The sequence below is a fragment of the Thermobia domestica genome, chromosome 8, assembly GCF_964235325.1.
Source record: "Thermobia domestica chromosome 8, izTheDome1.hap1.1, whole genome shotgun sequence".
Lineage (NCBI taxonomy): Eukaryota > Metazoa > Arthropoda > Insecta > Zygentoma > Lepismatidae > Thermobia > Thermobia domestica.
The window spans coordinates 210073438-210145526 of NC_137461.1; the positions used below are offsets into that span (position 1 = coordinate 210073438).

The following is a 72089-nucleotide window of genomic DNA, read 5'->3' on the forward strand; positions in this document are numbered from 1 at the left end:
TATAGAAAGCAACACTTTTCCTGAGTTCCTTGGTGAATATACTATGCGACCTGGCAGATCAGTATCCAATTAGTTTACCATTAACCACAGTTTGATGTTGAAGTTGAGCGTCCCGTTTCAGCACGAAGCTTTATATGAGACACTGACCTGTAGAATCCGCAGTAATGCGTTCAGTGTTTATAAGGTCTTCTACTGAGAATCAACCACGACCCTAGGCACAGCATAGACGTACACCACTAGACAAACGTCAAGGGCTAAGCAAACTTTTAAATTATCAGATTTCAGGAAAGAAATATAAATTAAATCCTAGAACCACTGCTACACAGGGTGCGAAATACTGAGGATGGCCATTCCCACACTTCAAAATTTTGGAAGAAAATTCATCCTCAATAATTTACTGGCGAGATATGGTGACACTGACACTGTCAGAAGTATACAAATTATTTACAGTAAATCTTAGCACATGCCAGTAAATCTGTGCAGTTAGTGGACAACCTAGTGGTTAAGCATTATCCCTAACCTTACATAGTTCAATAATTTTGGATGTACAATATATGAAATCTTCATTTCAAAACTTTCCAGTGCATTTTTTTTACTTATTTATCTACTCCTCTGTCTCCCCGATCATAACTGTTATTATTTCGCATCCTGCTGCTACATAATTGAAATAAATTATCCCTACATTCTAAGCAATAACTGATATAAGGTTTCATGAAAACAATCAGCTTGTATTGCAATGTTATTTATTGAACTTATTTACATTTTTTGTATTATTTCTAACTTATTTCCTTAATTGGGTTCCTCAACTTCAACGGTGTCACCTTCCACTACAGGTTTTGAATTTCTTCGTTCTCTGCAAAATAACGATCATAAATACGTACTGAAAAACATGTAATTGATTGCACAGTTAAAAGAAAACATTCATATTGTTTACCTTATAAATACGCTTTCATTAAAATACATTATTATTCTTTGAAGTAAGTGCCACACAAGGCAACAGAGTCTGGCACTCGTTTCTCAGATCTGGTGATCCATGGCTTGGAAGCACTCCAAATATGATCTCTATAGCATTACGGTAGAATTTTTATAGTGAATTAATATTCCCTAATCGAGCTCACCTATTCAAATGTTAGATTTGCAGTGTGACACTTCTTATTCAAAGTGTCTTGACTGTCAAATACAATATAATTCATCTCCCCATACTGAAAATTAATAAAGTAATTTTAAACACTACTATACACAAACATTACGCAAACACTATTTCGGTTCAGCGGAATCCCTTATATTCTACATTTTACGTTTTACAGCCTTATTCGATTAAATTTTGACGATCACTCATAAGAAACACTTGAAAGGAAAGAATCGCGTTTGTTACAATTACAACATACTCTCCCATAGTCTGATATTTAGTCGTCTCGGGATCGCACGGATATGTCTGAGTCATACAGGGTCAGGGATCTGACTACTTCGTGATCACGAGTCACGAAGTATGTGACCCGTTTCATCACTGGTACCACTGCATGGTATTTATTCACTTTACCTATTTCAATGTTCTAGTGCCAGTAAATTTTCAGTAGAAGTTTTTTCCTAGCTGAAAACGTGCATTGTTCTATGAGAGCATCAATTGAGATAAATCCAGAAATTTTCATATTGACTCACTCGGTACTGTTGTATAAGTACGGCGTTACGAAAAACAAACGAAGTGATCACTGATATAAGAAATCACTGAGGGATGGAAGAACAAATATTTACTTATTTCTTTAATTTTCTCTCCATGCCTTGTATGAAATGCAATCTGATTTCACGATTCACAGGAAAGATAGGCCATAAGTGTGTGAACCTATATACCTTGTATTCTTCACGGAGCAACACAAATGATAGATGATGACCTACCGTTATCGTGGGTAATGTACAACAGAACGCATGGGAAAATGTAGTTCGCAATTTACAGGAAAAGCGTAAGAATTTACTAAAATAGGTACCGTGTACACGGACAACTTCGTACCATTTTGCAACGAGTTTGGAACATACCTTAGAGGTTCAATGAAATATTTATCTTTAAATATATATATATATATATATATATATATATATATATATATATATATATATATATATATATATATATATAAAGTTACTGGTGACTAATACGTAGGGAGGTGTTGAGCAACAATTTTCTGGATTTATTTGTGACAGTAAAACAAACGGATTTCAATCCTGAGCCTTACAGCGGAGGAATACATCTTTGCAACGTTTCATTCTTTCAAAACACAAGAATCACTGCAAGGAAGACATGCATATTGCCTTCATCATACATATCAAATGAAGAAGGGATGACTCATTACCGTAACTGTAACACTAAGTTTATTTGACCCATATTCATGGAACGTCGTGTCGGAATCATTAGCGTCGTTTCACAATTCATTATAGAGAAGTAATAAATACTCCTGCCACCTATCGACCTAGTTCTTTATATCCCATCCTTAAAAGCAGAAACATTTCTCAGTGTACATGGCACAAAGCAGGCAAATCACTTTATTTTCTTCAATCCAGTCAAATTCTGAATGCATTTAAGACCTATGTCTCCCTATTTATTTTCCTGGTAATTTGTTGTTGAGTGTTTACGCATACGCATACTTTGGCGTGCTCCATCCTATTGAAATCTTTTTGTCTTTGGGGAAAAAACTACACTTACTTTTTTTTAAATTTATTTTTATTACTGCCACTGCTGAATGAAGTCTTTATCTTGTGGATAAAACATTAACCTTTGTTTCTTGTTCAATTTTGCTGTTGATTACTTCTTTTTCATACTGAATGAAGTCTTGTCTTCCGGGAAACTCGGGAATGTCTTTGTAAGAGAGAAATGTGCATTTACTATTATTTTGTCTTTTAACGAAATTTTCTAACTGCTGAAGTCTTTATCTTCTAGGAAAAAAAAACTGTTTCTTGATTAGTTTTAATGTTATTTTACTTCTTTTCTATCTCCTGAATGAAACCTTATCTTTTGAGAAGGAAAAAAAAACTACAATACCATTCTGTATCTTAATTAATTATAGTGCTTTATTGCTTGTTTCTATACTAAACGAAATAATCTTATCGTCTGAAAGATTCTGCAATTGCATATTTCTCTATTACAATGGCATTGCAGAGTTTTCCAGAATGTAAGATGTTTTCATTTAGTATAGAAAAGAAGTAATTAACACCAAAATTAATTTAAACGTTAGTCTTAAAAAAAAATTCATCAGCAGATAGGAGTAATCAAAAAATAAAATTAAACTAACAGAGGTACTTTCTTCCAGAAGACAAGAAAATAAAAATGTAAACAGTAATGAATCTCGATTTTAGTTAAAATTTCCACCCTCCGAGGAAAGTAACAGGCAAGTTGCTAAATTATAAGGGATAATAAAATAAGTACATACAAGGTAAACATTTTATCTCATTTCACTAAGTTGCAGATCCTTAGCTTATTTAGTGACGGTAAGAACTTTCCGATCTCTCTCGTGATTGTAAGGAAAATAGGTAAAACTATACTTACCTACGCAGTAGTCTAGGCTTCGCCTGCTGCAGCCAAAGACCCAATACTTCCTTCACCGTTTCTTCTGTTGCGTCGGTGTACATCTTACGAACAGCAGCTGAAAAGAAAGATAGAATTTCAAGCAAATACTAGCGATTTTTATTCTTTTATTTTTTAAAAAAAAGTCATTTTGAAATAAATTTCCCTCTTAAATAGGTTTACGGAATTATGGTATGGTTTGTAAACGTGGATACCTAGAGCTGAAACTAATTCCTATATTATTTTTCAAGTCATCTAAGCTAGGCCCCTATTTTGTGATTTTTATGTAAGGGTACTATAGAAAGTTATCTTTCACCACACTTTTGGTATATTATATAATGGAAAAGTTACATTTTTCTATACAAGTGTAACAAGACTTTCTTCCGGTGCCCTTAGTGGTGATATGGTTTTGAGTCAACGTTTCAAATCACCTTAAATAACACTACAAAAAAAAAAAATAGGTTTTGGCTAACTTCGTTGTCACGAAAAATTGAAAGACGAAGACGACAGAAAGACGAAAGTTTGACTATTCGCCGTCTTGAAAGCCTGCAACTTTTCTCTTTTTATACTGGAATTATGGTAACTTCGAAAGCTATATTCTTCTAGTGTTTTATCTGCGTTCTAGTGTTAGACAAAGAGCTCTGAAATTTTGCACCTTTAAAATATCGACAGGGGACACAGTTTGGCATACTGTGTAATACTACCAGACTAACAGTGTTGCCAACCCAACAAAGTTATATTCTTTCAAAGTTACATTCATGTGGTAGACAGTATCAAATTTACAGGTATACACGAAAAGTCTGGTGCAAAATTATACTTCACAGAGTGATTCCTACACTGTACTTCAATTTAAATTCGTTGACACTATGGACTTTATTTAGCCCTGGAATCATTCCTACCTTGGAATTTTATTTGGTTTTAGGTTTTCCGTACACCTTACAAATTGTTTTTGAATGCTTTTTCAAGCAAAGATTTGTTTAAATGTGTACTTTGCCAGTAAAGCTTTGTTTACAACATAGAGTGTTGGATTAGTTATTGAATTTCCTATATATTCTACACAGATTTTATATTCACCCAGTAAGGGTGAACACATTTACATATACTACTTGGCAGTAAAAGCATCCTAAAATACTCAAAGCATACTTTATTCATGAAGAATTACTTCTGATTGCTTGGGACATACTAATATGAGAACACACGTCCAGTACGAGAGAAGTAAGACTTAGTAATTAGCAAACTGGAATTTTGTATGGTTACTGGCATAAATAAATAAATGAAGATAAATATTTCAGTACAACTTTTCAAATCAACTTACTGTGGATCTTTTTGCACATTTGGGTGAACCCAAAGGTGTGCTTTTTTGCTTCATGATCCTTGGTTTCCTGCCAGAGTAGGAGAATTCCATTGCGAGCTTGTCGCACAAAGTTCTTCTTATTGCATTGTGAGCGAAACCTTTTAAATCCTTACCACCAATTGACAGTAATACTTTTACCTGAAAAAAGGAAATTATTTAGATCTAATGCATGCTGAAATCGAAAAGAAAAACAATATATATAAGGGTCCGTATTGTTATGTTTTTCTACCAGTGGAAAAAAAATAACGAAGCCTGAATGAAACTAGATTAATTTTTAAATCCCGTAATGTGAAGTGTGAAAAAAAGGGCGTGGAGTTCTGAGTTTCATGGAAGGCCGTATCAAATGGGCTACGTGACTAACCAAAACTGTTTGCCTGGGATGTATTTGGTAACTTTCAGCTTTATATCGGAATTGCGGTTATTTAAAAGGATCATTGTCCGTTTGAATTAGAAAAAATACTATATATATATATATATATATATATATATATATATATATATATATATATATATATATATATATGTGTGTGTGTGTGTGTGTGTGTGTGTATGTATGTATGTATATGAAAGTTACATACACTTTCAAAAGTAACAAGAAACAGTGGGTTAATCAGTGCTGCCAACAAGTAGTGTCAGAAAATAGCTAAATGACGCACAGAAACTAGCTAAAAATGGTTCAACTTACCTTAAATTATAGGTAACAGAATTTAGGACTAGAAGTAATAAAATCTCTTTAATTATTTTCAACTTCAAATGCTGGGTATGTCTTGATAACACTATTAATCTATCACAAAAATATATACATACACATGCACGCATCTTAACAAGAAAAACCCAATCCAAACTAAAAATACACTAGAAACTAATCAAACAACTGACTATGGAGAAACCAGATTCAGGAATCCCATCTTACCGTGACGGATAGGTGAGACTGATAAAAGATATCTAATCTACTGTGACAATGTAAGTGCTGTTGTAAACAGAAGAATTAGAAAAATACCAAGATAAACTACTTTTTTTTTTAGGTTTTCCATATATTCTAAAAAAAAATTGACTGCAAAAGATTTAATTGCCGCCTAAATGACTATATTAGCAAGTATGAATGGCAAGTTGACCAAAACTAAGCGGCGGCTGGTACTATATGTTGCATGGTTGTGCAACCGGATATTTTTTTAATACTAAAACTATTTTTAAGTATTAATGTAGTGTATCAGTAAAAAGTAAACCTCTGCTCTTGAGCGCAAAAACAGTATTGATGCATTTCTGAAAAAAGTAACTTAAAAAAACGTAAAGAAAGAGAGATATTTACATTTCCGGTGGCAGCGAAAGTTGCCACTGGAAGCAGTTATATCGAGCATATGGCAGCAAGCTCCTATCTGTTAACATGGGGAAGTGGATTTATTCTTGCATCGCTCCTATCTTCCCGTATAGCTTTCTTGTGGTTGCCTTTCTTCCGCAACTGGTCAGCTTCTGTAAGTCACAAATTCCTCCGCTTAGCAGCGCTTGACTCAATTCATAGGGTGAGGGAGATACAGACGCTTGGAAAAAAGAAGTTAGTCACAAAACAAAGTCGCAAAGAACAAATATAAGTCTGGTGGTAGCAGGGACGAATCCAAGCTGAAAGTTTGGGGGGCGGTCGTTCGAAGTCAATAGATTTTATTTAACATTTATGATACAAAGTGAAAATTCTTGGGATAAGATTTAATTTAAAAAAAAAAAAACTATTCTGGCGGGGGGGGGGCGGATCGATCGAGTCTCGAAGAAGAAAATGTCTTACTACTGGTCTAATTCCTAGCTCTGTGTCTTTCGTACATATGATTCTGTGTTCGATTTCCGGCGGAGAGCATAAATTAATATCAAATCATTCACTTCCAATACTCATCTGTCTTCTTTAGCCTAATTTGTTGGAATGTTAAACTATTTTTTTTTTCATTTTCGAAGGGAAACATCTTAGATTTAATGCAAGGGTGGATAACTTAACGAAATGTTCAATATCTACAATTTGTTATCTGTTACGGTTACTATTTTGTAACCCATTTCTGCACCTAGTTAATAACGTTATTGGTCAGTGTAACTTTTAAAATGGTACGCTCTGAATTATGTTACGCTGAGTAACGTTACTCAATGGAACATTCTGCATTTTGGTATTGTAGTTACGGTCACCAAGGGATTAGCGTTACTCGAAATACCCACGTATGTCGTACCTGCTTGAGATTGTTAAGATAAAACTGGTTCCACTGAATACCAGTTCTCTCTCGAACCCAAAGGGTTTTGTTCCTTGATTTTAGCGATATGAAACGTATTGAAATTCTGCAGAACATTTTTGTGTAAGTAGACATATTTTTGTTATGATGAGTACCATTTCTATGTTTCTCTTTTCTTTATCGGTTACCTTTTGTACCTGTATTTCATCTTCTTCAATTCTGATGGTCTTGGAGTTACGCTTGAGTAACGTTTAAACATCCTTGGCGACAGGGAGTCTAAGGTTGGCTTTAAAAGAATCTCCATTATACTAGTAAATAAATTCCGCGTTTTTCAGTCTGTTTTCTTTTTCCTCATACTTAAGATTCAGTAAACACCTTAGGCCCTCAGGCACATGTCCTTTGAGAATAGCATTACTTTGATAGCTCTGTATTTAAAAAGAGGAAAAAGAGAAATGATCAAAGAGTGAAGTTTTTAATGTAAGCTTATTGATAAGAGTTTTACTTCTTGTGATGACACTGCCGATAGTTGAGTTGATTTGGAGTTTAACGTCCTTTTCGGCAGCGAGGCTTTATGAGACGGGACCTACTGATTAACATGGAATCGAAACCACATGTGCTCACGCCGGGAATCGAACCCGTACGCTAAGCGCTTAGGCATGAAGGAGCTCACTGCCGGTAGTCACCATATATGTTTATTTTACAACAGTCTTGCACTGACCAATGTGGTTGAAGCTCGAGCTCACTTCCCAACAAGGATCGAACCCGGAGCTACATTCACCAAAGTTACACATATACTGGCCCCCAGGGAAGCAGGAAGGACATTTCATTTGCTTGCAAGCAATTTAGTTTATAAATCAAATACATATCAGACATCAGTGGCGTAGCGAGAAACTCATCAAGGGGGACCAACACACAAGATTTGGTAGAAAGGATCTTCTGAGGGGTGCACCAATAACTACCAGTAGGCCTACATTTGAATTGAATTGGATTTTTTTTAAATGCCTTTAGGCACCTGTGGTGTGAATGAGGAAATGCCCTGGATATCCTAAGTATCTGTTCTCGGTGAATCCTTTTGTTGAACTTTTAGAAAATTGACTTAAACTATCGATTTTGCAAAACTTCCCTTTGATTTAAGCCCAAATCGAAACATGACAGAGGAAAATTTCGGAAAGTGTTGCTATTTTCACTCCTAGCTTCTCACTTTAGGTAGTGTATATTTACAAGGAAGGGGGTGCACGTGCACCTTTGCACCTTTAAACATATTTCTATTTTATCTTATTTTTGTAAAAAAAAAAAAAAAAAAATCTGCCAGAAAGAAAATTGTCAAAAAGTGCTACCCATTCAGAAGACTATTTTCTTCTCATGTGAATGTTTTTTGACTTCTCGTGGCAATATGGTAATCTACAGTTTAGTTTGTCTCTTTTTCTCCCTTTGATTTTTAATGTTCATTGTATTGTTTAAATGCTTATAAGTTAACTTGCGAGAAAGTGTCATAGTCGAAGGTTGTACTACTTGTAGAACTGATATTAAAAAGTAAATAAAAGAATTATCATGGAAACAATTTTTTCATGTTGTATTCAGGAAACAAACATAGGGTTCTTGCGGTTCTAAATTGCGGTTCTGAAATTAGCAGGCATTCGTTGATATAGTAGCCTACATGTTGGTTTTCACCAGGTACATTCGTGAAGTGTCCCCTCGAGATTCGTGTAAAATTGATTTAAATACAAAGTTCTCTGCTGTCTAATGTGTATTGTACTAAATTTAGCTGCCCATGCCGGTAATTGGCATATTTATGGGCCTTCATATATCCGGAATTCTATCATACACTACCATAACGCTCGGACACAAAATTCATTTTAGTTTCTTTAGATGTTACTCACTGGACATGAATATGGGCATATGAAAAGCAAATTGGATCAAGTACTGCTTCTGACACATGTTACCCATCCCGGCCGCCATCTTAGATCTGCCATATTAGATTTTACTTTTGGTTTTTCAAATGGAAATAGGTGCAAGTGTTACATCGGACATTTACGTTTACATTCACTAGTGTAATGTATTTTACCGTAGCTTGTACCATTTGGAAGGTATTACATGTTCATTCCCTCCAGCCACTTTGCGAATAGACATTGCAGGTTAATATCAGTTACGCTTACGTTTTTGGTGTTGACAAATGAAAACAATTTCTAACTGGTAAACTCCTTACAACATAGGTGTCATAATCTTATTACATTTCCATGAGTAATTGTTATTACTTCCATGTTATACTATAATAAGGAAGTATTGTATTACTGTCAAAATGCCTAATGTAGATCCAGATACGGCCAGATTTGGGTGAAGACCTACCATTTCCGTATTGACATCTGTGTGTCTGCATGTATATAAGTTCAGAGAATATTTCATCAACGATAACACATAAAAGATTGCATATACACACGGGGCTTTGCACAACTTTCTATTTGGTTCAAAATGAAGTGCTTGACATTTAATGGTATATACAAGCTACGATAAAACTCAGTACACCAATGAAATTCCGAGAAAAGTTTACATTAATTTGATGTATCATTTGAACCTATTGCCATTTGAAAAACCGAAAGTTAAATCCAAGATGACGGCCAAGGTGGGTAACATATGTCAGAGAAGGAGTACTTGATTCAATTTGTTCTGCATATGCCAATATTCATGTCCAGTGAAATCTAAAGAAACTAAAAGCAACTTTGTGTCCGAGTGTTATAGTAGTGATGATTGAATTCCGGATATATGAAGGCCCATAAATATGGAAATTACCGGTATGGGCCGCTTAAATTAGTACAATACACATTGGGCCACGGAGAACTTTGCATTTGAATCAATGTTACACGAATTCCGAGGGGACACTTCGCGAATGTACCTTGTCAGTCTCCGTACAACTTGGAATCGCTTAACATTAGTTTTACGGGAAGAAAAAAACGACATCATTTGGAACAACTTTCCAGTTTCGATCATCTGTATTTCCTCCTTATTTATTCGGTGTAAGGACCTCAAACTTATTTTGTTGGATCTTGCTTATCGAAAGGTTTTTAAAACTGCCTTACTGCCCCCAAAGTCTGAAATTCAGGGTGGGGTGGGGGCGGATGCCCTCCTGCCCCATTAACGCCCCTATCTAGCGGCTGTCATATGAAACTATCCCACGGCCTTTAACGTGGTTTTAGTTATACTTATTGCGGACTCTTGACTGCGAAAATATTACGTTTGGAAATAGAATTCATTTGCTGAGCAAACCTGAACCTTATTGAAAATGGACTTGGATCCATAGTGCTCTGAACGCCTCATATATTACTTTTCTTCAATGAATTATTGACTTAAAAAACAACCAATTACATAGGCTTGCAGAAAATATTCTAAAGTTAGCACAACATGAAGTGTGCTTCAAACTATCATTACTTTTCGAAAATTTATTATTTTAAGATAATTTCATTAGTATGAGTGTTCTGAAATAGTAATCAAATTTTTGCAATTAAAAATCACACCCGCCTCCATGAAACGCGATCTTAGCCCCTAAGAGAATAATTAGGAAATTTTCAGAAGCAGTAACTCCGAAATGACTTGTTTTAAGGCTAAAGTAACCGCACAAGCGTATTTCTGGTAAAGTTCTAGCCTTAAAACACGTAACATGACTCCATTTGTATTTGAAATTTTGAATTCCAATCAAAAATGGCAGCCATGATGCTTGATAGCACTATCTGATGTGTCAGACCACTTAAAAGTTTCATCATTCTCCCTCAACCCGTTCTTAACGCACAAGGGTGGTGAGGACTTTTGTTTCACCATGCATATTGATGGATTGTGTGAAATCTCCACAGTAGGTAGATTTTAAAATCTACCTAAAAAGCTAATTACAACCAAGAAAGTACTTATGAGAATCACTGGCAAGAGGGTGTAATAAAAAGGGGTTGGAATATGAAATAAGTTGAGAATTACTAATCTATACTGAAATATTCTGTACCCAGCACAGTGTTATTAATCAGGATAAAATAAATGAAAAGGTCGGTTGCTAGTAAAGAGCAAAAAGTCCTAAGAAATAAGTTATTACATGATTTTGAAACATGTTAAAAATCATGTTTTAAACTGTTCAAAATGTTTGACATGTTTTTTTTCGTCTGTGTTTTAAAACGTTTAAAACGTTTTGAACATTTTTTTTTTATGTTTTAAACACATGTTTTGTTCTTTAAAAAAAAATAAAACTATTTTTTCCAACCCTTGTCTGGTGCCTAAGAAATATAAAACAAAACCATGTACCAAACTGGTCGCCAGGTTGGAATTTTCGATCGCCAGATCGCCAATGATGACTGAATATTTCAGTTTGGCGATAGACATTTGCATAAATTATATCTTGCAAAAAAAAAAAGAAAAGAAAAGAAAAAGAAAAAAAGAAAAAGAAAAAAGAAAAAAACTATATGATCTTGATGCTGGATTCAGACTTGAGGTTTCGTGGCGTGCCTGTAATATATAACAAATCAATATATAGAAGTCATTACATATGCCGGCATGAAAAGGTAAGAAATATGGCGTTTGAAGCGAATAACTGACAATGTACAGGGCCAAATGAACACATTCTCACACCCAAGATTATACTTCAGCCCCTTCACCTTCCATCAAACAAAATATATTCGTAGTTCTTTTGTTGTTGTAAAGGCGAACCTGTCCTTTGCCCTGTCGCTTTGTAAAGTGTAGCGATCTTTATTCTTTGGACAATGGGCTATCTGCGCACCATATTTCGATTATATTCAGCCAGTAGTTACGGAGAAATAAAACAGAACATACAAGACAAGCCGAGCCGAGCTCGGCCATCACATGTAGTGATCTTTATTCCTTAGATGATTGGGTATTTTCGCATCAAGTTTGGTTTAAATTTAGCTGATAGTTACCGAGGAATAAAGTACTACATATGCACACACATAATTACAGTACATCTGGAGTAAAAGTACAACATCCGGTCAGCTTACGCCGGGAACTAAAAAGAAAAGTCCTAACATCAGGATCACAAATAGAACATACTATATGTAAGCGGAATCCACTTTCAACATCGCAATATTAATGGGGGGGGGGGCTTGAGCCGGGTGTTCCTCCCTGACTACGCCACTGTCAGACATGACCTACAGCTTAAGGGGATGTCTTCCCATCATCAGAGGCTTCAGAATCTTCATAAGATAACATGTAAAATTTAATTCATAAATATCTTAGAAAATACTGCATTTAGGAACTGGTAATTTTGTTGCCAAAGAGTAATACAATTCAGATGACTGTCACAATTTTGCACCTAATTACTTGGATTAATTGTAATGCATTCTTCCGTATTGAGTTACTGCAGGTAAACAGTCAAAAGACCACATGCAAATCTCATGAATTACTATGGATGACATTCTTTGAAGAACAAATGCTGAGGAGGGATGTATTATGACAATTTGAAAAGTGAAACCCGTGTCTACCCCTCCAGTTTCATAATCATTTATGCCTTGAGCAGTCTCCCTTTCCACTCCCACCTCCCACTTCCCACTGATTTCCCACAACTTTACGACACAACTATCTGAATGTGCTTTTTCGGCGTAAGTTGGTATGATTCACGTGTCAACTAAATACTTCGTAGAACAAAGATAATGATCTTTGAAACCTCAGTATGGAATGTCTTTCCAATTGCTTTTCTACATCTTTTGTTGGTTGAAACGGATGGATTCTCCTTCGAAGCAGTAGCTTTAATCTCTTCCACTCACAAATGTAAACCAAAAAAAGTCTAAATGTTTCTTATATATTTGCCTATTTCTTTTGTTTTCTGGAAGGATAGATTTCTTTTCATTTTATAATATTTATCACAAAAACGCACACAGTGCGTTGTTTCTGTGGTTAGAACGGATTAATTGTGTGCAGGGATGACAAAAATCAAGTTTTCGTTGTAAGTTTTTTTTTTTTTTTTTTGAATAACTAGAGTTTGGTTTATCAAAACTCCATTATATATTTACCTTATTCGCGTGTGTTAGTGTGTGACAAAAATAAATAAATAAATAAATAAAGTATTTCATGGATCATCACCAAATTTGGTAAAAATACAAAGAGTCAAGAATTAGGAAGTGAGTTTGTTATTAAAATAGTCTTCTCAAACCGAAAGTGGTTTAAAGAAACCATTTCCGGCTTGATCATTGATCATCATAGATCGAAAAACGTAATACGTATTAAGATCCGGGTTTCAGTTTCGTAAGAACATATTTAATCTTTATTATTAACTCTCTAATAAAACCGGAAGTGGTTCATTCAACTATAATTTCTCGTTTCAATAAATATTGGTCTACATAGAGCAAAAGCGGTAGATGAAAGCAGTTTTCTCCATTCGGATAGCTCTCAAGTGTCTCAAAAGTGCAGTGGCGTAGTCAGGGGGGCTCACCCGCCTCAAGCTCTCCCCATTAGTATTGTAATGTTGAAAGTGGATTCTGCTTACATGAAGTATGTTCCATTTGTAATGTTAGAACTTTTCTTTTTAGTTTCCTTAGTAAGCATAAGGGAGCTTGTAGTTGTACTCCAGATGTAATTAAGTATGTGTGTATGTTGTACTTTATTCCTCGGTAACTACCAGCTAAATTTAAACCAAATTAGATGTACAAGTACCCAATCATCTAAGGAATAAAGACCACTACATGTGATGGCCGAGCTTGGTCGGCGATAGGCTCGGCTCGGCTTGCCTTGTATGTTCTATTTTATTTTTCCGTAACTACTGGCCAAATATCATCGAAATTTGGTGTGCAGATAGCCCATTATCCAAAGAATAACCATCTCTATACTTGGTGGCCGACTCGGCAAAGGACAGGCTCGGTTCGGCTCTGTTTGTATGTTGTACTTTATTTCTCGGTAACTATTGGTTAGATTTAAATCAAATTTGGTTTCCAAGTATCGCTTAAGGAATAAAGATCATTATATATTATGTCTGGGCTCGGTCGCCGACAGTCTCGACTCGACTTGTCTTGTACGTTGTATCTTCTTTTTCAGTAACTACTGGCCGAAATATTTTAAACAGGGACGCAAGTGGAATGCAGGACAAAAATGTCCTTCTCTCCTCTTGCCTTATGTTTTCTTACTTGCTTGACAAAAGTTATATTATTTTGCTTGGTGAATTCTTTTCCTTCAACCTTCAGAAAATCATGCTTTTGCAAAGCTCTGCTTTCTTTTAAACCCCAAACAGATACATGATGGCAAAAAGTTTCGGAATGTGTTGCTATTTTCACTGCTCGCTTCTCATTTTAGATAGTGTATATTTACAACAAAGGGGGGAAGTGCACCTTTGCAGTCCCTAAATCCGGCCCTGTATATATATATATATATATATATATATATATATATATATATATATATATATATATATATATATATATATATATATATATAGATAGATAGATAGATAGATAGATACAGTGGCGGTTCCAGGATATGAACAAGGGAGGGGCTAAACCATAGCTTGCAGCTTTAGCCAGTGTAAAGCAGAATTGAAGCCCATTTTAACCAGTGTATACCTGATCGTTAAGGGGGGACTATAGCTCCTATAGCCTTCCCTCGGATCCGCGCCTGTATACAAGGGCGCCGATTTCTCTGTAAAATGGGGGCCTCATTTAGATGGAGAAGGCATATATGAGGATTTTAAAACAAATTGCATTCAAATTATTCCAAATATTATATATTCTTAAATACAATAAGGGGGCCCACATGTGCTTTGGGGGGGGGTCCCGGGTCCCCTTGGTCCCCCAGGATCGGCGCCCATGCCTTGAAACGGATGGATTCTTCTTCCAAGCAGTAGCTTTCACCTCTCTGCCACTCAAAATTATACAACGAAGAAAAGTCTAAATGTTTCTTATTTACCTATCTTTTGTTTTCTGGAAGGATAGGTTTCATTTCATTTTATATTATTTATCATAGAAAACAGACAGTGCAACGTTTCTGTGGTTAGAATGGATTAATTGTATGCAGGGGTGGCAAAAACCAAGTTTTCCTTGTTTGGTTTTTGAATAACTAGAATTTGGTTTACCTACTCCTTTATATATTTACCATACCTGTGTGTGCACGTGTGTGAAAAAAAATAAAGAAAAAGTAAAAGAAAAAACTAAAGAACTGCTTGATGGATCATCACCAAATTTGCTCAAAATATAGTCAAGAGTAAGGAATTTTATTTGTCATTAAAACCACCTACCCAAACCGGAAGTGATTTAAATAAACCATTTCTGGTTTGATCTTTGATCACCATAGATCGAAAACGGCAATATGTAGTGAGATCCGGTTTTCTGCTTCGTAAGAATATATTATTAACTCTATTATTAACTCTACTACAACCTACAATGGTTCAAATCAACTATAATTTCTGCTTTCAATAAATATTGATCTATATATAGCAAAAACGGTAAAAAAAATAGATGAAAACGGTTTCTTCCAATCGAGCAGCTCTCAAGCGTCTCAGGTGTACCTTTCATCTCTTCTCGTGATCTTCAATTGAAAGCTCGGTTTCAATAGTCATCTCCATAGAACAGGAATGAAGCGGGTTTTTGCTTTCTATTCAGCCTTCTAAAAATAACTACTATATTCTGTCTTCCAAAAGATGTGGAAATCAACTACTACCGATTTTAACTTTGATGGCTATAGAATAAAAACTGTAATAGATAAGAAGCGGTTTTCTACAATTTATTAGGCGTTCCAAGAATATATTTCGTCTCTAGTCTAATCTCTCTACTAAAACCGGAAGTGGTAGAAATATACTACAATTTACAGTTTCAATATTAATTGTGAAAATATCGTACCACAGACACCAAACTCTTCTGCGTGATGTACACGTGGCACTGCTACTTGTTTTTGAACCATTTTCTTTATCTTGTGGATAATCGTGGCCTCTATTTTTTAAATAATAAAATAAGTCAAACTCGAGGTCATATGTAAACTAGTTTTACAAATGATTTACCAGTAGAGCACAAATTATTTACTAGTCTGCCCATTCATTACTGTTCAAGATTGAATAAGCCAAACCGAGTAGCGTGTCTGAACAAAGGAGTAAGTTAGGGAAGCTAATACATAAGATTATTTGCATGAATAAAACCTACTTTAGATTTGTAATAAGGGATAAAAAATCTTAAACATCTGAGAGGTTATTTGGTTCACACAGTTACAGTTAAGAAATTGATAAGAGAATAAGATAGATTGGGCTAGAGCCTAAGTTGGGATAAAGCGGGAAGTATAAAACACATTTTTGTAATGAAAGTCTTGATTCTGAGCGAAAACAGCTAGTTGACCTTTGACCTCGAGTTGGACCGGTTTGCGGTCACTTCTTAAGATTGAGACCGAAATCAGTCGAATTAGCACCCTCAAGTTGCAGTTATTCATTTTTTTTAAAGAATGCTACAAAACTTTTAATTTGTATGGCTACAAAACTTTTAATTTATTTAGATTACATATGGATAGAAATAAGTATTTTCTAGCCCGTTCTTATGTAACAGGAGGGGTTATGAAGGACGGGACCTACAGTTTAAAGTGGGTTACAAACCATTACTCGGTTTGAATCGGAGAGAAATTGTCCTCTAGCTGGGCTCAAGCCTGGGACCCCTGCCTGATTACAAAAGTGACAATTCTACAGACTCATCCACGGAGAACACCTGATAAAGATATATTGTACTGATATTGCATGTACTGTACTTGTGAATATTTTAAGAATCGCTTTACAAGAAGAGAAAAAAAAAACTGCACAAGTTAAATCAGTACAAAGTACAGAAGATATACTTTATTCCTCCAAGTTAGTTCACAGAGTCAAAAATTTAGCGACCTAATTTAATTTGCATATAAATATAAGAAGTGAATAAAGATATGAATCAATTGAGTTCACTCTGGTTCTGAACCATTTATATTATTTTATTGGTTTAAATCAATTGTTTGTTTAACATACACATACAAATTCTATGAACTTCAATAGGAAAATAATTTTGGATCTTTGGATAATTTTAGCACCAGTCGAGCTAACACTCCGTTGAAACGAGTTCATCGCCTCGGTTCGACTCGGCTCAACTGAGCCGATTGCTCGAGTTGGCTCGGTTGGGTGAGCTGTTGGCTTGGCTCACTTCTCGGTTCGGCTCGATAGTGAATGAGCTATGAACCAAGCCGCTCGAGCCACTGACAACCCTAGACCCGAGTCGAGCAGTTTTTAACATGTTTGACCGGCGCCCTATAACTTTTAACAATTTTTGGCTCGAGCCTGAATACTTTCTTCTCCGGAACTCAAACCCAGATCCTCGTGAACAATGTCCTTGCCTCCTGAAGACTTCTCGGTGACCGAGATCGGAAGTCAACTAGTTTTTAGTATACAGGTACACCCCGCCTACTTTCTTGGTTATACATGATGTTATAATAATAATAATAATAATAATAATAATAATAATAATATAAGTAGTAGTAGTATCATTGACCTATTACCTATGTTGGATACTTAAAAATAGTAATTGAAAGTACACACGACTCGACTCGAGTCGAAACTCGACCTGAATTCGAGTCGAGTTGGAGGAAATTTTTCGAGCCGAGCTCAAAAATGTCTGCTTCGAGTCGAGTCGAGTTTCAAAGAAAACTCACTCGTATCCATCCCTACAGTGGAATAGATATAAAGTTCGTGACCCGAGGTCTCGCTATGTATGTTCACAGGGTGTTCGAAAACGACATCAAATTACTTAAGGAATTTAATCCTTACACGAGAACATAAAGTGAAAGTTACGGGTCACCGTACTAAAAACATTCTCGCTTAAATTTCTTAGGTTAAATCATATTATGTTGCTGTCAAATACAACAAAACTTTAAGGTGTTTTCGGAAAACTCCAAAATATTGCTCGAGTTGTTGCTTTCTTGTACCGTTACGACCAATTTTCTGTGGACAATATATCTGAAATAACGCAACTGTGCACCAAGGTTGGTCTATAGGCTTTTTCATGTTTTCGTCCGAGGATTCACATCCCGAAGTTATTTCCTGACACCATGTGTATATATTATATTTGCTTATTTTCGAGTAACAAGATCTAGAAATGTTCGAGGCCCTAGTTCCACTTATATTTATTACCATAATGAAAACTTTAAAAAATCGTTCACGTAGTCTAAATTATAGTGACATTACTATGTCCGTTCTTCATTAGCTTGGTTGGTTTGGTGGGTTTAGAGTTTATTGTCCCTTTCTGTACCGATGTTATAAGAGACGTGAGCCTTCAGTGGAATCCGAGTCCTTAGTGATCTGTTGATATTTCAAGGCTCTTCCGCCGGGTATCGAACCCGAGATCTGTGACCCAAAGTTGCGCGAGCTAGCCATTAGACATACGAACGGGAAGGGTTATTGTATTTTTTTAGAATGTTACCTATGTATGTTTATTCACGGGAAAGTTGGTTCATCGGGTTCAATCCATCGTTTCAATCTGTTGAATTTAGCTTGAAGTAAAGTTGATTTTTTTTATTACATCCAGAAAAATATGTGTTGAATAGCTAATGTTGCCAGAAAGTAAAAGTAACTACCTGTCACGAATTTCAAATCCCAGTTACTAGAGGGAATTCTGTAGTTTGTGTCCATGCAAACGTCTCATACAAACTTAGTGCTGCAAAGGAAAGCTAAATTTCAACCATGATCTGTATCAAATTGTTGATCCTCCTCTTCAAAGTATATACTCTCCCCTATTTTCTACTGTTGAGGCAGTGTTATTACAAAGAGTTGGAACGTACTAATATGAAATTAGTGGTTAGCAATAATTATCTAACTAGAGTTACTAGTAATGAAGAAATTGGCGTTCTCTACCTGATCTTTGCTTTCGCAGTATACATCATACAGCATGAAATCGCAAGAAGCAAATATTTCAAATTGTCTTGGAAGCAAATATTCTTTCTTTGTAACATTTACAGAAAATCTATCCGCTCTGCAGAAACGGAGGAAAGAAATGGGATGAGAGTGGCACCCCGCGGCGTTCTACCACACCCATTGGAAAAGGACTTCAGAGGGGGAGGGAAATACCTGCCTGTCAACAGGACATCTGTTCGCGAAGATCACATTGGAAAACACAACCTTCAATATATAGTCCATTACAATGTTACTTTAAAAAGTTCATTACTCTTTATCTACGTCATTAAGCGTGAAATTGAAACAATCATTTCATTTCTATTGCTTTTCTGTATACGTATGAAAAATTTTAAGTTGTTACGTACCATATTTCGTTAGATATTCATGAAATAAAGTTTACATGTTATCTTATGGGGACTGAGAAACCAGTGGCAAAAGGTATAACATCCCCTTAAAGATAACCTCCCGACATTCACTTTGTGGAACAACGAAAAAAGCTAGTAAAACCGGTCAGGGTAGCAGGCCACATGCTTTGAACCCAGGATCTCCCTTTTGCGAAAGAAGAACGCTAGCCACTAGGCTATGCTCGCTAGACATAATAATAATAATAATAATAATAATAATAATAATAATAATAATAATAATAATAATAATAATAATAATAATATAGTTTGATTCAATATAGTGAACAAATTGGGGATGTGCCTGGATTAAGAATCAGCAAACAACGGTGAAATATTCCAAAAATAATACAGATTGATAGCCAATGACGTGGCCATGCATTACATAATTTCCTAGCTATTTTGTGGGCTTTGTTTTAATAATAATAATAATATGATTTTCACAGGCTTGCGCCCACCATTCATGGAACAGTTCTAACATAAATTAATCCTACTCTTGTTGTGGACAGCTAAGAGCGCTATGAAAACAAAGCAAGATGAAGAATGAAAGAGATTGTCTATTTTCCCTCCCCTTTGCTACTTTTGTCTCACTCTGTGCTTCCCCCTGACCCTGCTATCCCCTTCCACCTGCCTTTTTCCTTGTATGTGACTGACTTCCTCCTATGATATTCACAGAAATCGATCTCTTTCTTTCTCCCTGTCTCTACTTCATATTTGCAATAACAACATATGAAAGTGAAATATTCATTCTGCTTCACCACCTGAAGAACGAAATTCAATGTGACCCTCTGAAGAACAATACAATAGATACCATGTCCGAGGAACTCTCCAAAGATCTGATAAGATCTGTAACTGATGAACACAATACATTTACCAAACCTGTCTGGTCAACTGTGTTACTCATGTGGCAAATAATATTTGTAACGAAATAGCTTCTGTTCCACACATTTTCGTTCCATTAGATACCCGCAGAGGAAAGAATCTCATTCAGCTGGTACCAGTTGTTGATTTTCTTCCACCAAGCGTGAAAGGAATACCCGAAACAGATTTGTTCCTTCAATTAGTTACGGTACAATAACGTTACATGCTCGAATAACGTTACGGTGTCGTAACAAAAATTGGTGGTATACCTTGTACCTACCTACATTAAATAACCAATAATTTTGTTACAGAGAACTATTTTCGTTACGTTACAGTTACGTTAAGTTATCCACCCCTGATTTAATGCTTCTTTACAGACAAAAATACGTGGTTTCTGAAAATGGACTTTTTGTACCGTATATTTATACAAAGAAATGCTAACAAAATGCATATTGTCGGAGGAGAGAGGTGTTTCTGGACCCTAAAGAAAATAAAGCGGAATATATTTGCGGTAGCGATGCTTTCTATTCAGAGAAACTTGGCGAGCAGCATTTCAGATTTCAATAAAGTCATAGAAAATTTGAAGCCCAAAAGATCAAAGAAAGACCTTCAATTCTAAAATAATGCATATATTATATAATTAATTAATTTTGTTTAACTGCGTGCATGCAATTTTCTTGCTTTTTTTTGATTCTTTTCGGATCAACGCCATCATTCATGGCTTACAGCACATACTATATATTCGATTTATCTCGTGTTCAATAACATGAGTGTAGAAGTTTTGTATATAAATAGTGTATAAACGTACATTGATAGTGGTTGTTTGAAAAAAAGGAAATAGCTTATATATTAAATCAATATTAGAGAAACAATTTAATCAATAATATATAAATAGAGCTTAAAAGACTTTCCTCTTCATATTTCCTGAATATTTTTTGGGGGAAGGGGAACACTTGCGCGTACCTACATACCTTTCATATTGCAACATTGCAACCGGTGCTTGTACAGACTACGACCCGCTACTGCCAAAATTATAGTCCATAGCTAATGCACATGATAATGGCTAAATTGGCCAAAATGGAGTTGATGCTAACATTTAGTCAAAAAAGAGATGTTCCAAAAAGACGTAAATTAAAAGATATAACAAAGATTTGAAACCTGCTTCATAACTTGTACAGTTTTGATAGGACACTTACGTATTTCTTTCCGAAGTTAGGATCTTCAAGCTTTCTCTCAAATGTTTGAAAATCATCCAACGTTCGCAGAGGCAGAAGGCCAAGAAGTTCGGATTCTTCGTTTATGGACTCTGCTTTCACACTCACATCATTACTTAGAAGTGTGTCGACTTTCTTCTCGACGGAAGATACTCTTTCACTAAGGTCAGCTAAAGTAGATTGCATTTGGCCAAATACCATTCTGATATCTGCAATAAATTTTAGGAAATATTGTTTTGAAGGTGTTAATATAACTAGAAAATATACTATTTCACAAATCATTGAAACAATAAAATGTACATTCATGTCCAAAATGATTGTCGCATATCTATAACTGTCTTCTTGTAAGAATACTGTATAATTTGATAATAATTTTACAGGATACTTTTAGTACCGATACTATGTGTATAATCGAGAAATGTATATTTGTAGAAAATGTTATAGGGAAAGAATTATAAGCACGTAAATTAGAACAAATGGACAAGAAAGTTTTATTTTCGTTTTATTATTCTTATTTACTGCTCTTTTGACATGAAATTTGCCACATACATATCTTTGCCGATTATGCACATACCAACATTATAAGAAATACAGGGCGAATTCGTTATCAAATTTTATTCGTAAAACAACATATTTATAGACATGCGACAAAAATGTTGGACATGAGTGTACGTTTGTGGTGGACAAACACCTTGTGCGTGGGTTTTCTCAGGGTTCTATCGTTCCCCTCCACTTTCTTCACTCCATCATTTAATTCATTCTCATCATCACCGTCTCCTTTAGGCTGCCCCGCATAACCGTGGGACAAAACTCAAAGATTTTATTTTAATATGATTTCGCTGTTCATTTAATCAGAAATCTTGGGGGGGGGAGTGGGGAACAATTAGGAAGACGTGTGTAGAAGACCACTACGTTGGAGAATTATGACCAGGTCATTAGAGTATGACGTCATTCATCAGCACTGCTTAAGGAAAGGGTTGATTGCTCAGAGGTAGAACGTAGCCTTTTGGTGCGACGGATCTTTGGTTCAATCTCCGGCCTCATGAGTTTATAATGGACAATATCATATTCGTGAGGGTTTTCCCGTTCTCATGCCACTAATTCCTTCATAATCATTCACTATCATTAGTCATCCGTGTATCTTAACATTAACCCTAGGAAGACTAAACTATAATTGGTCACGTGAAAGACTAAGGCCAGTTTTAGACGAAAGCATTTATCGTAGCATTTCTCGTAGCAGATGTGCTGCCAAAAATCTCGTATAATATTCTATGGCATGAAAAGTATATTGTGCTTTTACATGGTAGCATTTTGATAAGCATTTTGTCGTGACGTAGCAAACAAATCACTGGAGAAGAGCGCAATTATGGCTCCAAAACTAAAAACAGATATTTCAGTCACTATTTCTTCTAAAGCCCGTTTTCGCATATGGTTATTATGATACAAAGGACTTTTAACGGTGCAGTTATACTATAAAGATCCATAGATTTTAAAATTTACAGAAGAAATTTCTAATGTTTTAATAGAGTAGTGTATAAGTAATGAAAATATGGTGTGCAATTACATCTGAGATGCGTATTTATGTGGAAATATAGAAATTAAAGTCGAACCTGAAATGCACGTAATTTTCAATAAGCTGCCATAAAATTTTGGCAGGTCTGTAACTTCCCCATTTTGTATCGAAAACAGAACCCAACCATCCCCATCGGGGCTTCTAACCCATTCCCACTACTTACTCCTCCTCCTCCTACTACTACTATTATTCTTACTACTACTACTACTACTACTGCTTACTACTACTACTTACTCCTCCTCCTCCTCCTCTTACTACTATTACTACTACTTATACTATGGATCCGTATAGTAAAACTACACGTTACCACCTGTTAAAGTGAACCTGCACCGGAGAATGCAAGAGCACACCAATAAATGAAACGAGAAAGTTTTTTTTTTAAATGAATTTCTGTATGTATCCGTATAGTGAAACTGCACGCTTTAACTTTGTACAAACAAGGATGTTCCTCATATTTTTTTAATCAACATAATAAAAGTATCCCTACTCTAACTTTTTGTTTATTACAATTCAATTTCCCACACATCGCTTCCTTTTAACACACCACGGCGCTGCAATCGGAGCAGAAATGCTGGGAAAAATGCTACGAAATAGAGCAGGTTTTATCGACAAGAAATGCCATAGGATATGCCATGGCATGGGAAATGCTATAGCATTTGCTACTTTACACGGTAGGATATCGATGATACGATTTTTGCTACGAGAAATGCTACGATAAATGCTTTCGTCTAAAACTAGCCTTAGAGGGGCAATTTTGCTCGCGGTTGTAAATTCCAATTTTAAACCTACTAATGTATTTTAAAGTTATTTAATGGCTGCTACTAATAAATGTGAGTTGTAAAATTATTTTAAGACTTGTGAAATTTTAATAGGAAATATTACAAATATAAGTCCCAGTACAGACTACTACCGCATTTGGTTAGCAGACATGAAGTAGCTTTAAATACATTAGACTGTGTAGACAAGTTACTATACTAAACCTGAGAGTATTAAGTTTGCTCAATGTATAAAAGTAGATTATGTTAATTTAGCCATCCATTCAAAGAATAGATAAGTTTACAATGATCCTTTTAAAGTAAAACTGTACTTCTCTTAACACTTCTAAGTTGCTAAAGAAGATGTATTTAGTCACCTGCGCTATTAAAAAAAAAAAAAAAAAAAAAAACTACCACAATAATGTGCTTTCTAATAAAACTAAAATTTAAGTTTAGATTACAGAAGAAAATACAAAAAATTTCAAACGTTGTAAAATTCATTTGTTCGGGCAAAGAGTAAAAGAAAGTGCGGGTAAATTTGACCAACCTTCGTCTTTCTATGGTTAAGGACATAACAGCGGGGATGTGAAGAACGGGACCTACAGCTTAAAGTGAGATCCGAACCACTACTCAGTTTGCACTCGAGAGATATAGTTCTTCATTTGAACTCGAAACCAGAATCCCTTGATAACAAAGGTGATAAATCCACAGACTCATCATCCACGGAGGTCAACTGATAGAAATACGTTGCAGTGATCTTGCATACTTGTGAATATTTTAGGAGCCACTTAAGAACCAAAAGGGAAAGAACTGCAAAGTGGAATCACTCTACAGTTATACACATTAAATCAATGGACAATTTTAAAAGACTACATAGTACAGAAGATCTAATTTAGTCAAAGTCAGAAATATAGGCTTAATTTAATTTGCTAATAAATACCAGAAGTGACTAATAGTTCTGGACCATTCATACTATCTTTCTAAATAAAACCTCTTTTATTATTATTATTATTATTAACAAACCAGTCAAACCTAACAGAAATCTCTGTTTCGTCGATCTACTTTCCAATGTTATAAATTTAGACACTTGATCAGCTTCTGTGGAAAAGTTTTGTCGACCGCCCGCTGGTGTGACAGACACTAGAGGCAGTTCAGCGGGAACTCCAAACTTGATAAAATAAAATCACAATTAAAGAGACAAGTTAAAAAAATATTTTTCACGAATCCCACCCCCACTCAACTTGTGGACGATCATGCCTCCGACAAGGAAAATTCAAGCTTAACCAATGCTGAAGGAGTAGACTGCTGAATAATTTACGATGTACTGGTAAATCGTTTGCAGAACTAGTTGACCTATGACCTCTAGTTTGAGCGGGTTGAGGTCATTTCTCGAGGTTGCGACCTTGTTCAATCGAATCATCAGCCTCAAATTACCTTTACTCTTAAAAAAAAGGGGGCGCAACGGTTACTCTATTTTAATCTAAGGTAAACCTATTTAAATAAAAGAAACCTGGTTTAAAGCAAAATTCCGGTTTAAGTGAAAAAAAGTTTTTTTTTTTAAAAAAAACACGGTTTTTGCCAATCCTGAAAATAGCATTATTTCTTTATTACATCCGTTCAGATTGCAAATATTTTTCTGAGATTTTAGATTCAGACTTCAGCTGGTAGAAAAAAAAAGTAAACAAAACCACTAAACTCAATCAAGAGACAGAAGTTACTGTTTTTAGAGGATAAAAAGATTAAAATGTAAGCAACGAAAAACCTAGTTTTCCTCAAATTTACACCCTCGACTTCTTACCTTACAAACTTCAAACCAATATGCCAACTTATTTTCGCGTAATAATCCATTTTGAGTTATTGTTAATATCTAATAAGTAATTTTTCGAAATTCATCGTTCTTTTACCCTAAACCCAAAAGTCCATACCTGATCGAACCTTTCCTTGCACTTATTGTAAAGCAATGAAATGAGTGATATCATTTAATCTAAGATTGATGAAGTATACATTAGAATAAGTAATTGTTACCAAATAAAGTCGGACATAAGTAATTATATTCTTCATTTGAACTATTTCAATTTTGCCACCAACCTCCGAATAAATATGGAAGAACATAAGGAACGAAAATAGGCATGATGCATTCTAAAATGAGTGAAATGTCCAGGCTTGCTGTATTTAAATATAATCCGTACCGATTCTTGGGGAAGCCACATCAGTTAAAATTTGTAGTGTATCGGTGAAAGATAAAACAAGCAAGCTTAGGCAATGTATTAATTCAAAGCAGTTTTCTCCTCGATTGTAGAGATAAAACGTAATTTTTATTACTTTAGCAGACGGCTCTCCAAATTTATATCGATTTTGTTGATTTTTTCACTAGATTTCACTTTACAAACGCTTTACGAACCACAGCTGAGCGAGCGGAGTGGATTAGAAGTCCCGTAGGACTCATTTTTTCCTTATCTTTTAAGTTACACACGATTGGCATTGCAGCCATTGTAGACGGTCATTTTCCAAAACTTAACATACAAATACTGGCATTTCGTTCCTTGCTTGTATTCAACCGCCTTCCGCCCTGGCAAATAGCTCCACCATAATATACTTACTTTCCCATGTATACTAATTTGCACATAAAATTTATTGAGTTTAAAACACATTATAATTTAACTACCTTCACTATTAATATGGGGTTAACTTTAGCAGATGGCTCTACCTAATTAAATAACTTATTTTAATGTATTTAGACTTAATAAATCGTATCTGTTATATAGAATCCTACGAAATGGGAAATTAAGTATGCTCTGTTGGATCTAATTGACAAGGCGGTAGGCAGATGAATGCAAGCAAGGAATGAGATGGCAGTAAGTACATATGAAGCTTTGGAAAATGACCGTCTGCAATGGTTGCAATGCCAAACGTGTGTAACTTAAAAAGTAGGAAAAAAACGAGCCGTGCGGGGCTTCTGTTCCCCTTCACTCGCTCAGCTATGCTACGTAAAGTGTTATGTAACGGCATATTTTTGGAACTAGGGGGGGACAATATTTTGTTTAAATCTTGTACTTTCTTGCTATATATTCTGTACTTTTTCTTGGGTTAGGTAGGTTAAGTTAGTTTGGGTTAGTTTAGCTTAGGCTGGGTTAAGATACTTGGGCATTACTCGAGCAGACGGTTCTACCAAATGTTCACACATTGCATTTTCCGGTTTCCTTTTGTAGAATATCCACTAAATGAGCAGCTATTGCATAAATCACGAACCAACTTGTGCTAGGTGGCCACACAAAAAAGCACGAACGTCCTTAACCGAGTCAGGGCAGGAGCGCAACAGGGGGTCCCGAGCGGAGCGTGGGGCTGCGTCCGTAGAGAGCAGGCATGTCAGCGACGGAGGATATGCACATAAACGAGGAAAGTGAAAAAATACATAAAATATCCGCAATAATTTTTACATGGTGATTTTACCTGAATTCGTACTTTCTGCCTATATTTTCTGTGTTTTTGATGATTTAGGTTAAGTTTGGTTAGTTATGTTAGTAATTACAGTTACGTAACACCAACTCATTTCTCCTGTAAGCACGGTGATTTTACCTGATTTTGGCCCCCAAGTTCCAAAATTATCTATATGTAACAGTATTATCTCAAATCTAGTGAAAAATGACCACAAAATCGATATAAATATGGTAGAGCCGTCTGTTAAAGTAATGCCTTAACATGTTATCAAGTATTCCACCTATAAATTTTTAATATGGTAAAGCCGTCTGCTGAAGTTAACCTTCTAATCTTTGTACTGATGTTCAGGGGCGCCCGAAAAATTTTTTCTAGGGAGGAGCCCATCTCCATGGATGCTATATTTGCTATATTACGTATACATTTTTGTAAGCCAGAAGGGGGCCCGGGTCCTACTCTGCCCTCCCCTTCGGGCGCCCATGCTGATGTTAATTGTCAAGAGACATCACTGACATTAAAGAATCCAATGGCTAAAAATTGTATACATTATACGGATGAACACATACTTAAAAAAAAAAAAGTATAAGCATAAAATTCCATCCATATTTCGAAAGTAATGAAGTAACACTAGTGTATAAAATTATCCTAAAAGCGCTCAGCGCGCCAGTTTAAAACAAAACTCACCTTTTTATTTTGTAACTAAAACTAAATTAGGGCTTACTATTACATTTTATACACAGAGCATACCTTTGTTTACCTTTTGGAAGAAATCAAGCGCCAAATATCTAAGACTACTCACCAATCCTACAGATGGCTCCATTTTCTAAAGAATCGACAAACGTCAAGCGTTTTGAATCAAGCTTGCAATAGGCTTAGTAGAAAGTTGATAAATTCAAGCTTCTCTTCAAGCTAAAAACAAGCTAAAATAAACGTTGATTGTCGCTTGTCGCATTCAAGCTTCTTTTCACGTTAAAAACAAGTTAAAGTAAACGTTGATTGTCGCTTGTCGCATCAACTGTACATTGCTAAGCCAAAATCAAGGGAAAGCGACCCTTGATTTAAGCTTACATGCTATCTGGGAATGTTTTAAAGAGTTTTATATATATATGATTTGTCAACATAGAAAATGCTAGCATAACTGGTATTACTCTGCAATGTCTATTCGCGAAGGCCTGGAGAGATTTAACATGCAATACCTTCCAAACGGTACAAGCTACCACAAAATCCACTACACCAGTGAATTTCCGAGAAAATTGTACATGAATTTGATGTATTTCTTGCATCTATTCCCATTTGAAAAAGCGAAAATTGAATCCAATATAAGGATCCAAGATGGCGGCCGACGTGTCAGACAAGCAGTACTTGATACAATTTGTTTTGCTTATGCCCACATTCATGTCCAGTTACTTCTAAAGAAACTAAAAGTAATTTTATGTCCGAGTGTTATAGTAGCGTATGATTGAATTCCGGATATATGAAGGACAATAAAAGTGCAAATTACCGGTAATGGCCGCAAAATTAGTACAATACGCATTGGGTCGCGGAGTACGTTGCATTTGAATCAATTTTACACGAACCCCGACGGGACACTTCGCGAACGAGTCCCCGCAGAAGAAGAAACTTTCTTATTTTATATATAAATAAAACCCATCCCAGAGTTTGGAGCTCTTATATGTAGCTCTAAGTAGTAGTATTACAACTACCCTCCAGAAGTCCGTCCTGATCCGCCCCTGAGCGAATGTACCTTGTTAGACTTTACTACTACCGAGATCGGCATTCAACTAGTTTTTAGTATTGAAATACAAATCGCCCATATTTTATGTTTATACACTAATAATAATAATAATAATTTGTAGTAAAAGTAGTATCATTGATAATAATTGTTTATGCAGGATACTTGAAGATAGTACTTAGAAGTATACACAGGATTTAGTTCGTTTTGGCTCGAATCGAGTTGGAGGAAATTTTTCGAATCGAGTTCTCGAGTCGAGCTGAAAAATGCCTGTTTTGAGTCAAGTCGAGTTTCAAATAAAACTCGCTCGAACTTGCTCGTGCACATCCCTAAACGTTTGGGAGGCGATTTTTGACACCCAGATAAGACAAAAAGTATAGACCAATCTGGGTGTAAAAATCCTTCTTTTCGCAGTTACAGGCTGAAAACATGAAAAAATGAACTTTAAAGGTCCATAGCTCCAAAAGTATGGGACCTACCGTAATCGGGTCAAGACTTCACTTAGGAACTAATATGTGCGCTATCCAAAAATACATGTTTCAGAATCCTAGGGTACTCACGCAACAATTTTATAGAGGGAGTTTAGCTGTGGGCATATAATTTGTAGTACTCACCAACTACCTCCATGAAAATTGTTATGGAAGTACCGCAGGATTCTGAAATTTGGATATTTAGATAGGGCACACACTAGTTCCTAAGTGAAGTCTTGACCCGACTATGGTTGGTCCAATAGTATTGGATCTATGAACGTTTAAAGTTATTTTTTTTTTCATGTTTTCGGCAGGCTATAACTCCAAAAGGAAAAATTTGTACCAAGGGCGCCTATCAAGGGGGGCAAGGTGGGGCGCTTGCCCCCTCTAGGAGAAATTCTACTTCGGGATCTGGAAAACCTAATAGATTTTTTTTAGAATAGTTACCGCAAAATTTGAGGCTTCATTTGAAGTGTCGCTTATACTTGCCTCCCCCTCTCCTTGGAAACGACAACGGGTGTTTTTGATTTGTACACCCAGGTTGGTCTATATTTTTAATCTTTTCTTGGTGTCAGGAATCACCTCTTAAACGTTGTCGGTGTTGTTTGGAACACCCTGTATGCATGTATAGATATAATCAAAAGAATCGATTAAAAATATTTAATTAATATTAACTTCAAATGTCAATGATATGGTTTATTTCAACACATTGTGATATACATAGATAATAATAAAAATACAAAAATATGTCTATTCTATATAAGTTAAAGAGAGAATACATACTTCTTATCTATGAAAGCGCTCTATCAAGTACTTCAAATCTGCTATTAGATGACAGCATGTCACCATTCCGAAATTACGCATATTAGTAATGTTATATATGGCGCTTCTTATCACGACAATAAAAAAAAATCAAACAAACACAAGAAGTTTTGTCCGCCTTCTTATGTCGATGTTACCATTCAATTTGTACTGGTACACGAGTACCGCACTCTTGTAAGTAGGCTATGACACAGCTTAGCTTTTAAAAAGTAATTTGATTTTTAATAAATACATTGTTCCGCCGTTCATAAAAAATAATGATTATTTTTAAAATACTAAATATACACCCTCCATTCCAAAAGAAAAAGAACACTTTAAAAAAACAAAAAAGCAATGTACATTTTGGAACAAATCATTTTTATTAATCAATGTATTCCCCTTCTGCATCGATACACATATTTGCACGCTCCAACAAGTTGTCAAACGACTTCTTCATGTCCTTTATTGGAATGGTCTTTAGGACGGCGGTCGTCGCCTTCTCAATGGCATCAATCGATGCGTGCCACTTTCCTTTCATCGACAAATGCAGTTTCGGGAACTGATAGAAATCGTTATCGATGTGATGGTGCGTTATCGTCCAAAAGAGTCCAACTGCCGATTTCGCGATATTCGGGCCGAATACGACGAATTCTTGCCAGCAAACGCTTCATGACGCCCAAGTAAAACTCTCCAGTGACTGTCTGGCCGGGCTGAACAAATTCTTTGTGGATAATTCCTTTTGAATCGTAAAAACAAATCAGCATCACCTTAACTTTTGACTTCACCAAGCGACTTTTTTTTGGGTGTTCCTTCATCCGGCGCTCTCCATTCAGCACTTTGCCGCTTTGTTTCGGGCTCATATTCAAAACACCACGTCTTGTCACCAGTTACAATCGATTTCAAGAAGTTTCGATCCTGCCGAGCACTTTTAACGATGTCTTTGCAATGCGCAATTCGATCAACTTTTTGGTCTTCGGTGAGTTTGTGTGGTACAAACCGCGAATTAACCTTCTTAAGGCCCAAAACTTCGGTCAAAATGCGGTATGCGGTTGTTTGAGGAATGCCTAATTCCATTTCAATAACTTTCACCGACGATTTTTTGTTATGTTTGATGAATTCACGCACTTTTTCGATGTTTTCTTCCGATAATCCGGTTCTGGGACGGCCTGATCTTTCGTCATCATCCAGCGTCTCTCTACCCGATTTGAACCACCTGAACCACTCGTAAACTTGCGTACGGGATAGACACTCATCACCATATGCATTTTGTAGCATTTGGTGCGTTTCACTAAAAGTTTTATCCAGTTTAACACAAAACTCAATTGCAGCTCGTTGTTTGAAACTCATTTTCCGACCGATGTACACAACACACTGACAGTTGAAACGCAATAACTTTGTTGCCGTGCATCCAAATGTCATGACATTTATACCAGTTGTCAATGAGGGACTACGCCATCTACCGGTAAAATATTACAACAGATGGCACTAGTGGTACTATTTGTTTTCAAAAGTTCGGTTTCTTTTGGAATGGAGGGTGTACTACAACATGGTTTATAAAAATGAAAATAATGTGATAAAAGCAAAGTTAATTCCTTACCTATTAATACAAAACCATTTACTTTCTTTTCTTGAAATGGCACATGCAGAACATAACCTTTAATAAAACTGAATACTGGTTTTTCCAAGAAATATAATTTCTACGCAATGAAGTGTTGAAAAAAACGCATGTCTTTTACACAAATTAACTAAAAAAGTGCCATATAAGGACGTAAATCCTTCCAAAACACCAGACTTCAACCATTTTGATCAAATATATGTTTTGAGAATGATCTGCAATACTAAAGCCATTTCACTGTGTATTCCCAATGAACAGAAACTGTTGGAGATGGTAGAAATAGCTTTCTGCAGTCGATTCAACGTGTGAAGAATGTTACATCTTTTACTTTATTCTCTTACGAGTGATACGGGAAGTTGTAGAATTTTGTATGGAATATTCGATATTAATTATTTTGATATTAATCTTCTATAGCTAGACCTGGAACAGATAGCAAGAAACGGCTTTGCACGAGTAATTGATACCAGCGCCAAAAGTAAGTTTCATCTCTGACCGTATTCTTGTATTACAAGAGAAATTATAGATTCCACTATGACCAGTTTAACTTTGCTTAGTTCAAAAGCCTATCGTAGTTTCACAATGAAATGAGACTTTCTTCCAATTATTTGGTTTCTTGCACACGTAGTTTGTTAACGAAGGAAGGTTATATGATTATAGTACGAAAATAAAATCTTCTTCCAGTTTTGTGTCCCACAGTTATTCTGTGTAAAAAAAGAAAAAAAAAGACAGTGATGATGTGAAATCAATGAAAATGATGGCATAAAGAAAGTTGGAGAAAACAGGAGAACTCCCAGAAAAGCCCATTTGACTCGAGCTGGAATCGAACAAAGGAACCTACGTACAAGAACTAAAAGCTCTACTAACCAGCCACTACGGCTCCATACTATAGTATAGTTTGAAGTTTCTAGCATCTTAGCATATTAGGTATAAGAATTATGACACACTTAAAGCATTTCAATTTTACAGTTAACTATCAACTTGTATAACATACGTAAAGTATAATACAAACGTAAAGATTGAAAAGTGAAAAAAGCATATAATTGTTCATAATTGTACGTTTAAAGCTACACACAGCATCAACTATCATGATCAGAAACACACACACGCATGAATATTATATGAGATTTACTATTTAAACATATGATTGTATATTACGCGCTTGGACACTATTAATTGTTTACTTATATTTTTTTCTTAACGTGCCGCTTTATTATTGATATATTCATATAAGTTTGCTTAGGTCTTCCTTATTGAAGTTCTTAAGTATTGAGGTTGAGGTAAGTCCTTGAGTTTGTTCAAATCTTTAGACAAACTTATTCTTTCTTGTGCATTCCTTGATTATTGGAACACCTCTCTTTTTCTGTAGTAATCCAGTCAATAGTTATTAATGCATTGCATGGAGAGCCTGTACACATTCAAAACTATATGGCATTGAAGTACTGAGTCATAAACATCATAATTTAGTCACTGTATGTTTATGATGCTTACAGCAAACATTTGACATATATATATCATTCTACATAGTAACCAGTCAAAAGCTGGGCCAAATGATTTTAAAGTATAGTTAGTAAGAATGAAGGAACTGCTATTACAAGAGAGTACTAATAGTAATGAGTAACTTAAAAAAAAAAAAAAAAAAAAAAGAAACCAGAATCTATCAAGATTCGCAAACGATGTAAACTTCGCATTCTATAGGCTTCACCGAAGTCATCGATGTACAGTGATGCCGTTAGCTTACATCGCTTGAGCGCAGACAATTGTTTCAAAATTATTAATAATGTTGATTCGTTTGAACAACGTGCTATCATTGAATTTCTCGCTAAAGAAGATAGTTCCAGGTGCTGACATTTACAACAAAGTTGAGCGTACATACGGCAGTAACGTAGCGTGAAGTTGCGAAATGGGTAGACTGAAATACTTAGTGGTGATTTGTGGAATATGATATGAAGAATACGAATTCATTCTTTTGCAGTTGATTACATAATGAAAAATTCTATAATCACCGCATTAATAACTCACTGGAGGGGAATAAAGTGATACTATTGTCAGACGTTTGCAAATAAATTACAATAATCCATATGTAATTAATATGTATCAATATTCAAATGGGTTATTTAATAATGGAATAGCTAGTGGTAGTTATGGTTGTTTAAAGTTGTGAAATCTCTGTCGAAACATTTCAGTGCAAAAACTTTATTTTTTTTTAAATTCTGTCTCCACCGACCCATCTGGTCGACTATTAAGATGACTATGGATCCACTCTGGTGGATTATGGAATATATGAAAAATAACACAACCCTTCTGCTTCACATGCGGTATTTGTGCTTCAAATAAATAAGAAGAAACAAATATTCTATGATATTACCTATAAAAAATCACCAAAGCAAACACAAATAAACTCATTCTTTGCACCACAAACAACAAACCTCAGCGTGCAGCTACAAAGTATTACTGTTGTAGAACAGCACACAATAAATTACTAGATATACTATTATATGCTTTACAGAAAGTAACTATTCTAACATATAAGCTATGAAAGAAAGAAATAATACCTAGATTACGTCTTAATACTATACATAATAACATTATTTTTTAATATTTTGCTTCTTTTTCACGAGTATTTAAAAATTGCTGAAGGCAGCTAATAGTTTTCAATGATTCTTATTGTTTCTGTTCAAAATTCTTTGTCTTCGTACTTCGCTGTTACTTTCACCTCTCGAAAATGTAGTTTCAATTTAGTCTGCCTTCGTCACTTCATTTAGAATTTTGTGTATTTCTCTTATAGTTTCTTCCGCTGAGAGGAATGAGAAAGTGATTTTATGCCATTCACGTAAGATTTTGTCACCCGTATGCGTAAGAAAAGGCTGAGAAGAGAAACTTTTATTTTGCTCTTGCAGGGACTAAACATGAATAGCTATTGCTTACTTGATGTATACACGAGACAAAATAAATTGTGTGTTAATAATAAATAATATATCAATTGTTCCCAACACAATTTTTAGTTTGATATATAAATATTTAGATAGGCTTTGACTCATAGCCTTGGCAAACCCAACGTCCTTCCTTGTTTGAATTCAGGGAGCGCATTTAGCATCCACATGAAAATATGTATATAGCTGATAGCTGATAGTAATGATAGAAAATAGATTAAATATTGTAAAGATGGAAACACAAACATTGAAAATCGGCCATGGGGCGATCGCACGCAAATTTGTTCTGCAAAACACAACGTGGAAAAACTTCACATCATTAAATAAGATAAGGAGGTCGTTGTTCATACAATTGCACCAATACTAGTTACAAAGCAAAATGCAGTCTAGGAAATTATTGCAAGATTATTCTTTCGAAAAATTTGCTTTCGCTGGACCACACGTTTATTGACGGCTGAATACAAGTGCAGCAAGAAAGTACCTTTCAAGAACGTCCCCAGGAATGTCAAAAGTAAGAAATAACTGTGTATTGAGTTTTTTGACTAGTGGTAAAAACTGATGCCATCAATATGAACTGAGAACAAAGAGGCAGACCGTCTAATGTCACTATTTCACGTCAGCGGCCAGTAAGAAAACAAAGACATTATTGTCTGCTCAATAAGTTGTGAACATCTCCTTAGATGTAGAAGAGCGCTCTATGGTTGAATTTCTTGATCTTGGGGAACCATAAATGCTCATTGTTTTCTGTAAACACCTCACAAGCTCCATCGTGTAAATCTGGAAAGAAACTATAATTTGACACGGAAATGCAGACCTACACTTTATTCAGGTCACCAGAGAGGGAACTGGTAAAATAGAGTAACCAATTCAGATTTATCTTTCCTACTATTATCTGTTCGATTTTGTGAAGGACCAGTTACGTGACCAACTTATCAAATGATGAAAGATACACAAAAAGCAGTATGTCAGTGTCTGTGAGCAGCTGGAACAGAATTCTATATTTTCAAGCTTTCTAAAATGAAAAAGAAAGCTTGCAAAGAAGTGGAGACTGTTGTGAGAAGTAATGACAAAGTCTATAAACTCAGATGTTTTTTTTTTTTTGTTTGTTTGTTTTCTTTGATATCAGAACATCGTTCATAGAAAGTTGCAGATTACTTTCAATAGTTGTAGCATTAGTAGTGATGCAATTTTTTGAAATTGAGGAGAACATCTTTCGAGTACAGCAGAAGTTGACGTTCCTATTGTAAGAAGTAAGAATACAAAGTAGAAAATGGATTCAGTTGGCTGAAGACAGAAGTAAATGGAGAGCTTTCATGAATGTAGCAATGAACCTTCGGGTTCCATAGGCGATAAAGCTAGTTACGTGTTAGCAGTCAATGTTTTCACAGTAAATTTCTGTACTGTTTTCGTTTACAAAATATAAAGAATGGTCTTACTGTGAAGTAATAAATTACTTCCATGACACTTAATAAGCTAGCACCTATGAAAAGTCCGAACACTCCGCCAATGGAAACTGAAACAGAAAAAAAGAGAGAAAGATTAGCAAAGTGGTTCTTATCAATATATACTTTTAAACTACTTAAACACAAAACAAACTATTTGCTGAGCAAAACAATATATTCACAATATAAAACTTGCTATGTAGTTTTTTATGTGAATATATTGTTTTGCTCAGCAAATAGTTTGTTTTGCGTTTAAGTTTATACAAAGCAAAGCTTCTACTTATGGAAATTTTAAACTATGTGTCATTGTAAGTGTGAAAAAGAATCTAATATTTGATATAATTCCATATGCAGATGTATAAAGTATTTCATAGTTACACTGCAAGTTATGCAGTACTTCGTGCCGACATTTTTAAAATTAATTGTGAGCTTATGATCTACAGAATCCTACTATGCATGTTTTTTTTTTTTTTAAAGTCCTTTGCTGATACTTCCTGAATAATCAGAGGGAGTATATATGGTATGATTTCAACTGAACTCATCCTATGTAGCTCAAACTTGGTTTGGTTATCTGCTATATAAGCTTGTGACATTTTATGGTGTTCATGCTATAGATATCGTAGTTAATTGGTCGTTAAATTTGGGGCTTGGATTTAATGGAATTTTAGCAGAACAATTTTAATATCAATTTGCTTAAAAATCAATTAAATACTTCTTTTCTGCAATTGGAAGCGTATATTTGTTCAATATATCAGAACTAAAGTTAATCGTGATTCACGCATATTACTGAGTTTTGTTTAGCAACCATACTCGCATTTATTAAGTGAAATAGTGAATAGTACAGTTATGTTGTTTTAAAATTCTTATAATTGAAAACACTAATTCAAGACATTTACTATTATTATCACTACTTATCTCTGTTTAAACGGATTTTATTTTAATAATATTACATCCGTCTCTGGCAAGTGGTGATCATTGGAAGAGTGCTTCTCCAGAGAACCTCCTAGATATATGACAGATATCTAGAATTACTAATTTTTGTAAATTTGTGATATGTTTTTGTACTTCTTCAGCTATGTCACACTTCTTTTAGAGACAAGAGTTGAATCTGAGATGATTTGTTTTACTGCGACTTTGTGATATTTCCGTATCTTTTCCGATTTCGTCTGTCAGGTCTTTGCATTTGTTAATTTTTGTATCCTCGTCGCCAAAAGTGCCTTTACATCGCCGTGACGGGTATGTGACCGCGCAGTACTCCAAGAAAGGGATGGTTGCATAAGAAATTGTGAATAATTTTGAAGAGTTTTTATTTTGACTAGGGAAATAACGTATGTATAAGGAGTAAAGGAACATTTAAAGCATCAGTACACTGTCATCTCTGAAAAGATTCGTATTTTCAGTTTTTCAGTTTATTATCTTCTATGTTCAGTTAATAACTGCTAACAATTGCTACTAGCGCATCTCACTCTTCAGGAATTTACTATGACATGTTCGCAGGTCACTTTTCTAAGTCCTAAATGTATGCGTCAATAATTTCTTTCGTCTCGCTGTCCTTATTTCAGAATGGAAACTGATTACGCTGAACGTGAATATGTTTCGCTGTCGTAAAGCAAGGTCCGTAATAAATGTAAATAAGGTTCTTCTTATTAACAAAAACACAGATGTATTTATTGTTTGTATAGCACAATATAATACAGTAACTAAGCAACATGATAATCCTTAACACCAGCAAGATTTTTCCAACAGGAGGGGGAGCAAAAGGCTGATATAGAGTTTTTCGATTTATTGCGCTATATATATTAAGTTAAAATTCATAACATTTGTAATCGATAGCATATATCGTCTTACTTTTTAAAATCGCCACTGTAGCCTATTAGTCAGAACATTCATCTCCAGACATGATGTAGAGAGAAGAGAAAGAAAGAGATATGATCAGTAGCGTAACTAATTTTCCTGCGCCAGGGATCGATTAATAATCGATTTACTCATACCCGCCGCCTGCCCCACGCATTTCAGCTGCTGCGTTATATATATGGTTCTATGTCACAAGAGCAAGACGAAAGGGCGAGAACAGAAAGGCCTCAGTCAAAACAGGAACGATCAAAAGGACCCGCGACATAAGAGCTCAAGGCAAAACGGACCCACATCAAACGGGCCTTGTTAAAAGGACCCTACGTCAAATGGACCGGTGTCAAAACGGGCCCCGCTACAAAAGGGCCCCAGTCAAAAGAAACCTGCTTAAAAGGTCTCCGAAACAAAAGTGCCCGAGTTAAAACGGCCCAGCGTCAAATGGGACCGGGTCAAAATGGCTCTGAGTTAAAAGAGCCCGGGTTAAAAGGGCAATGGTAACTGCCTCCGCGACAAAACGCCCCGAGTAAAACCGGCCCCGGGTCATAAGCTCTCTGCGCCAAAGGAGCCCTGTTCCAAAAGGGCCCGAGTCAATACAGCCACGCATCAAAGGAGCCGGGTCAAAAGGGCACGGGTCGAAACAACGCGTAACAAAAGGGCCCGAGTCAAAACGGACCCAAGTCTAAAGGGACTGGGTTAAAAGGTCTCCGCGACAAAAGACGGGAGTCAAATCTACCCGGCGTCAAAAGGGTCTGTCTCAAAAGTGCCCTGCGTCAAAAGAACCCGGGTCAAAAGGACCCAGACTCAAAAGGTCCTGGGTCAAAAGAATTTCGTGACAAAAAGACTCGAGTAAAAAGGTTCCTGCGTCAAACGTGCCAGAGTAAAAACGCCCTCGCATTAAAAGAGCGTAGGTTAAGATGTCTGCGAGTCAACAGGGCTCGCGTAAATGAGCCCCGAGTAAAAACAGCCTGGGCCAAAAGATATCCGTGACAAAACGGCCCTGCGTCAAACGGGCCCGAGTCAAAACGGCCCCGCGTCAAAGGGTCCCGCAACAAAAGGGCCCTAGTTCAAAAAAGGCTGGGTCAAAAGGACCCGCCTCAAAAGGGACCGATGTAAACAGCCCCGCTACAAAAGAGCCCGAGTGAAAAAGATTCCGCGTCAAACAGGCCTGGGTCAAAACTCTCCGCGAAAAAAGGGCCAGAGTCAAAACTACCCCGCGTCAAAAGCTTCTTAGTCCAAAGGGCTCGAGAAAAAAGGGCCCTGTGTCAAAAGAGTACGGGTCAAAACGACCCCGCCTCAAAAGGGCCCAGGTCAAAACAGTCCGGCGTGAAAAGGCCCGAGACAAAATTATCCCGCGTCAAGAGAGCCAGGAATAAAACGACCCATCGTCAAAAAGGTCTGCGTCAAAGGGTCCAAGAAAAGGCAGCCCCACGTCAAGAGAGCCCAGGTCATAATGTCTCAGTGTCAAAAGGGCCAGGGTAAATGACCACCGCGACAAAAGGCCCCAAGTTAAAACGGCCCCGGGTCATGAGATCTCAGTGACAAAAGGGAACTGAGCCAAAAGGGCCGGAGTCAATACGGGCCCTGGTCAAAATGGCCCGGGACAAATTGGCCCTGGGTCAGAAAAGGCCGGGTCATAGGAGCGGCCTCTAAAGGGCACAAGTGAAAAGGACCCCGCTACAAAAGGGCCTGAGTCAAAAAGACCGGTTTCTAAAGGGCAAGGGTCAAAAGAGTGAAGCAACGAAAAGGCCTGAGTCAAAATGGCACAGCGTCAAAATTGTGCGGGTCAAAAGGGATAAAGTTAAAAGGCCCTGTGTCAAAAGAGCCTGGGTCGAAAGGAACCCTCCTCAAAAGGACCCGAATCAAAACGGCCCAGTGTGAAAAAGGTCTGGGTATAAGGGTATCCGCGACAAAAGGGAACGACTCAAAACGACCCCGCGTCAAAAGGGCTCGAGTTAAAAGGGGAATGCGTAAAAAGAGCGCCGGTCAAAAGTATCCCGCCTCAAAAGGGCCCGGGTCAAATCGGAACAGCGTGAAAAAGTTCAGGTCAAAATCGTCCTGCGACAAAGAGACCGGAGTAAAAAAGAACCTTGTGTTAAGAGAGCTCGAGTCAAAAGGGCTCTATGCCAAAAGGGGCCCCGCTACAAAAATGCCCGAGTCGAAAAGGCCCGGGTCTAAAGCTCTTTGCAACAAACGTTCCCGGATCAAAACGGCTCCGCGTCAAAAGAGCTCGTGTCGAAAGTGTCCTGCGATAAAAAGACCCGAGTCAAAATGGACCTGCGTCAAACAGGCCCAAGTAAAAACAGCTCCGCGTGAAAAGAGCCCAGATCAATAGGGCTCGGATAAAAGAACCCCCCGACAAAAGGCCCGGGTTCAAAATATCTCTGCAACAAAAGGGCTCGAGTCAAAAGGCCTGTGTAAAAGGGTCTCCGCGACAGAAAGACCTGAGTCAAAATGGCCCCACGTCTAAAGGGCCCAGGTTAAATGGGCTTGAGTTAAAAGGGCCCTGCGTCAAAAGAGCCCTGCTCAAAAGGATCCCGCGAGAAAAAACCCGAGTCAAAAGGTTACTACGTCAAACGGACCCGAGAAGAAACGGCCCCGCGTTAAAAGAGCGCAAGTCAAAAAGTCTGCAGGTCAAAAGGGCCTAGCGACAAAAGGCCCCGAGTAGAAACGGCCCCGCGTGAAAAGGAGCCGAGTCAAAAGACCCCGCGACAAATGGTCCCTACTTCGAAAGAGGCCGGGTCAAAAGGATGCAACTCAAAAGGGCACGGTTCAAACCAGCTCCGCTAGAAAACAGCCTGCGTCAAAAGGTCTCCGCGACAAAAGTACCCGAGTCAAAACGATCCTGCGTGAAAGGGCCCGGGTCAAACAGCCCAGTGTGAAATGTCCAGGTCAAAAGTCTTCGCGAAAAAAGAGTCCAAGTCAAAATGAGCACGCGTCAAAATGGCCCGGGTCGAAAAGGCTTGAGTTAAAAGTTTCCGGGATAAAACGATCAAGCGTGAAAAAGACCTGGGTCAAAATGGTCCCGCGACAAAAAGAACCGAGTGAAAAGGCCCTACGTCAAACGAACCCGAGTATAAACAGCCCCGCGTCAAGAGAGCCTAGAAAAAATAAAGAAACATTCGCAATAATGTTACCTCGCCGGTTTTGAATGCTTAAGGCACCGGCTGAGAGTTACGCGGCTGAGCGAATGTAAAAAAAGAGCACAGGTCAAAAGGCCCCGCGAGAAAAGTCTCCGAGTCAAAAGATCTCCGCAACAAAAGGGCCAGAGTCACAACGGCCCCGCTACAAATGGATACGAGTCAAAACAGCCCGCGCCAAAAGGGCTTGGTGAAATGGCCCCGCGACAAACGGGCCCTACATTAAAAGAGCCCGGGTCGAAAGGACCCGCCTCTAAAGGACACGAGTGAAAATATCCCCGCTACTAAAAGGCCAGAGTCAAAACGGCCCCCACGTCAAAATTGCCCGGGTCAAAAGGAATCGAGTTAAAAGAGTCCTGCGTCAAAGCAGACTGGGTCGAAAGAACCCTGCCTCAAAAGGGCCCGAGTCTTATGGCCCAGCATGAAAAAGGTCTGGGCGTAAGTGCTCCGCGACAAAAATGCACGAGTCAAAATGGCCCCGCGTCAAAATTGCCCGGGTCAAAAGGAATCGAGTTAAAAGAGTCCTGCGTCAAAGCAGACTGGGTCGAAAGAACCCTACCTCAAAAGGGCCCGAGTCTTACGGCCCAGCATGGAAAATGTCTGGGCGTAAGTGCTCCGCGACAAAAATGCACGAGTCAAAATGGCCCCGCGTCAAAGTTACCCGGTAAATACGGTTTCACGTGCAAAAAGCCTGAGATCAAAGTAAGAGTGAAAATCAGGTATGCACGAGGGGATAATATCCCCTTCGTAAGTTGAATTGATTGTGCAAAAGAAGGAGAAACATCTGTAGTTATTATTAACAAATAGTAAATTTGAATGCTGATATTAATTTTAATTGTTCTGCAACAATCTCTATCGCTTCTCCATCAAAGTTCACTTGCTCTTCCGACTTTCTGAATCAAACCTTATCTATTATTGACTTTCCCCTTAGGTCTAAAATTCCATTTCCACCCCTGGATCAAAGTATAGAATGAAAAATATTCTGTGGAAAAGATTAGTTTAATGTTGCTCTGAGAAGACATATGTGGATCTCTATACAGGGCATTGGGACAGAACAATAATATAGAGTTTTTCGATTTATTGCCCTATATATATTAAAAGTCATAGTTTATCATTGATAGCGTATATCCTCCTACTTTTTAAAATTGCCACAGTAGCCTATTAGTCAGAACATACATCTCCAGATATAATGTAAAGAGAAGAGAAGGAAGGAGATATGCCCAGTGGCCTAACTAGTTTTACTGTGCCCTGGATCGATTCATTCCATTGGTGATCGATTTGCTAATACCATCCTGCCCCGCACATTTCAGCTGCTGCGTTATATATATATATATATATATATATATATATATATATATATATATATATATATATATATAAGGTTTGTCCGGAAAGTAATAGGACTGAGTCGATTTTAAAAAAAGTTATTGAGCCAATCGTTACAATTCTTTGAAAACTTTCAAAATAGGCTCCTTCTGTGTCGATGCAGCGCTGCCAGCGCGATTTCCAAGCGTTGAAGGCGTCACGAAAGTCATTCTCCGGAATAGCCTTGGGAGCCGCGGTGCAAGCTGCTTGGATCCCCTCTGTCGTCTCAAAATGCTTGCCCTTCATCGGGCGTTTCAGGCGAGGAATCAAAAAGAAATCCGGGGGGCCACATCTGGGCTGTAGGGCGGCTGCGGAAGCGTTGGGTTGCCGGCCTTGGTCAGGTAGCTGTTCACAAGAAAGGCGGTGTGAGCCGGAGCGTTGTCGTGGTGCAGCTTCCAGTCAGCTCCGATGTCTGGTCGAACCCGATTGACCCTTTGTTTGAGTCTCTTGAGCACTTCCACGTAAAACTTGGCGTTGACGGTTTGTCCAGGAGGAACAAATTCATATGGGACGAAGCCTTTGATGTCAAAAAAGACAATGAGCATCGTTTTCACTTTGGATTTGCTCATTCTTCTCTATTTGGGCGAGGAGACGCCGACGTGTGCCACTCGGAAGATTGCCTCTTTGTCTCGGGATCATACTCAAAGATCCATGATTCGTCACCCGTGATTAGTTTTTTCAAAAATTGGGGGTCACTTTCACATATGTTCAAATTTTCTTGGCACAATTCCACTCGTCGCAATTTCTGGTCGTCAGTGAGCACTTTTGGGACAAACTTCGCGAACACCTTGCGCTTGTTCAAATGCTCCGTCACAATTTCATGAGCCACAGTTTTTGGTAAATTTAACATCTGAGCAATTAAACAAATACTTAGTCGACGGTCTGAGTTCAAAACTTCGCTCACACGAGTCACATTGTCGGTGTTTGTCGAAGTCGAAGGTTTTCCAGCACGGTCTTCATCGGCGACCTCTTCCCGGCCCTCCGAAAAGGCCTTGTGCCACCGAAACACACCACTTCTTGCTAAAGCATCGTCTGGGTAAGCCTGCTTGATCATATCAAACGTCTCTGTCGCAGATTTACCGAGTTTAACACAGAATTTAATCGCGTACCTCTGCTCTAACGAACGCTGCATTTTCGGCTTGCACCACTCACAGAAGCACGTAGCGCGAAAAAGCCTGTCCTGACTCTCCGTGTGCTCGGAGACAACTGACCAGCCGATCGTTCGTTAGCTAGGAACGCCCTCTACTGGATTCAGTCAGTGCGCGCACGCTCCGAAGTACAGTCATGGCGGAATAAAATCAGTCCTATTACTTCCCGGACAAACCCTGTATATATATATATATATATATATATATATACTAACAGTATACAAAGTTATTTTTATTAAGAAATTTAAGTTTTTACTTATCTTTTTCCTAAGTTATCACTACATACTTAACTCGTAACTACTGTCGTGGGGGATCAAATTTGACCTCCGCAAACACATTTCTAGCTGTGGACAATATATATATATATATATATATATATATATATATATATATATATATATATATATATATATATATATATATATATATATATATTGTTTCACTGAGGCTTCAGTCGTCTATTCTCAGTTGACCTTGCTAGGGGGCCGCGGTGGCTCAGTGATAGAGTATTCACCTCTGGTGCATGGGTTCCTGGGTTTGATCCCAGCCCGCGCAAAGTGAACCTTGTGCTGGATAAACACTGTGTGCGTGGGTTTTCTCGGGGTTCTCCAATTTCGTCCCACTTTCTTCATTCCACCATTTCATTCATTTCTCATTATCATTTCTCATTATCCTTCTTTAGCCTAGCCGGCATAATTGTGGGTCGTAAAACTTAACGGTTGCATTTTTTCAGTTGATCTTGATATTTCGTAGCGACTTGTTGTTCGTGTCCATGCACTTTGTTGTTTCGATAGTTTCGGACCTCTGGGGTCGAAATTTTCCCCAGGATAGTACTTGCGCTATATGTTTCCTGCATTACATTTTTTCTGTGGTTTTCTTGGGGAGTGTTACGGAGATGTGTGCAGAACTCGGAACTGGCAGATTTTGCAGAAGGTGGTTTCTTGCAATTTTCTATAGAATACTGGACGTTGCATGCTTAAATAGCCTTGTTTTTTTACCATCTTTCCAACGAACCAAGAAGACTTCAGAGACGAGACTTCATGAGGAGTATTACGATGACTCTCGCTCAAGATCACCTAAAAGTAAGTGGCGAATGCGGGACACTTTCTCGCAGGCTTCGGCAGTCATTGTTACGACTAACTGATAGGAACATCAATGAAGACTGTCCGCAAACAGATTCTCCAGCTAAAAGAAGGAGATGTGCTATTTGTCCTCGAATTGATGGCATAAAACGTTCTTGGATTTGTTCTAGTGCAACCGAAATGTGCATAAGGGTCAATAAAGAAAAATCACTATATGTAGTGACTGTCAGTAGAAGAACAAAAGTGTCTATATTTGTTCTGTGTCTAATAGATATGTGATTAAGACACATTTAGGGCTCGTCCAGATATTACGTAACGCGGCAAGGAGGGAAGGGGGTTCGGCCTTGCGTTATGAAGAGTGATAAGGGGGAGGAGGGGCTTTAGGTCTTCGCTACGTAACAGTTTTTCTGCTGTATTTTTTATTTTTATTCTCAGATTTATATGCAATGTTTTAAACAAATAATTTTATTGTTTTTTCTTTTTTATAAATTAGCTAGAATACCCGCTTTTCATACGGGGAGAATACGTTTCATTTTGGATATATAGGGCACCAAAACTTTCACAATCAACTTACGGACTCCAAAAACTATGGATTCGACACAAATATCGGTCATATTCGATCACTTTTATATATCTCCCCTTCCCCAAGTTGCATGGCCAAATTTTAATTTAAACGGGATCGAAAGTGTTACTGTTCATCTCAGCGACCCCTAACACCATGGTCTCGACTCTAATATCAGTCATTTTCGAACATTTTGTATGTCATCCTCCACTTTACCCAAGTTGCGGGGTGAATTTGGATTTAAACTGCATCGAAAGAGTCACTGTTTATCTCAGCGACGCCGAAATTTATGCATTTGACACTAACATCGTTCATTTTCAATCATTTTTTATATATTCACCCTCCCCCAAGTTGCACCTTCAAAGTAAAATGATAAAAACATCCCAGGTCAAAACTTCATCTATGTTGAAAATTTGAACGAGATCGGTCGGGTGGTTAAGAGTTATTAAGTTACAAACATATATATATATATATATATATATATATATATATACGAGGGTTGGAACTTAAATAGTGGCAGCACTGCTGTGGAGACACTATGCAATGAAATGTACTAGTGGCGCTGATAGCGCACGTTGTTGACATATCTACCTAACCTCAGAGCAAATAGACTCGCCCGTCCCACGTCACTGGCAGGCGCACAAGCGAGGGAAGCACAAATCACTTGTGAGCAAGCGGTCTAACGTAAAGGTGTCAAATTCGCTAGTGGACAGTGGACAGTGATCCACACCTGACGATTAGTGAGCTCGTCCACGAAACCGGATTAGCGCGTAAGACTGTGCTTCGCATTCTGAAGGAACGCCTGGGCATGCGCAAAACTGCATCACGATGGGTTCCGCATGAGTTGATGGAAATGCAAAAATGGATGCGTTAGGACGCTGCTCAGACGCGCTTGGAGCGGTATGAGCGCGAAGGCGAGGCTTTCTTACGCCGTATCATAACACTGGATGAGACATGGGCCAGATCTTACGAGCCAACACTGAAACGCCAATCCAACGAATGGCGTCATTATGGGTCGCCGCGAAAGTCGAAAGTGCGTCAGAGCCCCAGTGTGGTGAAAGTTATGGTGTGTTATCCTAACGCATTACGTTCCTCCAGGGCAGACCGTCAATGCCCTAATCCGGTTTCGTCGGCGAGCTCACGAATCGTCAGGCGTCGATCACTGTTCACTAACGCGGCAACAGCTTGCACTTCTTCTTCAGTGACGCTAGGACGACCTGCCCGATGCATGTCCGCCACAGTTTGCCGACCTTCGTTAAAGGTTTTTACCCACCGTGCCACTGTTCTGTACGGCAATGCCGATTCCCCACACGCCTCTTGAAGCCCTTGATGACACTGTTGTGCTGTACGACCTCTGGCACATTCAATCTTGATCCAACTCCGTTGTTCCTGTTTCGAAAACATAGTGACACCTTTACGTTAGACCGCTCGCTCACAAGTGACTGTGCTTCCCTCGCTTGTGAGCCTGCCAGTGACGTGGGACGGGCGAGTCTACTTGCTCAGAGGTTAGGTAGGTATGTTAACAACGTGCGCTATCAGCGCCACTAGTACATTTCATTGCATAGTGTCTCCACAGCAATGTTGCCACTATTTAAGTTCCAACCCTCGTATATATATATATATATATATATCGATATAGATAAATAAATATTCCTATTGTTTTGGAAAATTGCGAACTATAGCCTATATAAATTGAATCATACAGAAGAGATTCGAAGACGCGACTAGACACCAGCGTAAATGGTGGCAAATCCTGCATGTATTACAATACAATAAAACTCCGTTTTGTGGCTATCGCAGCATTGGATTTAGGGAACACGCTTTTCCGGAGTTAGTTGTTAGTGATCGTAACCACCGCCTGAAAATGCCCTCATGTTCCCACTAGTATTGCTATTTCTGAGGATGTTATCTGAAACCTTTGATTTGAATCATTACTCACTCTATTCTTCTAAGGGGTTTTGCATAGGAAACAGAAGAAATTCTTTTTCGTGAAATTATATTTTCCGCGATGGAACGATCCAGGATTTGTAGATCAAAATAAGATATTAAAAAACCTAATTCGTCGGATATTATCTCGTACTAAATTTTTGATTTTTGAATTTGAATATTTCTGAAGAAATTGAGTTTATTCGCATTCTCGCACTGATTTAGGACAAGAAGAATATGAAAAGAGGTAAACTGAAGTCCGAAATCCAAAAAAGATGCTCGAGAGCTTCTTCACAAACGAGATATCCCTGCTTCTTCACATGCGCAGCCACTTTGAATCTGTGGTCGACGAGGAAGGCAACTTTGCATCGTCGAAACTGGCGAATTTCAAATGCACGAAGCATCCTGGATCCCTGAAAAAGATATCGATGTTAGTTCTTCAGATCCTGTTCCACCTTCATCTTCCTTGTCAGTACGAGTGTCACTACGAAAGTTTTCAGATGTGAAATAACTTACTTAAAATCAATTTAACACTTACATTTTCTCAAAGTATTCACCATTACACTGTACACACTTTTGCATCCTCGAAAGCTACTTTTGGAAGCAGTGTTGCCAGCCTTTTTCTTCAAGTGTTGAAAGTTCGTTCTCGTAAGCCACTACAGCTTCTTCAGGGCTGCAAAATCTCTTCCCACGCAAGCGATCTTTGATCCTGGGGAACAGAAAAAAATCACACGGGGCCAGGTCAGGGCTATACGGCGAATGAGACATAAGTTTGACCTCCCTAGCTTCTAAAATCTGAATTGTGATATTGACCGTGTGTGCGGACGCGTTGTCATGATGAAGCAGGATCCCACGCAATCCAGTTCTTGGACGCCGTTCCCGAAGCTTCTGGAACACTTTTGTTAGGCAAACAGTAGTGTACCATTGAGCAGTAACAGTCCTTTGTTCTTCAAGTGGAACAGTTGCAACATGGCCAGATTTGGATAAGAAAGTTGCGACCATTTTCTTCCCCACACTTCGCGGTCGTTTCACTTTCGTGGGTGGATTTTCGTCTGGAAAGATCCAAACTGTAGACTGGCGTTTATTTTCAGAGTCAAATTGATAGATCCAAGTCTCATCACCAGTAACAATGTCAGAGACGCGTCGAGAAATGCCTCCATCAAATCTTGCAAGCATTTCTTCACACCATTACACACGCATGCGCTTCTGCTGTTCAGTCAAAGTGTGCGGCACCCAACGAGATGAAACCTTCATGAACCGAAGATGAACATGAAGAATTTTTGTTACTGCTGGTGATCCAATGTTCACTGTAGATTCAATGTCGTTGAAAGTTGTTCAAGGATTTTCTCGAATCATTTGTTCCACAGCGACAATGTTTTCATCTGACACAGCTTTTGCAGGAAGTTCAGCTCTCTCTCCATCTTTAAGCGATGTCCGGCCTCTTCTGAATTCACCAAACCACAGAAAAAATGTAGCACGGGAATTAGGAAGGACCCCAAATGCCCCCAGCAAACGGTCAAGGCTTTGTGTCTCGTTCAAACCACTTTTGAAATCGTAAAGGTTCATTGCCCGAAAAGGTTCCCTTTCGAGCTCCATTCTAGACAGCCGAATACTGCTCACATCAACAAACAAGTGAAGGCGATACGCCGTTGAAACCTGCTTCGCTTCTTTGCTCTAGATACCACTACCCAACGCAATTGTTGGAATTCAAATACTGTGCCACAACAATGCGTATCTCAAAACTTTCGTAGTGACCCTCGTTGTCATCATCTGACCGAAAAGGATAGGTGTGATCTCCTTGGAAAACGACAGTATGTAGTTTTGAAGAATTAGGACTGTTAATTAAGCAATCTTATGGGGTTAAAATATTATTACCATTCTACCATTTTCTAATACGTACCGGTACTTTGATTTATTAGTGAAAAATACTACAAATATATTCAGAAAAAGAGCATTTTGTAATAAAATTGCTGCTATTAAAAATAGTTTTTATTATAATAACTCCTAAAATAAGGAAAATTGGTGAGAAAACAAAAATCCAAAAGTGTTACGTAACGAACGGGGGAGGGGTTCAGCCTTGCATTACGAAGTGTGACAAGGGGGAGGGAGAGGATAAAAATTGGTCAAAAGTAGCGTTACGTATTATGTGGACGGCCCCTTAAGACTAATCATTGTGTGTATTGGTAGGTAGCCGCAGCCAGCCCAAAAATATGAGGGGGCGGTAGAAGTTAGGGGGCCGATCCAACCATATTATAGTTCATCATTATAGTATAGCAGTTCATTTGCAAGCCTACCTTGAATATTTTAGAGGGCATACGCAGGGTGGGTCCTGGGGGTCCGCCCCCCGAAATCCCGACTTTAAAAAAATGTAATCTACTTTTAGGGGCAATTTTAGAAATTTTCATATAATTTAGCCTCAAATTGTATTTGAACCCCTCCAAAACGCTTTACGCCCCTCCCGAAATAAATTTCTGGGTACGTCCCTGTTAGGAGAAACAATAAAACTTTAGGGGGGCCCGGCACCCTAGTTCCCCTGTGGATACGGGCCTTCAGCCAAGCAACTAATCAAACACAAAAGCATCAATTGTCAGCTTTTTGAATGACAAGTTACATTTTCTCAGCACTAATAATTGAATGCTTTTTTACATAAAATAAGTTTATTTTCATACTTTATTTTCGGATAACAAAAAACTTTATTTTATTTAAGTATGTTCTTTCGCTTCGTAATAATCTATTACCAAAAGACCATTAGTCAAAAATATTTTGAAAATATCTTTTGTCCCCAAAACTAGTTAAGTCCATTAAAGTATAGCACTAGTAAACGGTCCACAATCAACTGCCAATGGTAACACGTATTAACATATTTTAATTTCAAAACAAATAATGGTGTTAAATCTGACCTCACGATAGTACTTATGCAGTATAAAAATAAGGATATTAGTCAAGAGTTAATATGAATTATGTTAATAGGAAATTAAATTAAAAATAGTTTACTCTACATAATCTAATTTAAGAAAAATAATGATAATAATAAAATAAAATAATGCAATAATAAAAAGATGGTTCTCTCGTGTTGAACAACATTGCTTTCCTCAATGCAGCCTCCAGAAGGGCGATAAATACGTATTATGAAGCACTCCAGTTCACATTTTTGGTTAGCCAACCACATATCAAGAAATGTCTCAAATTTTTTTTTCAGACCTGCCCCCCCTCAAAACTTCCTGGATCTGTCCGTGATATCGGTTGTTGCCAATTAACTGATAATAGTCATAGCGTACCTTTTGAAATGTTTTCAAACGCTCTTTGCAAGAGGAACAGTTTTCCGTATTCTTTATTTTTTCTTTTCTTTTCTTTTTTCGCCCTTTTACTGTGCTGGAAAGGGACTCCATGAGCAGTCTTTGGCACACGACCCACTCGGGAGAGTAATGTTCCCAGAAGAACGTTTTTTTCGCGCGCTAATCTAGCCAGCTGTTCTAAACGCTATCCTAGCCAGTTGTTTTAAGTTGGTCACAAAATTTATATCATGAAGTACAAGGGGAACAAAACAAGCCCTGCGGGGTTTCTAACCCGTTCCTACTACTACTTATCTGCACAAAAGAAAGTAAATCACTTTTTTGAATATTATTTTCATATTATTTTAATTTAAAAAGTGTTATAAAAAATTTTTAAAAATGTAAAAAAAAAAATCCTCGAGCCGGGTTTGAACTCACGCCAAAAGGGACTTTCATTAGTAGCATATAGCGCTAGCCCACTCGGCCACGAAGACTGACAACAACAATTATTTGATTTCTGCTATTTAAATGCAACGTGGCAAGAAATTGATAACACCAACCAATCAGAACTGTGTTTCTCGTTCGTACTTCCGAGAGCATTACTCTCCTGATCTAGTCCTTTTGGCACAAGCTATGTGCGAGCAGCTCTGAAGTTGAATGTTTTCAAGGCCAAGGCCACCAACACATTTTGATAAGTACACTGTCGCGTGATTCACCCTTAGGGAGTGAGTATGCCACAGCAGTTGCATTGTGTGTTTCCGTATGATACTGAGATATTTCTTTGGCAGGAAAATAGTTTTGTATGGAACCAAAGACGACTGAATATAAAAACATTTAAAATGTATACTCGGCCTGCAAGACTTACATGGCGGCCTTTACTTTGATGAATAAGGACAACCACTACCACAGTGCATGTTGTGGCACGAAAGTTGTAGTCTACGTGTCTGCCATGAGTTGGTCAGCTGTGTTTGCACACATCAGGCTTGACTTTCGTTTGTTGAGTACAGCACCTGAAATCCATTCATAATTCGATATGAAGGTTTCAACAAGTGACAGTTCTTGTGGATTGTTAATATGTTTTAGCTACTAAATGAGTGTCTTCATTATTCGATTTAAAAAGAACAAATAAAGCTTTTTACTTTGGGTTTTCTGTTTTCCAAGCCTAGAAGCATTGTAGAACACGTTAAGTATGGTTTCACGCCTTTCTGCGTCGAGACATAGGAGGTGATGACGTCAAAACATTAAAAAATATTTTTTTACTAGGCCGATATTTATTTCTTTTTTATTTTTTGGCGGATTTACTTTTGCAACTAGAAGATTGAAATTTTGCACAAACATGCAGTCCACCGAACAAAATTTATCAGATTTTTTCAGGTGATCTCTGCGTTAACACTGGGGGTCCATAGAGGCAAAAAGGTAAAAGAATATTTTTAACCAAAAAATCTCTTTTTTTCGCGATTTTCACGCCTTAGATACACGATGGAGACATGTGAATGGTATCATTTGAAAGCCAGTTCTGAAGAGAATTATGTACGACCCACGATTCTAGGATAAATAGGGATGTCTCAAGGAAACTTCTACACAAGATCCTGTTTTATACGGGAATCTGGGGTATTATGGATATATATATATATATATATATATATATATATATATATATATATATATATATGGCAGGCTTAGTTTTGCACTTAGAAGATTGAAATTTGGACAAATATTCACTCCACCGAATAGTATTTATCAGATTTCTTTCAGATCTCTGCGTTAAAACAGAGGGGTCCAGAGGGGAAAATTTTAAAAGGATATTTTGATGAAAAATCTCTTTCTTCGCGATTTTCCCGCCTTAGATACATGATAGACACATGTGAATAATACCGTTTGAAAGGTAGTTCTATTCTCAAGAGAATGATGGCAAACCATGATCCTAGAATAAACACGGATGTCTCAGGAAATTTTTTACCTGCCATCAGGGTCTTTTGCGGTAGTCTGGGGCACTGTGGGGATTATTGATAAATGAAATACTTTTCCTGCCCTTGCTATTCAAAATAGAAAATTGAAATTTTGTACACACATATAGTATTTTTCAGTTGATTTTAAGATGTCTACGTTTACACGGGGCTCCAAAGGGACTAAAAAAATTTAAAAATCAGAAAAAATTCTGATTTCTCTCAAAATTTCTCACTTCAGGGACAAAATAGTGAAGTGCAAATGGTACACTCCGATTCAAAAACATTGCGACAGCTAACGCCGTGCAAACTTTGTTTAACAAATGGTGTAGTGTTTCTTTCTGAGAACGACAACACGAAAAGTTCATACTGCTGATCAATGATGTCTTTGGAATGTCCTGGTAATTCCCTTGCCCTTTCCCAACCAACATTCGTAAATCGTCTCTATCATGATACAGGTGTTTGCTTTCATATTCTTACGTAATGCTTGTCCAGTATGATAAGTCGATTCTTCACAATCACATTGTAAAAATATTAACTTTGACGTGAATAAGATTTGAACCTATGTTAGATAGCTGTATTATGCATAAAGCCACTGCGTTACCCGAACACTTTCATGCCACCTGAAATTAGAAGCCAAATATTACTTACTTTAGGTGTGATCTTTGGAACGAATCAAAGTGCACAACGAAATTGATTTATTCGACGGGCTAGAGAGAAATTAGTGGCCACTAATAAATGAAGGAAATGCATACAATCCAGGAAAAATTACAGAAATAAAACATATTTTCAGTAATTTCGTCGTGCAAGTTCAAAAGTACGGGAATAATAATAATAATAATAATAATAATAATAATAATAAATGTGTACATTCACACTATAGTAGTCTATTATTATTATTATTATTATTATTATTATTATTATTATTATTATTATTATTATTATTATTATTATTATTATTATTATTAGCATCAATTACCCGCTTCATTGGGTTAAATTGAGAAAAAAATATTAATATGGTCCGTTACTCAGTCACTGTTTCGTGTTACTAAAGCCCTCTTTGATATCGGCCATTTTTGTTGTGTTTTTTATATCCTCTCCCATCCCTATGTTGTGGGGCACGGCATCTGCAGTGTCATTGTTGATCTCAGCGAGCCGGAAAACTGTGAATTCGACACTGATATTGGTTATTTCGATCATTTTTATATGTCTCTCCCTCCTCCAACTAGAGGGACTGAATTTGGGTTTAAACAGCATCATGTGTCACTATTAATCTCAGCGAATCCAGAAATTACAGATACACCACTTATACCAGTAATTTTTCGTTCTTTGTTAAATGTCGCTCCTCCTCTTCATCTCTTTAGTTCCAACATCCAAGTGATATGACAGAAACCATCTCAGGTTCGAACTTCATCTAGGTTGAAAATTTGATCGTGATGGATCATTTGTTTCGCGAGTTATCAACTTTTATTTACACTTTTTAACTTCTCATTCTCCTCAACCCTAAGCTATATCGTCAAAGTAAATAGATAAATGCTATCTTAGGCCCGAACCTGATCTGTGTTGAAAATTTAATTGAGATCGGTCAGGTGGTTCAAGAGTGATGAAGTCACGAAGACAGCCACTTTCATTTTCAGTTTTTTTTTTTACATGTTCCTCCCTCTCACCGGCCCCTACGTTGCACCGTCAAACTGAAATGACAAAAGTAGTCCCAGATTCGAACCTTATTTATGTTGAAAGCTTTATAGAGATCAGTTGGTTGGTTCAAGAGATTAGGAGCCACACACATAGTAACTTTTAATTTTATAATATAGGTTATTATTATTATTATTATTATTATTATTATTATTATTATTATTTATTATTATTATTATTATTATTATTACTATTATTATTATTATTTATTATTTGCTTACTTTTGAACTTGCACGGAGAACTTACTGCAAAATATGTTTTAGTTTCACATTCTTTCCTCGATTGCTCGATTGTAAGTTTTTTTTTTTTTTATCAGTGGGCACTTATTTCTCTCTAGGCCGTCGAACAAATCAATTTTGTTGTGCACTTTGTTGCACATAACGTTACAGGAAGAAGCCGATTCGTTCCAAAGATCAGGGCTAAAGAAAGTAATATTCGGCTTGAAATTTTAGATGGCATGATAGTGTAGGGGTAACGCAATGGCCTTATGAATAATATTGCTATCTACGAGAGCCATCCAGAAAGTGATACCCGTTTGCGCCGCTTGAAGCGCTGACGACTCGGAAAGCCGCTGGGCAAGGTCATAACGCGTCAGTGGCTTGTCTGCCTGCTCTGTGCGAGGTTGCGTGATGCTAGCAGTGCCTGTGTTATGTTTGTGCTCATTTATAATGATTAAACGAATTGAGAACCCCGCCAGTTGTGAAGTGAGGGCCGTGATTAAATTTCTTAATGAACGAAACGTTCGACCTTGTGAAATTCATCCCCAATTAAAGGAGGTGTATGGAGACAATGCGATGGACGAGTCGTCTGTTCGGCGCTGGTGTCGCAACTTCAACCTGGGGAGGGGGAGTACACACGACGAGGAGCGTTCAGGGAGACCCTCTGTCATTACAGACGAACTGCTGAGGTCAGTAGACGAATGAGTGAGGAACGATCGGCGCATCACAATTGATGAACTCTGTGAACATTTTCCTAATGTGTATCGGCTTTCTGGCGGGAAAAAGACTTGACAGTGATGACGAACTTAAAGGAGGCGTGACTACGTATCTCAATACGCTGGTGGCGGAGGACTATGACGCTGGAATACAAAAACTCGTCACACGGTATGACAAATGTCTAAATTTGCTTGGTGATTATGTGGAGAAGTAGTGTAAAGTATGTTCTTTCCAATAAAAATCTGTATATTTGTTAATATGTACTGCTGTGTCTTTATTGCACAAACGGGTACCAATTTCCGGATGACCCTCGTAGCATAGTGATTGTGAAGAATCGACTTATCATACTGGATAAGCAATACATAACAATGTGAAAGCAAACACCTGTATCATGATAGAGACGATTTACGAATGTTGGATGGGAAAGAGGACAGGAATTACCAGGACATTCCAAAGACATCATTGATCTGCAGTATGCAATTTTCGTGTTATCGTTCTCAGAAAGAAACATTACACCATTTGTTAAACAAAGCTTGGCTAAAGCAATCGGTGATGTAGTGGTAACGTATCAGACTTCCAAATGAAAAATCTTGGTTCGATACTCCATCAGGTAGTATGATTTTTTCGCATAAAATAATGGCTGCAAACAGAGACTCATCTCCTGATGGAGAACTTACAAGGCATCACTAGCGATAGTTCGAGTAAATAGTGTGTGCGTTCTATATCATACACTGCAATAGTAAGTATGCTTCATATTTATATTCGTCCCGTTCCTCTCTCTTTCTTTCTTGACGTTTCCCTATCTGTCTTTGCATCTTTCACTTCTCTAGCTCTCTCCATCTCACATACATGCAGTTCATATTCCAAAGTTAAAACGGAGCAGAAGCCTGGTCCGGGGAATCTAATTAACTGTTAACTTCGGCGTCGTGTTTTTCGTGCTCTGGGGATAACATCAACGGCCTTAGTCATATCTGACAGAAATACTGTTTAAACGCAAGGAAATAAGTAAAATCTCTTTTTTGTCGTCTGGGTTACCGAATCTCAGTCGAATTACTGGTTCACTACAGATTTAAATTCCTCGATCCAGTGGTGGTCTATAACCTAACCAACATCATACGACTGACACGATGATGCGTATGAGCTCTTAGCGTGTTCTTTCTCTCTGTGCAAATTACGTTATATTCGGAAGAGATGAAATCAATGCTGGATGTTCGGAACAGATAACTCTTCGGAAAAGACTAGAAAATGGTACCTCTCTGGTTATTTGAAAACAAAATTTTATTTTACTAGTTCGACACAATATTTGTTCCCGTCCTATAATTCAATGTGTTTTATTAACGTTGAAATTTGAAAGATGCTACATCTATGAGAAACATGAACTCTTCCTTTCCAACATTTGTAGCTTTCCATTACGATACAGTTTGGACTTTTAATATAGGTTATATCTGATAGATATTTAGCAATAAAATAGCACTCTTCAATTTTCTCTTTTTTCTTTCTTTCTCTTTTCTTTTCGTTTCGTTTTTTTCGTTCAGTTCGCATTAGTAGTCTGAAATGGGAGATATGACCAACGCTCTCTACTGGGTATATTAGAATGTATTTTGAATCATTACGTCCAACGAACACTGCCGAATTTGCAGTCGAATCACGCGGAAACAAAGCATGTGTGTTAAACCTTTGACATTATTCTAGATGTGTCTCGGAGATCTACAGTTCTACTTGAAATTGAGTATGGTATCCATTATGAAAGTAACATAATAAATATTTAAAGGATCGTCTATATATCCGAATTGCTCTGAAAAACTATGTAAAAACAAACATTATTTCTATATTACTGTTGGATTTCTGGAAACGGAACTTTATAATGTTAGATTATTTTCTTACTACGTTTGAATTCCACAGTTTTATCTGTTCTCCCGTTACATTTTCTTCTTCTCCTCTCCTTTCTTCTTCTCTCTCTCTCTCTGCTCATTTCTGAATCTCTGTGTAATAGACATTCATTGGTTTCAATTTTTCATTGTGGGTGTTTCAGTTTCTCTCTACATCAACCTATGAATCTTGTTTCGTCTCTTTTTTTGTTATTTCTTTTTATCTATACTAATACATGTATAGTTTGAAATAAGAATTGCGCTCATATTGTTAGCTAATTTTAGTATGGAAGAGAAGAAAGGAGGTGAGAGAGGGGTCTCTTTACCTGACACGACTATGTGATAAGAAGATGTATATTTGGTGGCCTAACTGCACGGCGTTAGCTGTCGCAATGTTTTATGCGGAGTTTACCATTTAAAAGGCTGCTGTATTGTGATAAAACGAGACCTGAAGTATGATCATACGATAAATAGGGATGATGCTGATGTCACTTTACTGAATGTCTGTAATTTACTTTTAAACATCGGACACCCTGTGAAACAGAGCATACTCTGTCCCAAACAGATGATGTGTCACAAACGAGTTCACATTCTCATTTGTAGGAATATTAAGGTATAAGTTAGTCTAAAAACATAACCTTTTATATTTAATAATATTGTGTGATATGCAATATGGCGGAATTCAAGATCGGTTCGAAGGTGACCCCACTCCAAGTCAATGCAATAATGCCAATTGTAATATTTTTTGCCTCCATCCACGCACGTCGTTATTATTGTTCTGTCCCAATACTTTTCACTAACCCTGTATACAGCTCCACATGTGCCTTCTGACTGCAAAATTAAACTAATCGCTTTCACAGAATATTTTTCATACTATACTTTGATCTAGGGCTAGAAATCGAATTTTAGAACTAAGGGGAAAATGAATAATATATAAAGTAACGAGAATACAGACTCCGAAAGACGGGAGTGCAACCTTACTTTAATGGAGAATGACTTAAGTAATAGCATTTGTTGCAGAACAATCAACAACCAAACAAAACTTATATCACCATTCAAATTTCCTATTTGCTACTAATAACTACAGATATTTTACCTTCTTTTGCACGAAACCATCAACTTACCAAAGGGACAATATACACTTGTGCATGCTCGATTTCCTCTCGTGCTTTGATCTCAGACTTTTTAGCCGTGGAACAGGGCCCTTTTGACGCGGGGCCTTTTTCAGTCGGGACTATTTTACGCGTGTCACTTTCGACTCGAACGGTATTGGTGCGCGGCCGTTTTGACTCCGGACCTTTTGACCAGGGCACTTTTGAAACAGCGCCCTTTTGACGCGGGCTCATTTCTCGCCGACTCCTTACCCGGGCTCTTTCTACTCGGGGCCGTTTTGACTTGGACCCTTTTGACTCGGCCCCTTTGGTCGCCGAGCCCTTTAGACGCGGGACCGTTTTTGACTAGGGCAGTTTTGTCATGGGGCCCTTTCGCCCGGGGCTCTTTTGACTCGGGCATTTCGGTCCTCGCCCTTCTGGCATAGAATATATATTTACCAGCTGAAATGCGTTGGGCAGGGGGAAGTTACGAGTAAATAGATGTTCAACGATCCAGGGTACAGTAAAAATACTTACGTAAGTGGTCATATATCTTTCTTTCTCCTGATTTCTACTCTTGATCTCAGGTTCTTTAACCGTGGAACTGTATTTACCGGGCCTTTTATCCCGGGGTCTTTTTGACGCGGGGCTTCTTTGACACGGCCTCTTTTAACGCGGGGCCTCTTTTGACTCGGGAACTTTTGACACGGGACAGTCTTCACCCGTGCCCTTTTGATGCGGTGTCCTTTTTCACCGGGCATTTTTAGATAGGACCCTTTTGACTTGGACTCTTTTGTCGCCGGTCCCTTTTGACCGGAGTCCAGTTTACTTGGGCATTTCTGTCTTCGCCTTTTTGTCCGTGTCCTTCTGACAGAACTATATATATATATATATATATATATATACATCAACTCTGTGTGGGGCAGGGCAGGGGCAGGTATGATTAAATACATGATCAATGACCAGGGCGCAGTAAAATTTGTTACACCACTGATCATATCTCTTTCTTTCTCCTGATTTCCAGTCCTGATCTCAGGCTTTTTCGCCGTGAAATTATATTGCCGGGCCCTTTTGACGCGGAGCCTTTTGAGTCGGTCCTTTTTGACGCAGGGGTCTTTTGACTCGTCCCGTTTTAACGGAGGTCTTTTTGACTCGGGCTTCCTTTCGCGGTGCCCTTTCGCCTGTAACCCTTTTGACCCGAGACTGTTTTGACCCGTGTCCTTTTTGAGATGAGGTCCCTTTGACTCGGACATTTTTGATAGGGGCTTTTTGTCGCGACGTCCTTTTGATTCCGGCCCTTTTGACAGCGGGGCTGTATTGATTCGGATCCTTTTGTCGCAGGGCCCTTTCGACCCTTTTTATTCGGGCATTTCTATTCTTGTCTTTTGTCCGTGCCCTTCTGACATAGAAATATATATATATATATATATATATATATATATATATATATATATATATATATATATATATATATATACCAGCTGAAATGCGGGCGGCAGAGGGAACGATGAGTTGGATGAACGATCAGGGCACAATAAAATTAGTTACGCCACTGGTCATATGTATCTTTCTCCTGGTTTTCACTCCTGATCTCAGGTGTTTTAGCCGTGGAATTGTATTTGCCGACCCCTTTGACGCGGGGCTCTTTTGACTTGGCTCCTTTTGACGCGGGGCCTTTTTGACTCGGGGACTTTTGCCGCGGGGTCATTTTGACTCGGGTCATTTTGACGCGGGACCGTCTTGATCTGTCCCCTTTTGAAATGCGGTCCTTTTTGACCCGGCTTTTTTGACATAAGGCCTTTTTGACTCGGCCTCTTTACTCGCAAGGATCTTTTGACCCGTGTCTTTTTGAGGCGGTGTCCACTTTGTCCATTTTTTTTACATAGGGCCCTTTTGTCTCGGACTCTCTTCTCGCGATGATCTTTGAGCCGGGCCCCTTTGACGAGGGGAACATTTTCACGCTGTGCATTTTCGACTCGGGCATTTTTGTCGCGGGGCCACTTTTGAACTTGCTCTTTTGACGCGGGGCCTTTTAAAACCGAGCCCCGTTTTGACTCGGGCCTTTCTATCCTAGCCCTTTTTCGGGCCCTTCTGACATGGAACCATATATATATAACGCAGCAGTCGAAATGCGTGGGACAGGGGGGGTATGAGTAATGGATTATCCAGGGTGCAGTAAAATTACTTACGCCACTTTTCATATCTCTTTCCTTCTTTTCCCTCTACATTATATCTGGAGATGTATGTTCTGACTAATAGGTTAAACTGGCGATTTTAAAAAGTAAGAGGATATACGCTATCAATGATAAACTATGACTTTTAATATATATAGGGCAATAAATCAAAAAACTCTATATCGGTCTTTTGCCCCCCGCCCCGTTCGAAAAAAATCCTGCGGGCGTTAGTGATTATCGCGTTGGTTAATTACTGTATTATATTGTGCTATACATGGAATAGATACTTCTGTGTTTTATTTAATAATAAGAACCTTATTTACATTTATTACAAACCTTGCTTGACGACAGCGAAACATACGTTCAGCATAAGGACAGTGCGACGAATGAAATAATTCACGCATACATTTAGGACTTAGAAAAGTGTCCTGCGAACATGTCGTGTTAAATTCCTGAAGAGTGAAAAGCGCTAGTAGCAGTTGTCAGCAGTTTTTAACTTAACATATAAGAGAATAAAATGAAAAACTGAGAATACGAATCTTTTCAGAGATGATAGTGTACTGATGCTTCAAATCTTTTCCTTTGCTCCCTATATCTACGTTATTTCCCTAGTCAAAATAAAAACTGTTCAAAATTAATCACAATTTCTTATGCAACCATCCCTTCCTTGGAGTACTGCGCGTTCACATACCCGTCACGGCGATGTAAAGGCACTTTTGGCGACGAGGATACAAGATGTACCTATTTTGTGAGTCAGTGGCATTGTTGCATCTATGAGCTAGTTCTTGGTCCATTTTATTGATGATAGCTACGTAGGGTCTGTTAACAGCAGAGCCCTGCAAACCCAGGCCCGAAGACGGCCCGGCCCGGCCCGGATGGATCTGAATTCTGTGCCCGGCTCGAGCCGGGCACAAACCGGGCCGGCCCGGCTCGGCCTGAACACTGTGAAAGACGGATCGGAAACTAATGTTGGGAGCCTGTGTTAATTGTAATATGTTTGGGAAATTAACTCTTTATTCAAGAGTGTAAAGTACTGTACTTCTCCTACTCTTATTATTACTACTACTGCTACTGCTATTATTATTATTATTATTAATACAATTACAATTATTACTATTACTACTACTACTACAACTGCTACGACTTCGCGTCAGAGTTGACATGTCTGGTGGTACATACTTTACAATCTAAGTACAGAAAAAATCAAAGAAATACTAGTTATTATGGCCAGTCTGCGTAGAATGCGAACAGATGCTTGACGAGGGGCAATGGTGGCTCAGTAGGTAAAGCATTCACATCTGGTGATAGAGGTCGTCGGATCGATCCCTCCTCGTGTTATGTGAGCTTTGTGGTGGACAAACACCGTGAGCGTGGGAGTTTTTGGATTAGCCCGTTTTCGTCCACTATCTTCATTCCACTAATTCATCCATCATCATCCATACGTCTTGAGCCGTAATTGCCTAAAGAACATATGAGAAAGTCAAGTCCTTGACCTACTAATTAGAATTTGTTCCGCTACCATTAGACCACGGAGGCCGAAAACATGAACTGGCGTGTTCATAAGATTAGCTCAATTTGTACTAATGTTCAATTAGCAGGGCAGATTCCAAATCATATTACATGTTCCTGTATTCTTTATAATTCGATGCTACAATAATAACAACAAACAATGATCAAATAAATCACCCATACCCCAGAATCTATGAAGTGTTCCTGGAACGGTTCGTAACAAGAAAATAATAGAGCTATATGACGGAATGCGAGGCAGTAAATCAAAACAAAATCCACACATATCATTGTTGAACGAAAAATACCTCAAAAGTCCCCTGAATGAAAAATGTATAGATATCAGCTATCAAAAATGCCTCTTAACATCACATATAATAGAAGGGATAGTTGATATTAAGAAAATGAAAATATACGGTTTCCTAAGAAACTAATAATGCAAAATGAACATCGGTTTACTGTATGACCTTGTACGCATCGAATAGCACGGAAACAGAGTCAACAGTCTCAGGCTTTAGAGCATTTCTTCGTTCCTGAGTACTAAAATCTCTTTCAGTAGACGAACTAGAAGCAGGGATGACGAGATACTGACGCGCTAATTTACACAATTTTGGTAATGTTTGTTCTTGTTGCTTCCACCACTGCAGTATACCTAGTTCTCTTACACATGATGACATGTTGAGGTAGATGTCTACTTCATCATCAAATTCACCAGAGACTGAATGTCTATCTTCCCAATCCATTAGTTTATTCTTCTTGGTAGGTGGTTCCAAGTTATGCCAACTAGCCTAAAGGAGACGATGATGATGAGAAATAAATGAAATAGTAGAATACATAAAATGGTAGGAAACAGGAGAACGCCGCGAACCCCCCACACGGTGCTTGTCCAGCACAAAGTTCACTTGACGAGAGCTCGGATCAAACCAGGGACCCCATACACCAGAGTTGAACGCTCAAGCACTGAGCCACCGTTCCAGGAACACCTAATCGACCCTGGCGATTTGGTGATTTATTTGATCATTATATTTTGTTATATTTGTAGCATCATACTATAAACAACACATGAACATGTAACACCATTCGATATTTGCCTTGCTAATTGAACATTAGTAGAAATTGCACTGATCTTATGAGCACGCCAGTTCATGGCTTTGGCCTCCGTGGTCCAATGTTAGCGTACCAAATTCTACTTAGTAGGTCAAGTACTTGACTTTATCAAACGTTCTTTAGGTAACTACGGCTCAGGCTGTATGGATGATGATGGGATGAATTGGTGGAAAGAAAACAGTGGGAGGAAGCGGGACCACCCCAGAAACTCCTACGCACACGATGTTTGTCCACCACAAAGCTCACATAGCATGAGCAAGGATTGATCCGACGAGCTCTGCACCAGATGTGAGTGTTTTTTCTACTGAGCCACTGTTCTCCCTCGTAGCACTTGTAGTAGTATTAGCAGTGGTCGTAGTAGTAATAGTAGAAGTAGTAATAGTAGTAGTAGAAGTAGTAATAGTAGTAGTATTACCAGTACATCGCAGTCTTGAATAAAGAGTCAGTTTCCCAAACACATTTCGATTAACATAGGCTGACAGTAAGACCGTACAAACACGGCAAAAATAGAGGTAGTGGAGGACATTAAAAAAAGAAATAGGCTGACAACATTAGTTTCCGAATCGTTTTTCAGAGTATCCGGGCCGGTTTGGCCCGAAATGTGACCAGCCCGGTTAGGGCCCGGTCCAGTTTGATATTACTTGAAACGGGTCGGGCCGGGCCGGGTACCGGGCCGAACCGGGCGCGCCCGGCCCGTGCAGGGCTCTGGTTTGCAGGTACCATTACATCCGTTTTGATTTTTTGAACCCAGTATAGTTTGTACTTGTCATTCTCAAGTACTGAATTTGGCTGACCTTTGTAGTATGGCTTGGCATTCTAAGTAGTTCCTTGTTATGTGCCAGAAATTTGTGAATGTGTTTCCAATATATTATGTCTTTTCAGATATTCTGTGGGAACCATTACACGATGTGAATCTGTGATATAGTGAATTGTTTCTGATGTGTCTCCATATTTTCTGCATTTTTCATCCGTTAGTTTACTGTAATATGTATAAGAATAGTTTCGGGCTTGTATCAGGCCATTTTGGATGGCCATCATACATTCTACTGTTTTGTAAAGATTCCAGTTTTGTTGAGCCACGCATTTGATTGTCATATCTGTATTACTGCCCCCTAGGTGGTTCTTAAAGTTTCCGTAGAGCTCTCATGCTCTTAATTTGCTAAGTTTTGCTTATGTTAAACAACACCGATAACGTTAGGGAAATGATTCCTGACACCAAGATAAGACGAAAAGTATAGACCAACCTGGGTGCAGAAATCCGTCACTTCCGAGATACAGGCTGTCGGAAAGATGAAAAAATGAATTTTAAAGGTCCATAGCTCCAATACTATGGGATCTACTGTAGTAGTCGGGTCAAGGGATCACTTAGGAACTAGTATGTACCCTATCCAAATATCCGTGATTCAGAATCCTGCGGTACTTCCGCAACAATTTTTATAGAGGTAGTTGGTACTTCAAATGATATGCCCGTAGACAAACTTCCTTTATAAAAATTGTGTGAATACCTTAGTATTTTGGAACATGTATTTTTGGATAGAACACACATTAGTTTCTAAGTGAAGTCTTGAACCGACTACAGTAAGTCCCATAATAGTGGAGCTATGGATCGTTAAAAATCACTTTTCCTTGTTTTTGGCAGCCTATAACCTCCCAAACGTTGTCGGTGTTGTTTTAAAACAGTGAATATAAACGTTATCGTTGCAATTTCTAATGGTTTGAATGTGGTTTAAGGTTAATTTGTTTCCCTTTTCGTATTGTGTTAGCGGGTTGATTTTTGTACTTAATGCATATATTGTTTTTAAAGCTGATTTTGTCATTTGGGTATCCTCTGTGCCCGGGTTTCTTTTGTCGTATTTGTGCTAGTTAACATCTCAAATTTGGTGATTTATCTCTTATTTGTGTTAACGTTCATCGCTATAGCTGCAGCATAGTAGGTAATGTGATGAAATTGTTCTAGATTTTCATTTTACCTGGCGTAGTGTAGCGTTAACTGAGGTCTAGATACTGATTAGATTTCTTAATTTCTTTTGGTTTCCTTTGTCAAGGGTTTTCATTCATGTCCGTATACTTGCTGGGAAAAACATAATTTGTCTTGAATATCAATCATAAATTTACAGTTTTGTATTTCTATTTTCGGTGTTTCGTTAAACTGTATGTCTCTGTGCATTACCTTCGGGAGTCATTAATTCTACGTTGTGAGATTTATTTTCCTAATTATTTCTGCTGTTGATTTCTTTTCGCATTTGGTCTATTTGTACTTCTGTGAACAGTTTTAGTTGTGATTGCTCTCCTTTTATCTACTAAGTTTCACTCGTTAGCTATTGCATGGATATTGAATTATGAGGGTTGAAATTATGCTTTATTTAAGAACGGTTTTAGGTGCATAATTCTTTGTAGTGTTTAAGGGGCAACTGATGCATGCGTTCTCTGTAGCTAATCATGTTGGTTTCTAGCTCTTACTTCTTTGTTTTTTTTTTTTTTTTTTAAATCATATGGCATCTTGATTCATCTCTGGTCTATTTGATCTGTTGTTTCCACCTACCCACTTTGATAATTGTCGGATTTAAAACTTGTTGTTGGGGATGCTTCTTGAATTTTCTATTGTTTCATGACCGGGATCCCACCCAGTCAAAACCGATCTGCTCAATACCCGACCACCATCGACTCGCTCGCTCTCACTTCCAGACGTGGCTCCAGAAGTAACTTGACGCTCTTCAAATGGCGATATTTTAGTTCTAAATTATCGAAGTCATCTCCATCATTGACGAAAGGGTACATTTAATATGCACTGCCAATTACGGCAGCATCTAACATTGGGATGCAGACGCTGACCAGAATGTCATCACCTATGAATACCGTCGTGCTTGGATTTTCCGTGTGGAAGGAACTGTGCTTATGTCATGACGGCACACACAGCGAGAATACGGATTTTGTGTGTTTTAGGTGAGGTTTAGGTTCCTCCACATAATCTGGTCGAAACGTGTTTTGTTCATTCACAACTTCACTTCATATCTCGAAGCTTTTCCTCTGTGCATGAAGTATGGATTCTCCGCTTGCAGTGAACTAGTTTCTAAATAAATAAAACAAGTCCAAGAAGAGGAATTTACTGTAGATCAAAGTATAAATTACCAATATTCTTCGAAATAGCAGTCTTGTTCTTCGATACACCATTGCTAGCATCTCTGTTAGTCGCCGTACAATTCCATGAAGGCTACAACGAATATCTCGCTAAGGCCTCTTTTATGCTAGCTAGTGCTCAAAAATAGTTGCCTATCAAGCTTCTTTTTGTTTTTATTATTCAAAAGAAGTCCGGTGGTGCCAAATTTGGGATGTAAGTCGGCTGGGACAATGTTTTCGACTTATGCTTCGCCACGTGCTTAGTCACGATAAGGATTGTGTGACAGTGCGTTGTCGTGGCACCCTCCAGTTGGCAAATATCTCTTTTTTGACACACTGCACTCTTTCCCGCAGCCTTTCAGGAACTTCCACGTAAATCTGCCCCTACGGCACAAACTCTTAGTATTTAACGCTTGTTCTGATTTCACTTTGCTCTTTATTTTGAGGTCATACTCAAAGATACATGTCTCGTCACCAGTAACCACGTTATTTAAGAAATGCTTTATTAAATAAGTCCTTTACTATTGTTTGTCGTATTCCATAGATCATTTTCAATTTCATGGCTATAATTCCAATACTAACACGTCTATTATTCGAATGCTCATCCACCACAATATGGTTGAGATCTGTGGCAAGAATATTTGCTTGATCTAATCATGGGAAAGATCGCCTCAGCGAAACGTTCCTGCCTAATCGACGATGGTAGTCTTCGATAAACATGCATCTCCTGGACATTCCATGAACTCAGAAGCTAGATGACTGCTCACTAATCCGACTTAGACAAATTTGTGGTGATAATGCCATGGCTCAACTCTTTTTCTTGCAAAGAAGTTAAGTGTTTCACAATGAATACTACAGTAATGCTCAAAATTACAATTGCCACAGCATACCAATACAACAGTAAAATCCCATGTCATCAATTCCCCTAGCAAGGACACAAAGTGAGTTTCGATTGATTACTCTTTATATATACATGTACAATGCAATTATGGATATAGAAGGTACAGCACTGTAGTGTAAAGATCCATTTGTTTTATTTCAAAGAGTCAATTTGTTGTCTTCCACTGTCTGTATTCTATTAAAATATGTAAAAAAAAATGCTGAAGCAAGCTATATCAGGGCTTTAAAATAAAATTGAGTGGCCCCATTTAAAAATACAATTTATTATTACTGATTTGTATAGAATAAAATTTTTGAATTGCATGTATAGAAGAAAAAATCTTTAAATTTGCAAGTACAGCATAGTGGGTTGCGTGCCACTCAGGAGACTTACACCCACAATGATAAATGACTCGTTACATGCCAGGTGGCAGAGTTTTTGCTGAATCTCCTCTCCAAAGTGGAAAGGAATATTGTAGTAAAGAAAGGATACTTACAAGGCACAAATCCCAAACTCCATGGCTGCTTCTTGAAGTTCTGACCCAAACTGTATGGAACGAAGGATGGATCAATTTTCTACCCCTTCTGCCTCTTGCCCGTGCTTTTTATATTATTGAATCTCGTGACGTATGATGGTGAAAAATCCAAAAATTGTTTTCAGTAAGTATTTTTGTTCTTATTTTACTCTAGGAAAGTCCATCACGTCACGAGGTGTTTGTTTTGGAAAAAGCAACGGGCCGAGAAGCTTATGTAAAGGTCACCTGGCTGTTGTTGTTTTCGATGAGAAAGTTTGTTTCCCTATTCACACAACCTTGACCATGTTGTCACTTTCTAATTACTGTGTACGAAATTGTACACTAAAATATAATTCCAATTTTTGTTAAAAAAAAAAACCTTATGCATTTCCAGGTGCCGAGTATTATATGACACTATAAACTATTCAATCATAATTCTCTATACTTAAAAAATAAATGTATTTTTAGCCCACCCGTGAGTTAGATACTTTTGGAGACATCTTGAAAATAACCAACATATTTACAACTGTAGTAAATCTCATTACCAACTCCCATTTAATTTTTATTTTAAAATTTTATAGTAAATAAAATATAATTACATTATTTCAACTGTTACATCTGTAACATGCTTACCTGCTATTTCTACAACTCCACGAATAACCCTCATACGTTTCAATGTTCTTCCAAGCTTCAAAACATATGTCTGAGTGCTGTATTCTCCTCGTTCCACACGATGACCAGTCCTTAGAAATGAGAATTACAAGTTCAATTTGTAATTTATAGAAAATTTTGAGTACACTGAGAAAAAAATGTAGGTGGCGTACTTAAAAAGATAGGTTACATGCGTAATTCCTGTAGTTTTTGGACAACGTACAGCAGACCTATAAGTGAAAACGCATGTTTTATAATACTTTCTGTATGTGTTCCATCTATACGTACTTTCCGTTAAGATAGTATGTAATTTTCTAGTTGAACTTTAAGATAGGTATTTGAAGTCTTATAGTAATTGTAGAAAATACCCGTTTATCTATATGTCATAAGTAGACTCGTTTTGAAATATTTTACCCTTGTTATTCCTAGAAACACTCTGTAGACTTAACATATATTTAGTTGAGCCAAGGCTGCATTCCTGTTTTACATTGTTACCATTATAAACGTGGGTAATGTATTACATATTCTCTATTGGGAGCAGGTCAAAACTCCCACACTCGAAAAATGTCAAAACGCCCACACAAACGGTCATAACCTCCACATAAATGGACAAATCTCCCAAATTTATGAACGGTCATAACTCCCACGCTCAAATGTCAAAACGCCCACACAATCGGCCATAACTTCCACACAAATGGACAAATATCTCAAATGAACGAACGGTCAAACCTCCCACCGCTAAAACTCCAACACAGGTAAACGCTCATAGACTCCAACGGCCATAACTCCCACGCAAAGGGATAAAACTCCCACACATAGTGACGGTCACAATCCCCACATAAATGGACAAAAACCCCGTACAAATGGAGAAAAGCCCACACAATCGAACAAATCCCCCACACTTTGAAATGATCCTGGTTGCACGTTTTGTAAATTTCACACGCTGAAATAATTTAGAAAAGTCAAAAAAACGCTTATGATCCAAAGTGGAGAGTGTACCCTTGTACTTCTTTTCATTATTTTCAGCGTGTGAAACTTACAAGACGTGCAACCACGATTATTTCAAAGTGTGGGAGGTTTGTCCGATTGTGTGGAAGTTTTGTTCATTTGTGTGGCGGTTGTGACAATTTCTTCGTGTGGGAGTTTTGTCCATTTATGTGGGAGATATGACCGATTCTGTCGGCGTTTTGACATTTTTGAGTGTGGGGGTTTTGGCTGTGGGAGTTATGACAGTTCGTGCATTTGGGAGGTTTGTCTGTTTGTGTGGGAGTTATGACCGATTGAGTGGGCGTTTTGACATTTCTTGAGTGCGGGAGTTTTGACCGTTCGTACATTTTGGAAATTTTCTTCATTTGTGTGGGAGTTATGACCGATTGTGTGGGCGTTTTGATATTTCTTCAGTGTTGGGGTTTTGGCTGTGGGAGTTTTGACATAGGCCTATTCTATTCTCATTTTCACAACTTTCTTTCTTAGAACTCAAATCTAGAAACATTTTAGAAGGAGTGTAAGTGAACAGTAGACGTTACTATCTTTTCTTACATACTCAAACTCTGCAGATTCGGACTTGACTCATGCATATACGCGTAAGTAATTTAACACTTAAAAGGATAAATATATTCTCTACATTTTAACCCACCCGTGAGTTTAATACTTTTGGAGACATCTAGAAAATAATCAACATATTTACAACTGTAGTAAATCTCATTACCAACTTCCATGAGGTCCTTATATAAAGGAATCCTTCCGTCATATAACAAACTTTGAATCATCTTCATAATTTTGCATTTTGAACCAGATCTAGCCATAGCCTTAACCGTCTCATTCAGCTGACATTTACTGTATAATAGGGTAAATCTTAGAAAGAATGTGAGTTTATTGTCTTTATATTTACTTTGAATTATGATTTCTTGTATCATTGCATCAAATATGTCTTAGCTATCAATATAGTCTCCTACATAATTTATTACAATTACGTAAATTAATGAGTCATCATTTTAATAGGGAGTGTCCACCTGGTCTCCTATTATTCAGCCTGGAGATAGTCTTCGATACTATCTGGCATAAACCGTTAATCTATACAAATCCATGTCTTGCTATTAACATAAGCACATATTCGTATCATGTACAATTTCCTTTACTGTAGAATAGCTTGTATCTGCATTTATGACAGGAAATTTTACATGATTTTTCTATTTCAAGGGTGTCTCCTAAAAATATAGAGTTATCTCCGCTATTGAAACTTATATAGAAGACATTCGAACGATGCCATCCGGTCATCGGTAACTTCTATTTTGTAACGCGATGGGTAACTTGTGAGGGAATTCCTCATTTTTGATTTATTTCGTTTCTGTGTTCTTAAAACTTTCTTTGTCGACCTCATACGTAAAATTATGCGTTTACATTATTATTATTATTATTGTTATAATTTCGGTATTTTTTTCACTATGGAACCTTTCTACGGTTGCAACATTAAATTAATAATGTTGTAATATACGTAGTAACATTAAATTTTATTCCAAAATTTTTAAAACATACGGAAAGTTTACTATATTTACTATCCATTACATATTAACTTGTTCTGGTGTTTGCTATTTAACATCCTACAGGAAAATACACAGAAAGCATATCTGGGCAAGCTTGTACTTTACTAGCTACCCCTATATCCATAACACATAACAAGTGTGATACTATTTTAGGTTACATTAGATTGTAGAACTTAACCTAAACTAACAGTTCTTATCTAATATAATTCTAATTGACAATTATATAATTTCTAAAATTTGGTCTACATAAACATCCAAACCTCTACTGCAACCTACAAAACCTCTAGTAAAAAACCTCACTGAAAAGTGTTTTCAGTCTTCCTCCATGTCATCATATCTACTGCTCTTTTGAACTCTGCACTTGTGGCAAATTGTGATGACATGCTGTCCATAGATGGGCAATCGACAATCTGCTTATGTTGTGTTCATTTTTATGTTTTTTCTCTTTGGACAAAACGCACACTTTGCTTCCTCTCTACTCTGGGTTGACACAGGTACATTCTTCTTATGGAAGTCGGAGATGTTTCCTAATCCGAAGGTTTATATAATTTCGAACTCCTGACATGGACAGTCTCTTGACCATGTGATTTCTTGTTAGGTTCATAGCCAAGTCCTTCAGGAAATTTCTGCGTGTAACTTTTTGGTTTGTATTGGAGAAAATTATGATTTGGGTATTGATGGCTCCAACGTCCAGCAGTGTGAAAAAAATTCTAAGAGGCCAACGGCAGCAAATTCTAACAACACTGTATGTGGATTTCATTGGATCCACAATATCTAGTCCCCCTTTTGTCAGATTGTAAAATGATACGATAGAAGGTTTACTCAAGTCAACAGTTGTACCATCAATCTCGTCTGAGTCATACATGCTTGAAATGAGCATTACATTCCTATTCTTTCGTGGAACATAGGGAACAACCATGCAGTCCTCTGTAAAGGCGAAGAGGCTACTGTTGGGAGGCCGTTGTTTTGTGTTGACAATTTCTGGGTGTTTTTTTTTTTTTTTAGTGTACTGAGTTTTCCGGAACAGAAGAAAACCAGTAGTCCATTGTCACGTTTCTGCCTGACCCAGGAATTGGTTCTACAATCCCTTGACGACAGCTGCTGGCCTAGTATCCAACGCGAACGGTCCATCTGGTTGCTTGCCGACGTACACTTCCATATTTGATGTGTAGAACATCCTGGCTTCTACCATAGAAAACCCTTTAATTCCATACTTTGCTGGTTTCTTAGCCATGTATTATCTGAAGGAACATCTTCCGCGAGAGGATTTCAACATTTCATCAATAGTTACATACTCACACTGTAACAGTCCTTACATCGCTGAACAAATTCATCAAATACTTTTCGAATAGGGGCCAGTTTGCCTACAGCCGTTCTTATCGGTCTTGTATTGGCTTCATCAAACCGCAGAGCTCTCAAGAAGACCAAAAATCGGTTGTAGCTCATAACGAGACGAAAGTATTCTGGTGCTGCACCATCTGTATTCCAGAATTCTTGTACTACTTGGTGAGAAGATTTGGTTACT

At 37.7% G+C, this 72089-nt stretch overlaps 2 long non-coding RNA genes across 2 annotated transcripts; both read right to left on the reverse strand.

The window, feature by feature from the left end:
- Nucleotides 1-683: 683 nt before the first annotated feature.
- On the reverse strand, nucleotides 684-5158 carry LOC145691937 (uncharacterized). The gene is made up of 3 exons (XR_014132590.1): nucleotides 4869-5158; nucleotides 3536-3632; nucleotides 684-853 (listed from the first exon to the last, which is right to left on the reverse strand). It is a non-coding gene; the product is annotated as an uncharacterized LOC145691937 (long non-coding RNA).
- Nucleotides 5159-21390: 16232 nt separating this feature from the next.
- Nucleotides 21391-27988, reverse strand: LOC145692443 (uncharacterized). The gene is made up of 2 exons (XR_014132618.1): nucleotides 27952-27988; nucleotides 21391-21650 (listed from the first exon to the last, which is right to left on the reverse strand). It is a non-coding gene; the product is annotated as an uncharacterized LOC145692443 (long non-coding RNA).
- Between the last annotated feature and the right edge of the window lie 44101 nt (nucleotides 27989-72089).